The sequence below is a fragment of the Dipteris shenzhenensis genome, chromosome 19, assembly GCF_047967505.1.
Source record: "Dipteris shenzhenensis isolate YYH24624 ecotype China chromosome 19, Dip_SZ_1.0, whole genome shotgun sequence".
Lineage (NCBI taxonomy): Eukaryota > Viridiplantae > Streptophyta > Polypodiopsida > Gleicheniales > Dipteridaceae > Dipteris > Dipteris shenzhenensis.
The window spans coordinates 15,557,031-15,629,119 of NC_141614.1; the positions used below are offsets into that span (position 1 = coordinate 15,557,031).

The window sequence follows — 72,089 nt, forward strand, 5'->3', positions numbered from 1 at the left end:
GAGCAGGGGGTGTTGAATCATGGGAGGCCCAATTTGTAAGTATCCATCTCAAATTATATTGCTTATGTAGTTTATTAGGAGGTTGTTTCTTTGTACTAATCCCTCCGCAAATTGTGTCGTCTTGCAGCTTGAGATCGTGGGCAGATACCCTACTCCTATCGAGATAGCCTACCACCGCCACCATCGCAGAGGAGATACATGGAGGCACTTCTATGATGACGGGTTGATTACTGAGGAGCAGTATATCCGAGCTACTGGAGCGGCCCCCGAGGTATTTGAAAGTAATTAAATAATGTCAATATTATAAGTAAAGATTTGATTTTTCATACATTGATATATGTTGTCCCTTGTTTACAGGCCCATGCACAAGACGACGAGGAAGAAGACGAGGAAGGAGGCACAGAAGGGAGCGCAGAAGGGAGTGCAGAAGGGAGCGTGGAAGGCAGCGAGGATTAGTCATAGAAGTAGTGCTAGCTACTCTTTTTTGTACTTAAAGCCACTGGCTTGGCTTCGTGCCTCTTGTATATACACTCCTCTTATTTTTTGTACTTGAAGCCACATGACGTGGCTTAGCTTCGTGCTATATGTACATACAAGCACTTTTTGAGCTTTCAATTTTATTGCATTTTGGAGTTGTAATGTTTTATTTGGAATTGTAATTAAAATGCGATTAGCTGTAAGAATTGAATTACACAATGTGGAAATGGGATTCTTATAACTATATAGCATATACAACATACACAGCATTCTGTAAATTTTAAAAAAAATATTATAAAGCGCGTCTATCAGTGCGTCTATAAACGCGTCTATATACGTGTCTGTCTGTTCGACAAGCATCTATTTTTGTGTCTATAAACGCATTTATAAGAGCATCTATTTAAGCATCTAAATATGCGTCGATACGTGCGTGTGTCTACTATATAGACGCGCTATTAGATGCGGGTCTCTAGACATGAAAATAGACGTGCAAATAGACACGCCCGTAAGTTTTTTATTTAGTTCAGTAAACGCGTCTGTGTGCACATCTATGGGTGCTTTGTCTTGTTGTGGACTGGAGGTTGGTCCCAAAATAGGCCACCAACCACACGTTAGAACCGTGACACAAAATAGAGCAACTGACCTACGGTTGCCGTTTGACCCAGAGCCATCCGAGATCATCTGAGGCTCTGCAACCCGAGAGTGAACTGCCCCAAAAAATGCTCCATCTACCCTCAGTGTGGTCAGTCATGGGATGCCTTCCCGCACTTGCATGTAGCCTAGTTGGCAGTGTGCCAACTTTATCTGAAGCCGTCCAGCCATCAGGCCACACATGACCCCCATCTGGTGTTCAAACCAGGACCTACCAGATAATCGAGCTACTCAAATGCCTTCTTCTCATATGGGAGGCTTACAAGCACAACAACACAAAGCAACTATAGACGCGCTTGGTAGACGCGCAAAATAGCGGGCGCGTCTATAGGCGTTGCTTTAGTAGAGGAATTACGGGCGCGTCTAAATGCGCATCTAAAAGCTTGTCTATTTGCGCGTAAATTACCGCATCTACGTGCACGTCTAACTTGAGAAAATACGGGCCCGTCTAACATCGTGTTTATTAGCGTGTCTATTTGCGCGTGTATTAGCGCATTTATTTGCGCGTTTACACTAAGAATCAGACGCGCATTTAGACGCGTAGATAGACGCAAACCAGAGAATACAGAAAGTGAGATTTTGGTGTACATCATTGCTTTCCAAACATTGCCCATGATTACCAAAGCACATAATTTTTTGCAAGCCCACATATACAAGAATTAAGTGAGATGAGGAGAATGAGACAATATGTAAAATAGTTTTGCCAATATCAATTATGGGGCTACGGTTCAATCTCATCCTCAATGAGATCAACCCTTGCCAAACTATCTACTTCAAAATCCAAACAAGTGTTTAGATCTACAAATACATTCAACCCACTACTACTTGTGCCACTCATGTGCTCATCGAAATCAGCATCTCGAATGATAGGCTCGTCCTCATGGGTAATGGCCTCAATATCTGTATCTCCTATCTCATGATCATCCTCCTCTCTCGTATCACGGTCATCATCACGTCCATGGCCATGATCATCCTCCATACGCTCCATATTAGTAAATGTACTATACATCACTTTGGAACGTGGCATAATAGGTATGACATGCCACCATCTATTATTATCCACCATTGGTTGATAGAAAACCTAATTCAAACACAAATACAATCATGTTACTTTTCTTGCATCAAATATTTAAAAGCGAGTATTTTTATATGTGTGCACAGTACCTGTTCACATTGTTGCGGTAGTACTAGTGTGTCCTTCCTACTTTGCCAAAACTTTGTGGAGTCAATAGTTACAAAGCCACTTGCATGGGGTTTGATTGTTGCATTAGGGCCTCTTTCCACCACGTCCTTAAACCACTTTACATCCAAAACATACACAAAGAAGCGTCGAAAGTCAAGCATAATAATATCTTGGATTATGCCACAATAATCATCCATGGCTCCATTGGCTCCCTCAAAGCTAGCAATGACGCCGCAATCTTGTGTGTTTCTCTTATCATCAATCCGTTGTGTTCGAAAATGCTTACCCTCACACCATATAGCATTGAACATAGTGCACTACACCAAGAAAAAATCAATTAAATAAGCAATCTAAATTATTGAAAGCTCCTAACTTATGCATAACATTCTATATACCGACCTTGCTCATGCATTCCCTAGCATACTCCCATTCTTCCATTGTGATATGCATCCCCTCGTCTTTCTCTACTTTCTCCATTTCATCAAGTAGCCAATCCACATGAATATCCTTTGGAAGTGCTCTTAGATACTGATGGTATGGCACACGAGATCCGTGGTGTGTACAAAAGAGGGCCCTTTCTTCTTGTCTTCTTGCCTTTGCATCCTCGTATCTTGTCACCCGTCTTTTCATCACATCAGTATTAAGCACGCAAAAGAGGTTGATACTATTATGCAACTCCGTGTCTATTACTTTGTTGCGTCCTTTCCCTTGAGGCACAATAGAGGTCATCCTTAGGTCTTCATCATCTTTCCATAGTCATGGGAGAGAGCTATCCACATCAACAAGAAACTCAGAAATATATACAAGTGACTCTTGTACCAACCAACCCTCGGCCATGCTACCTTCGGGTCTTGCATTTTGTTTCACGAAGCCCTTCAAGGTCTTCATGAAGCGCTCCAGGAAGAACAACCATCTTGCATGTATAGTACCGTATATAGCAATCTCATCCACCAAATGCACTATGAGATGTAGTTGGCTTGTGAGAATAGAACATGGAAATGTCTCCTCCACTAAACAAACCGCCTCCACTGACATAACTCGAGCATTCTCAAGCGTGGTGGGATCTATTTCCTTTGAGCTCACATACCTCACAAGCTCGCCCATCTTGTAAATACAATCTTTCACGTTCTTCGATGCACTACGTGAAATGCTAGTAGGTAGTATGAACTGAACCCGCGAGGAGGTGGTTGATTAGTTGCTTATAGCTATTCACTCACAAATTTGAAAGGAAAAAGATATTATGCACATAAAATACTTACTTGGAGCATCTTGTGCCAATCATGAGATTTCAAGCCATATAATTGCTCTACACCTCTTTTCTTGCTCTTTGTAAAGGCTCCCTTCAAACACCTCATGCATCCAGTGGGAGTACGAATTGTAGTAATAGCGCGCTTCACCGTCGCCATCTCTAGCTTTGATAACATCCATGCTGCACGAGGTAAAAAAACACGCCCATTTGGTCTCTCTTAAGGCCAAGCTTCACGCATCCTCCCTATGGTACGTAGATCCTCCATTATGCCTGCCGAATCTCGTGTCCCATTCAAATGCTCCCAAATGGTAGATGCCACATTCTTGAAGATATGCATGGGATCAAGCAGGTGATTGATCTTGAGGTGGGACCAATATGGTAAACGATAAAAGATGGAGTATCTAAACAAAATAAAGTGTTAGCATGCAATCTTTACTTTCAGCCAATATAGCCAATCTTTACTTCCAGCCAATAGTTACAAACCCTTACCGGCTCATGCCAAGTGGTGGAGGAGTCGTGAAACCGTCCCAAATTCTCATCCAATCTCCTGCGATGAGTGATTGTGGGAGGACTTCATTCCAAGGGGCAACATATCTAGGATGATCAGGTGGGAGAAATCGATGGTGATTCTCATAGATGACCTTATTCAATGCGTCTGCCTGTGAGGCAACTAGCGAAGGACCACAAACAGGACATGCATGGTAACCCGATGTAGTGAGACCTGAACAATAGATGCAATTAAGAGTGGAAGGTGGGTTTAGGGTGCCACATCCTTTGCCTATTCATAATTAAAAATGCAATGCTTACCTGAACACTCACCATAGCGTGGGAAGTCATGCATCGTCCACATCAAGACTGCTTTGCAGTTGAAGTCTCGTGACTAGGGAGGCCTACTCACATCATGCACCTCGATACCTCTCCAAAGTATCTCTAGCTCATCAATCAAAGGCTCCAAATAAACATCAGGGTTTTTGACTTTATGTTTCCCTGGAATTAGAAGGGACAGCATAACATGTCCTTTCTTAATAGCCATAGAGGGTGGAAGATTGTAATTCACCAATACCACTGGACATACACTGTAAGACGTGCTTTTGAGACCAAATGGGTTCACACCGTCCATACCCAATCCAAGTCTCAAGCTCCTAGGTTCTTCCTTGTTTGATTTGATATATGACATGACCCCATTTGGATTTGTAAGTCCAAAGATACGAGGTCCTACTTTTAGGGCCTGAATGTTTGACACGCTGCCTATTTCATGCATTTAGGCCTCAAAAGTAGGACCCCATTGGCAACACAATGGGGTCCTACTTTTGAGGCCTAAATGCATGAAATAGGTAGCGCGTTAACACGTTGCCTATTTCAGGCATTCAGGCCCTAAAAGTAGCACCCCGTATCTTTGGACTTGTATATCCGAATGGGGTCATGTCATATATCAAATCGAATGGCAAGATCCAATTTAGATGGTTTTCATGTCCATTTTCTCCATCAACTAAAACTATATTCATCAAATAATTAACGCGTTGCCTATTTCAGGCATTCAGGCCCTAAAAGTAGCACCCCGTATCTTTGGACTTGCATATCCGAATGGGGTCATGTCATATATCAAATCGAATGGCAAGATTTAATTTAGATGGTTTTCATGTCCATTTTCTCCATCCACTAAAACTATATTCATCAAATAATGTTGTTTATCAATTTTTGGCATATCCCTCCCAAAATCAAGACTCCCATTGCAAAGAAAGGTAAGGAACACAAGTGCTTGTTCTTATGCTCATGAGACAACAAAATGCATGAAATAGGCAACCAATGGGGTCCTAATTTTGCTGTATATATGTAAGTATGTATATATGTATGTATATACATACATATGTATCTATATGTGTATATATGTGTGTGTGTGTGTGTGTGTGTGTGTGTGTGTGTGTACACACACACACACACACATATGTATGTATGTATGTATGTATGTATACATATGTATATATCGATGCATATATTGATGCATACCTTGATGGATATATTCATGCATACAGTTTTGATTGATGGAGAAAATAGGCATGAAAACCATCTAAATTGGCTCTTGCCGTTCGATTTGATATAGGACATGATCCCATTGGGATTTGTAACTCCAAAGATACGGGGTCCTACTTTTAGGGCTTGAATTCTTGAAATAGGTAGCTTGTTAACGTGCTGCCTATTTCATGCATTTAGGCCTCAAAAGTAGGACCTCATTTGGTCCTACATGGGGTCCTACTTTTAAGGCCTAAATGTATGAAATAGGCAGCGCGTCTATTTCAGGCATTCAAGCCCTAAAAGTAAGACCCCATATCTTTGGAATTACAAATCCAAATGGGGTCATGTCATACATCAAATCGAATGGCAAGAGCCAATTTAGATGTTTTCATGCTTATTTTATCTATTTAATAAAACTATATGCATCAAATAATGCAAGACCCCCATTGGAAAGAAAGGTAAGGAACACAAGTGCTTGTTCTTATGTTCATGAGACATTAAAAAAGAGGCCTGGTATCCCAAAAATGGCAGCACGTCAATGCGCTGTCGTTTTTGGGTTGCCAGGTCTCTTTTTTGTTGTCTCACGAGCATACATATGGAGGTTATTATACAATATAACTAAGAAGTAGTATTGAAGTAGTTCTACAATTTGGATGCATTAAGAGCATTCATACAGCAAGGAAGAATATAATAATTGAATACATTTTTTTTTCAATACATATTGCTAGTGAGACTACCAAAAAGAGGCTCTACCCCTCATGATGTCTCTGGATACAGAATATGAGATTGCTTGATGCTTGGATTGTAGCTGGAAACATTGCGTGGGCAAAGCCACTATATGCCTCAAGTGTTGGAAATTGATGTATGGCTCAAGTGCTAGAATGTGCAAATCATGGTCAAAATCAAGACCCCTTAGAGATTCCATGAGGGCTATCCTTTTACTACTACACACGTCACCTTTAGTCGAGGGCCGAACCATTCGTTATCACAGGCAGCAGGTTCATGGGACCCCATCCCATGATCCAAGGCATTATTCAAAGACAATGTATTTCTGACCATTCTCAAATCGAGTTTGCCAATTCCTAATCTGATTGATTTCATTTACTGGACTTGCAATGCTTGCAAAGCCCTTGCTTAAGCTTGAATGAGCCTCTTGATTTTTGGGGTATAATGGTCAAAAATGGCTTAACACGCCCAAAATCAAGAGGCTCGTTCAAGCTTAAGCAAGGGCTTTGCAGGTCTTGTTTTTGGGTGGCAAAAGCATGAAAAATGATAGTGCATTAACGTGCTGCCATTCTTATGCTTCCCCCCTCCAAAAACAAGACCCCCAAGCTATTCATTGGAGACACCAAAATGAGGGAAAGGATGACGTGAGGAGTAGAGGAGCTAGCCAATGAGGGAAGGGACGGCCTTGGAAAATCCAGCAACAAGCATGATGCAAGGAGGTGAGAAGGCAAAGAAGCAAGGAGGTGAGGAGGTGAGGAAGCAAGGAGGCGAGGAGGCAAGAGGCAGTCTTGAAGGGCAACAAGAGGGTGGAGGTGGCCAAAAGAGTAAGCAGGAAAGGGAGGGATGGAGATTGCTTGCAGGAAATGCTTGGATTAATGCTACAAATGCCATTTTTTTGTGTGTGTTTTGCAACATGAAATTTTTATGGCATATTTCTTTTAAAAAATACAACATTGTTGTGATTAATTGTGCTACAAACAACTCAAGCTGTAAAGCACCATGGATTAGTACAACAATATACATCACAAATGGATGCATACACTCATATACATCACCGATGGATGCATACACTTATACTCACATCAATTTCCAATATTGTATTAGATGGACCCTTAGCATACATGTGTGCATAGAAGACCATTTCCTACATTGATCCCTGATTTCATAGTTAAATTATTCCCTTTCTCACATTCTAACATGTGAAGATTTAATGTACATGCATTATGGGCACATTATATTGCAGTTTATGACTAACTTTTTTTATGAATGCATGATACTTGTATATGGTCAAAGAAGGTATATTAACATTTTTGAATGACAACATTACTCTATGCTCCATTTTATCCTATATTAGAAACTATGATCACTAGACATTACATAAATGTATTGCTCCATTATATCCTATACTAAAAACTATTCTGACCCAAATACATGACCCAAATACATAATGCGAATTGAGGTTAGTACTTATGACAAGTGATGAAAACATTCTAATGGTATGAATGAGATCTTGTAAATTTTGGATATATAATATGGGTACTATGTTGATTGAGCTATGATCCTTTTCTAAGGGAATATTTTGAACTTAATTACTAAATACATACTTACAATGGTGACCTTATTCCCATCTATATGTATAATCAAGTTTTACTTTGTGTTAAAAAAAAAGCTTTTGCATAAGGTTAAAATTCGAATAGTATTTATATTTGTTTAAGACTACCCATTGAGCTGGCTCCTATCCTTATATTGAACATGATAATGTTCATAAAGATTTTATGAATACAAATAGATAGCATTGGCTCTCTTTTTAGTAGTTGGGAATGAACCCTAAAAGTACCCTAAAACGACTATGTATTCCCTTATTTGTAGCATGGAAGTGATCATGGTAGAGTGGCATAATCGCTATTTTGCTTTTTGCTCCTCTTATGCTTGAGTTTGTGGTCACGTATTAAGTTTAACATAATAGTCTACAAGATACTGGATGAGCAATCAACATAGTGGTTTAGATGCATTCATTTCTAGTTCCGATAGAACTATCATTCAGACATTGGTCATAATAGAAGTATGGAGGGCTAAAATCCTTTTTTGGCTCCCTAAGTTTTTTAAAGCATGGTATTGTCCAGATTACATAGGTATTTTCACTAAGCAAAATTAATCCTTATGATGAAAATGTGTTTTTTTTCTTTTGACATAGTTGGTTCTGTTTCCATGTTTTTGGATCGAATGTATAGACGATCTTCTGCAAGCATAAAAGACATGATATTTATATGTAGCACATGATCATGTTTACATCTTTTCAATCATATATTCTACCTTGTGATCGATCATTATCTTGCTGTGTGGATGTTCAAATCTGAGTAGTGTTTGCTTTTTTTATCGCAAATTTTATGCATTGTTGTGTCTCTACCTCTCCACAACGACTCAAATGTGATAGTATGGGGATGAAAGAGAAGATAATTGTGAGTTTCAGGCATGCCTTCATTGTTGGAATATGTTTAATTTGCTTATGATCACATCAATTGTTCCAATGATATTGAGAGGAATAAGATGCTGGATGAGGTTCTCACTCGCTTGAAACCTATTTAATCTTGCTCGCTTATTTGGGGCTGCTCGCTTTTCTCCGCTCACTTTTTGGTAATCCTCCCTGTTGCAAGGGGGGGGAGGTATGTTGATATTATCAATGTATGTTGTCATGCGTGGTCAGATATGTCCTCTCTAGACCACTGAGTCTTTGTACATCCATGCATGATGGGCCCCTGAGCCATGCTAGGTGAGCCCCCGAGCCTGTTGTGCCATGCTCTCACTAGCCTCTGAGACTGCGCCAGGACCATGTTTAGTTGAGTCTTTATGGTCTGTATCATTGTGATAGTGACACTTGTTGATTTCTCATATATCCTCCACCCTCACTCCGTAGGGGGGTTTGTTGGGTATTTCCGGAGTCTAGGGTGTGCCACCTAGGTGATGATGTGGCAGTCTAGGTCTAGGCAGTCTAGGGTTTCATACTTATGAGCATTGTACTGTCAGTTTTGTTATTGATGATTATGGATTTGCTCAGCACGTATCTTTGGCTTCCACCTTGATTCTCTATCTCTTACACGGCTGCCCTCTTCTCAGCTTTATCAACAGCAGCAGCATCCTCTTGTGAGGCTCTCAAAGCACCCAGAGTTAAAGTGCACACCTCCACCTCCAAAACCTCATGTTCCTCAGAAGTGGTTGACTCCGTACAAGAGTCATACCCATCATATTTTGTACTTGCAGATTCAGACGAGATTTCCTTCACCGCCTCTTTCTTCGCATTCTTCAAACTGTATATTACTTTCTTATCACCATCATGTAGGATCAGCTCATTTGTTGCCCACTTCTCCTCCGCACCAACTTGACACAGCCAAGGCCTCCCCAAAATGATGGGATAAGCATTCTTATCAGGCTTGGTAGGAAGCACATGAAAGGTACATAAGGCAGAAATATCACACACATCCACCCTCACACCGGTGATAGCCCCTTGGGACTTTGTCCTAGAGTTATCAGCCATCTTTATCCTGTACAAGGACGGGGCATTAATTTTCAGACCAACCTCTTTCATGGTCTGCTCACTTATAACATTGACAGCTGCTCCTCCGTCAACATAAGCATTCTTGATGGGCAGGCCATTGATGGAGGCCGCCACACCTGGCACCTGATCCTTTACATCGAGGCTCACATCCTTAGCATCTACGGTACCCTTCTTCTTCCTCGCCCTTCGTGAGCTGGCTGCCTTCATAAATTGCTGTCTTAGAGCTGGACTGACCAGAATAGTGATGTTTGCCTTCACCCCATGAAGATCAGTGATAAGATCATAGTCTGGCACACCTAGGCCCAATGTGAAATCCATCAGACCAATCTTTCGTTTAGAGGGCTTCCTTTTCTTCCTTCTCTCATATACCTTCCCTCCACGGCCTTCGTCTGCACCACTGCTCATTCCATCCTCATGTCCTCTCTTTCCAGCAAATACCTCCACGTTAAGATCCTTCCCATCTGGCTCCTCCTCTGCATCTAACAATGAGACGGGCTTATCATCTTCTTTCTTCGCGGCCAGGCTTGGGCAATCATATCTCACGTGGCCTTTCTCATGGCATTCAAAACACACAATGTTGCCACGGTCTCTCGGGGCCCTCGGCTCCATCCTTGGCACATTAGCGGGTGGGGCCTGCACCATATGTAGCTTCAGTTCATTGAATTCAGCCATCATCCTCTCCAGGTTCTTTTCCAACTGGCTGCCACTTGTGGAAGGCATGCCATCAGCATTATTTGCAACCGAGGATGTACCTGCTCCTCCTGGAACCAATGGTAATGGCTGAATTGGTTCGGCCTCCAACATCTTCTTCTTTTCCTTGGCCAAAGCTGCCTGCAATGCAGCTGCATAGTTCTGGGGGTCTATCCCTTGCACCTTCCGCCTTAACTGTGGTTCCAAGCCCGCCAAGAACCGGTTTAGCTTCAAGTACTCCAATCCTGCTGTGGGCACCAACACAGGTGGCCTCCCGAGCTCACCTTCGGCCTGTGCATGGCCTCCCCCCGCCTCTGCGACTGTGGCCCTTGCAACAGCTGCCTCGTATTTGCCCCACACTGATTCAAAACGTACCTCGAAACTTTTAACTGATTCTCCCTCCAACTGGCCTAATTGGTCTACTTGAACCAGCAAGGTATGCGGAGATTCTTCCACCCCAAACCGTCTCTTCAAGGCTTCTGTGACAGCCCCCCAGTCATCCTTTACTGCATCCGGCAATGTTCAGTGCCAGGCCAGTGCCATCCCCTCCAAAAAATCAGGAAGGTACTAAGCCCACATCGTATCTGGCCATCCTGACATGCGGCTAGCCCTCACGAAGTTCCTCAAATATGCCTCAACATCTTCCCCATCTCTGCCTAGAAAGATTGGGACCTCCACCATGATGTCACAGTAAGAGGACACTTGCAAGACAACAAAAAAACCAAGGGGAAAGTGCAGTCCCCTACCAACACACGCGGCCCTTTTCACTGAGGCTTCACGAGCACCTGACAGAGGTTTTTAATAAACTCTTCTCCTGAGGCAGTTCCCAGATACTCAGTCAGTAACCTCAAGCTGCAACATGCATCAATAACCCTTCTCAGACTCCTGCAATTCTTGGTCAAACTGATTGTACTAACAGGCTGTACCCTATCAATAGTCAACTGTACTTGCAAACTTAAGACTCCCCATGGCTTGATATATGACAATCAACTGTCAGTAATAATTGTCCAGCATACTGTCAACACCTTCACTTTCTGACCCACAGTAAAAGCTTTCTCTGAGACACTTAATACAAGGGTCAAAATTACTCTTCCTGTGTGCTAAACAAGGTCAAACGGTCAACTGTATGCCCACTTTGACCAACAATTTAGCCTTCAAACATTGCTCTGAACAGTCACAGTTCCAGATCCAGCATGCTCAAACACAATAGCCACAGGGACCTCAAATTCAAACACCTCTGAAGAACTCACAAAGAAAGCTAAATAAGCCGGAAAGAGTGTGGGTGGCAGTGAGTGGTACACGGCGTATGCGTGCCTGGTGGCAAAGAAAAGCTTGTAAACCACTCGAATTGTACCCTTCATCACTTACAGTAGTAGCACCGCATTTTCTTCACACCCTTATGCACTCCTTTACATAAGATACTTCTTCCAAATTACTCAATGCTTCAAGTCAAACATGCACATCCACATGCGTACCAATAGTCAATAGTCCAATTTGTAATGATCTCGTGGTCAACCCTGTTATCACCTTCAACTCTTGACTGGCTGTGTCAACAGTCCACCCCACAGAGCATAAGATTGAGGCTTCACGATGGTCAAAGCTGATAGTCAACCCCCTTAAACTGGCTCCTTAAAAATAATAAACAAACAAGCATCTGACATGGTAGATCTGCCATCTTCCCACTTAATTCCCATAGAACATCCACACAAAAACCCATCCAACTTCCATCAACAATCCACGAGCCTCTCACAGGGCATATCCTTTGATTCATCCACAATTCTCCCAAAAACCATTTCTCCCATGAATCCCCCATCCAACTTTCTTTTCCTCCACAAATCTCCCACCTGACAAGACAAGCATCTGTAACGGGGAGGCTCACGTCGCCATAACCGTTCGATTCCCGTCTCTCCAGCAACAAAATCTTTTCAAAAATTGTAAGCCATGCGAAATACACATGGTCTATTCATTAAACACCGCGGGGGGTTCCGTTTCTGCACAAACCAATCGCAGTTCTGCGCCAAACTCCCAAACGCGCACCATCGTCAACCTGGATAAGGGCGGCAACAGTTGTAAAGGCATGCGACGTTCATCATTGAGCGTAAAGGCACACGTAGAGAATTAGTCATAGAAACCCGCTTCGTGCTCAACAGCGTACAACGATTGGCTCTTGCGCGTAGGAACTGACTTTACCCCAACGACCCCAATCTGCTACCACATCCGACTCCTAGAATCCTCCTCGTCAAAACACCCCCTCCATCTTCATCGCCTCGATCACTGCAACCATAGGTTGCAAACGGGCCCCGTGCGACTCTGTCCGTTCACAAATTTTGTGGCTAGTTCCATAATCGCATCACCACGTGCTAGGGTTCGTTCCTATTAATCATTCCATGAGCCACCCATCACCTCTTCCTCTGTGACCTCAAGCGTACCCGGCGTCTCCACCATGTGAAAGCTGCGAATTCATTTTATGTGCTTTAAGATTGCTGATGCACGGGATCCAGACAAGGGTGAAGGAGGAAAAGGGAATTGACAACGATCTTTTTCACAACATTTCAGCCTGCTTCCTCTTTCCATTCATGCGTATCCCCCCGTACAAGATGCATTTTCTTTCTTTCTATCTCTCAAGCCCCTTCCAGAAATTTCATGGTTGACCTGGTCCAAGGTCCACGTCATACCCCTCACCTTGAAACACGCTTTCTAAAAAAAAACAAGACCATCTCACACACTTGAAAAGAAACGCCATATCTCCCTAAATATAGCTCCGATTCCCATGCTTCTCGAGCCCTCCCGGAGCCTACAGGATTGCCCATCCTCCTCTGGACTCCATAGCGCGGAGGGGTCACATGGCTCAACTAAAACATGGTATTTTGCCCAAAGAAACGTTTGCAAGTATCGGTAGTATGTACATGAGGCTAGTGTACTATGCAAGCGGGGTGAAAGCTACAATGGAGAGGAGCTATGGAGTATGGCAAAGTATTCGGAGAGATGTAGCACATTGGTGCAAGTCTTGCTTATAGTGTCAAAGAATGGGAAGAAGAATACTGAAACCAGAGTTGAGAAATGTGTTTGTCTTTTGATGTCTTTGAACGGTGGGGGATTGATGCTATAGGGCCTTTTTTTTTCAAAGAAGTAGTAATATATTCCATTCAAAACAGGGAGAGTAAGAACTCTCTCCCTAGCCTCAACAATGTGACAGAAAAGCCATGGAGGTGGTCTATAATGCCACGACATGCCCAATGGTGTCAAATGAAAAACAACGAACAATCTCATATCCTCATGAAAAAAAAAAAGATCAATCTCTCACGAGTGGCACTAGAGGACCCGATACAACTCTCCCACCGACTACGAATGAATATATCGGCCTCTGTGTAGGGTCGACCTCCCAAAACATGAGCACATCTGGAGCACCATATCCGCCAAAGAGTGACACCAGAAATGACTTCCCAAGCCAAACCTGCCTGAGAAGTAGGAAGCGAATCCTGAGCTGGGATAGGAATCGATCACAAGTCATGCGGATCCATACTACTATACATCAATTCTCCTATGTGAGCATTCTACAGTCCTGCACATAGTTGGAGAGGGAGACACACACACATTGTAGTGTAGTGTTTGAGAGTGTAGCATTGGTGTTGAGTGTAGTCAACACTCTTTCTATTGTATGAATTGACATATCAAAGCTTATTGAGCTTCTTGGTGTTAGTTTTGGGTTTGGGGATTAGCCCATCATTTGTACGTGGTAGTCATTGCCACTCTTTTCTATTGAATAAAGTATTATTGTTTTCTCCATATTGGCATTGTATTATTGCAAATTGCAACGTGTCTCATTCCTCTCCATCTTCAAATTTTATCAAAGCATACATGACCTGGTCAAGAGAACTCTGCATCAGTCCAGAACAACCAAAACGTTGTGGAGGCCAAAGGATTCTAATAAAAAAGATTTGACATGTGTTCCTTCTATTCCTTGGCAGTTAAGTATGCGGAGAGGATACCATCTCTGCCACCAAAGGACCCTCCAGTGGATGTTCATGATAGGGTGGACATTAATATTTCAATCCCACATTTGTGTTTCAAGATTTGAATTAGATGCACGGAAGATGGGGAGTAACAATGAATTTCTCCCACATGTGCATCAATGAAATTTTTTTGTAATTCTACTGTCCACCACTATCGCCATAGGAGACTACATTTTGATGGGTGAGGACTTTGCACAAGGTAGAAGGAATGAGATGTATGCTAGAGTACATGACTTCTTCTTGCCAGCATGTAACTTTGGCTTGGAATACAAGAAAAAGGGGCAGAAGTTAAGCACAGGACAGAAGTTCGCTACATTGCCTCATTGGAACATTCGTTTTGAGGACCATGTGAAGTATGGTTTGGCCATAGCCACAACCTCCTTGGGAGATAATGGATGGCTTGCCATGATATTCCCCATTTCAACTCTCAATAAATTCCACTTCATTGATGCAATCATGGCATGTCATAAAAATCAAGTCGAACTAGGGTTTTGAACAAATTTCCTCAAAATTTTCGCTCAAACTTTGTCTCGCTCGAATGCAGCCACTCGATGTTTCGACTTACTCACTACAAGGGAGGTGTTCTCCATGGGAGGGACTGCGTCTTTGCCGAGACTGAATGAAAAAAGCGTGATCACCTGCCTCTAACTCATATACAGCAAGCACACTAGACCCTCTATCCCATAAAGCTGCTCCCCAAGTCATCAAGAAGGAGTCAGAAGTAATATAGGAGAAAAGTCTAAAAATCTCGATCCAAACCACCCTCGCTGAGTGACAACTCCAAAAACAGTGCTTGCTGGATTCCTCCGCAAGCTGACATCTCATACATAACGAAGGACCACCCATCCACTGCAACCAGGAACCCACTGGAATACCCTTGTGAACAGCCAGCCATAGAAAGTATGAAAATTTTGTGGCTCTAGTAATCCCCCAGAAGTGGGTCCAATAACTCGCCATGAGCTGCTCTGTGATCCCGTATGAGCGCCAGTGAAGAACAAATGAAGGTGAATGATGGCGGGCTCGCTGCTGGATCTTGTAACCAATCTTCATAGAGTACTGGAAGAATGGCACAGAAGAATCTGAAGTAGGAGCTGGCCAAGACCACTCACCCGGATCCCAATCAAGCTCTGCCAAAGGTCTCCCTTGAAAAATCCACAGTCTCCATCTAGGCTCCTCCAAAACAGTCAATTGAGGAGGATTAAGTGACCAAAGCTTCCCCAAGAAACTCACAACCCTCATCCTCTGCCAGTGAAGGTCAAACAAAGACATCGGCTACGAAGGAATGAGTATATGAGACGCATCCATAGACTAATAGATGAAAGGTGCAGGTCCCAATCTCACTCCAGTACAAGTGCCACTGAAACACCTGGACCAAGTGAAGTAAGGTTGCAAATCTTCATATGGCTCTATAAGCATCTGTCTCCACTGCTGAGGAATGTGCTATAGGGCCTTTGCCTATGACAGGAAGGGGGAAGTGTTATATATTGACAACTGTTGATTATCTTTCAAAATGGACAGAAGCTCATGTAGTGAGGCATGTAAAATGAAAAAGAAGTGGCAAAGTTTGTGTATGAAAAAGTTTGAAGTAAATTTGGTGTTCCTCTAGAGTTGTCGTCTGATAATGGGCCAGGTTTTAGGAGCAAACTCGTTGCTTATTTGTGTGAGAGGTTGGGGATCAAGCATACGATCCGCAGTGTAATGGTATCAATAAACATTTCAATGGTGAGCTTGTTCGCATGATAACCAAGGCTATGTACGGTTATGGCACTACTTGGGACTTATAGTTGCCAGGAGTAGCTGTGAAGACAGGAACCAAGTTCTACCCTTTTCATTTAGTGTTTTGGAAAGAGGCGTAGTTGCCAATAGAAGTGGAGATTCCGGCGGTCAAGATTCTTATGAAGCAGATGGATGAGACTGATGATATGTTGTAGCAGAGGCTTTTGTATTTGCAGAAGACAGGAACCAAGTTCTCCCCTTTTCATTTAGTGTTTGGGAAAGAGGCGTTGTTGCCAATAGAAGTGGAGATTCCGGCAGTCAAGATTCTAATGAAGTAGATGGATGAGACTGATGATATGTTGTAGGAGAGGCTTTTGTATTTGCACAAGCTTCAATTGGACCGTTTGCAGGCACGTTAGCATTATCTTCAAGTGCTGGAGAAACATCAAGCAATTGCTAATGCGAAGGTGAAGGGAAAGAATATCAAAGAAGGGGATTTGGTGCTCCATATGATCATCAGTTGGATAATACTTTTCAGACCAAGTTTCAGACTAAATGGTAGGGTCCTTTTATGGTTGTTCGGAAGTTTGCTAATGGCACATACCGGTTAGCAGACTTGGATGGCAAAGTACACAGATTGAGAGTGAATGGGTTTTGTTTGAAGAAGTATACGGCTCGGCTTATGACTGTGGTACAAGATGTAGTAGAAGACCGAGTGGAGGAAGCATCTATGGAGGTGCATGAAGAAATTTATGAACTTGCAGCATTTTTGTCTTGGGCTGCTGGACATGAATGTCCTAGCAGTTTGGGGGAGGGAAAAATATGATGGGCTCATTATGAAAAGGCCTAAAGTTTTTGTACATGATGTAAATCTTGGATATATTGCATATAGTAGCACTAGTAGGGGGTGGGCAATAGCACAGCTAGGCACCTAGTAGGTAGTGCGGATGGGCTAGGAAATAGTGGCTACATGGTAGCACTCTATGACCATTTGGTTTTTGGCTATATAATCATTTCATGTTTTGATAAGAACCGGTTGCAAGACATGATGAGAGCTAGGTTCTTTGTCGATCAAGGATGCTCAGTGTCCATTTGACCTTGGATGTGGGGTTGGTAGTACAAACATCAATGGATGGTCCAGGTATGAATGCATAACGTCATGGACACTTGCTAAGTGTATGCCATAAAAGAAGTCGCATAAAGAATGAAGGGTAGGAAAGCATGTTTTAAGCTAAGAATGGAGGTGGCATAAAAAGAGAGAGCTAATCAATGGGTAATCAGCCTACATGTAGGTATGGCTTTGCTTTTACGTGAAAAAGCGCTCAGTTTATGGCTGTGATCCACGGCCTATAAGACGTGGGGATTGCAGTGATTATGCATAGGCACATTTGAAGGAAATTTTGTATGTTAGAGCTCTAAAATATACAATAAAAGAAGTATTTCCAATTTAAAATATAGAAATGTGCAAGAAATCTATAAGAATGGTGTGGAGGTAGTGATTACCTACATATAAATCAATTTACAATCAATTTATGATCAAATTTCTAAACTTCTGTACCATCATTTGCATTACTTTAAGATACGATTTCATGTTCAAAATTCTGATAAAAATTAGGGGACGCATACGATGTTGCGGCATTTTTTGGACTCACGTGACAATTTGAATTTGCCATCCATGCAATTCTTCAAGTTACTCAGTACTTTCTTGGAGATTGCAATTGAGAAAGAGATTAGAGGATTGCTCAATTCTTCTATTGCTGTTAATGAGCATGTGAAATTAATTAGTAATCTGGATTTTGATTGATTTGATGGAAGGTGGATCATGATGATATGGACGACTACCACCGGGCTTGCATGCGATTAAGTAGAGTGTAATAAATTGCCAGTCACTGTGGTGGCATGTAGGGACCAATTGGCAGCTCGGATTTTGATTGATCAAAATTGATTACATGATTGTTTCGACATCAGCCATTGAGCTTGCATGATTATCTGAACCACCGGTTTGAATTTGATTAAAAGTTGGATCCCACTACAAAACTTTTATGGGTGCACCCCCATAAAGCCAAAGTCTCCAAGAACCCAAGGCAATGAGAAGGGGGTCATGGTCTAGGTACCACTCTAAATGTAAACCATGCTCAATAAGGCCTACAATCCTGATTGGTTGAAAGGGAACTTCTAAAAGTGCATCTTCTGAAGATTTAAGCAATCTGCCACCAAAATGCACATTAAACACCAAGGAATCCCCGCTTTCCACGGCTCTAGGGGGAATAAGACTGTATGCTCCTGATAAAGAAATCTTTCCATGGCATAAGTCCTCTTATCACGAGCTTATCACCACCTTACATAACAATGTTGTGCACTGCAAATCAGGGTCAATGATATCAGGTCCCCTTCCTGGGTGGGAAGAATCGAAGTATCCCAAGCCACCCAGGCTTTACATCTTCTGTACCATCTAGCCCACTCCATAAGAAATTCATGATTAGCCTTTTGAGCTGAGTGATATAGCCCTTTGAGCAGCACCAGCATGAGCAAGCAAACCAAGCTATGGCCAATAAAACCTGGTTGACAACAACCACTCTAGAAGCAAGGACAAGCTTGGCTTTGCTCGAAAAAATCAACTTTCTTCTGATACTTTCAAGCATAGGTGCAAACTGTTGAGCGGAGGTGATACCCAATCCCACTTGGCAACTCAAATATCTGATAGAAACACCCCTCTAAATCCAAGTGAAACCAATGTTAGTTCCCTAAACTCCCAAGGGGTCCACTATGTGAAAAACTGATATATCACGTGTGTTCAACCAAATGGATTTTAGGTACCCCCTATACCTCTTCTGAATGTGTAATTCCCAAGAAAGGAGTTCCTTCCAAAGGACACAATCACCTCTAATGTTAGGTGCATAAACATTCAGGAATCCAATCTTCTGGCCCCCAACGAGTAACAAAATTCATTGCACTCTAGAGGGAGTAATACTACAATGTCCCATCACAAGGGCAAGAATATCATCTGCCACTGAAATACAAGTACGTCCCCTTGTGCCCAAAGTCGATGACCAAAAAGTGTGACCTGAAAGCAACTTGCCAGACTTTGCACAAACTCTAGCATCCAATTTGTGTTCCTGAAGGAAAAGAATGTCAATGGGCCCTCCAGAAACACCTGCATGAAGCTGCCTATGGCGGCGATGAGGAACACCACCTAGGCCCAGTATGTTCCAACTGGCAACTCTCATAAAATAGGATGAGGAGGCCTGGAACACCTTCCATGAGAGGAAGCACCCTTCTTGCTGTAGAACTGCTTGAGAGAGAAGGATACTCTGGTGATGGAGACCCTACTCTGAGAGGAACAACTAGAAAACGCATACAACCTACCCAATGGAAGAGGAGACAAACTCCTGATCCATATCCTCTAAACCATTCAAGGCTGAAAATGAGTTCTTGACAATAAGCCCAGAAACCGGAGTAGATGGCATGGCTACGATCCCTGCATGCATAGGAGACATCCACTACATTCTTGAGTTCACGTGTGAAGTAGCAGCACTATGTGCAGGAAGCCTGGATGAGTGGAAGATCAATGCCATTTTGATACCTTCATGGGTAGGGGCAATGGTAGTGTGTCCTCCTTGCCTGTCCGGGATGTGTGCTTGCATGGTGCATGCCTTGAAGTTATTTACAAAGTGACAAACCATGGAGAGATCTAGTTTAAAGCGAAACTTCTCGAGCATTTTGTCCAAGCGTGTAGATTTGTCAGCAATTCTGCGCGTAGAATTGTCATTTCTATGCGTAGAATTGGGATTTGGTCAGATATGAAAATTCTAGCGCCTAACTCGACATTTGACTGTATTTTTGGGCTGCTTGACAAGGGGTGGATATCAACTTCGCAAATGTACTTGGACAAGTGACTAGCGGTGAAATGAATTGGCTAACCATATGCACTTGGCTTGGCTTGATAATTGATCTCCTAGGCTAGACTTAGGAACTCATCCCCTTGAAAGTTGGTATGACTACTTACTTAGGGGCTTAGCACATGGGAAGAAATAGGATGGGAATGGGAAAAGGTGGTCCCAAGTGGTCCCATGCACATTTCTATCCTATTCCCATCCCACCATGTGCTAACAAAAAAGGAACTAGGGATGGGTTTAGGAGGAAGAGGACACATGGCATCAGTTCATGTGTTTAGGAGGTGGGGACCACGTGGGGACAAGGATACATGTCATCCTTGCATGTTTTTGAATCCCTAAAAAAGGGGAACCCATTCTGGCTGCCAGGGTCTAGAGGCCATGGTCCACGATGGGAGAAAAAATGGCTACTCCCATTCTAAATCCATCCTAGACCACTTGGTGTAGGATGGGAGTAATGATGACAAAAAGATTCCCATCCTAAACCCATGCTAGCCCCATCCATGTGCTAAGGCCCTTAGTAATGGCGGCATATCGTTTGGCCATTCGGGATGGACATTTCTTCATGGTGCTAGATATCGTGGTAGCTTGCTGAGTCAGCCACTCTTGTATTTCGAGTTGCATCTTTATGGCTAAGGCAACTCCGAACTGCTGCATAGAAGCTTCTTATGGTGCCGTCCAATAATGGATGGGTTCTTGTGGATCTTCGAGCAGTAGTTGGGTGACTTGAGCCTCTGGACTTGGTGGCATTAGAGTGAATGAAAGAGTGTCTTCTTCTCCTACTAGGTCAATATACATAACTGGTTCTTGTGGTCCTTGGCACAAGAAGGTTCTTGTGGGGCTTATCTTGGCATTGGGCATATGTACCTCATGACTTGTTGCTGGGATGGTGTTGTCTTTTCGTTCAAGGGAGTAGGTTCTTGTGGTGCTATTCCTTGAGCGTCTTTGTTGTTTTGATGGCCGATGTGATCTTTTCATCCAAACAGGTGCTACTCTTTAAATCTCTTCATGGTGGACGACTGTTGTGGCATGGATGATCACCAGGGCTATCTTAGGAGTATCCTTTTTGGAACTACGCCTCCACTCCATAACCAAGTTGTGCTATTTTTTTGTTGCTGTGGAAGCTCTTCCCGCCATAGCCAGACCAGCTTTTCGCCATAGCCATATCTTCTTCCCTCCCTTGTACCCTTTCCCGTCCCTCTCACCCTTCCCTCTTCCTCTTTCTCGTTCTCAAATTACACAACTCTCCAATTTGCTCACAGAAATCGGATGCTTAAGCAGTTCGTCCCCGCCCTCTCCTTCGCATTCATTCCGGGCTTTGTTGCAAACACAAGCAGCACTCTTTCCTAATTGGCACAATAGAAGTTGGCGATTCCACTAGTGACAATTTGTATTAGGACTTAGATAGCTCTTATACTACGGGTGACTTCTCTCCCTTATTGCCGAGAACTGGGTGATTTTAGTGATTCTCTCTTCACCAACCTGTTCATGCATGATTCCTAAGTAGAGGGTTTACCTGTAACTACAATTGCGATGGTTGGACTGGTTCTTCCTCCTATTTTGGTCGTCTTCTTTGGATGAATCACCTCCTTCCCTTTGGTTGGCTCTTCACATAGCCTCATAGTAGCTTTGCCCTAGGGTAGACACATGGTAGCAGTTCGATTATGCCAGTTGATTTGGCAATCTATTGTCATGGTCCAATGTCATTCCAGGATCACCTATTTTGGTATTTTTCCTACAAGGGCCACAAAGTACTTGCAAGATAGTAGGTTATTATGAACAAAAGTTTGAATTTGAATTGAACCTACCACATTAGTGACGTGACCGCTAACTGCAACCATTTCGGAGGATTGCAATTTGGTGGAAATGCTCGCAAAAGGTCTTAAGCAAGACCAAGTTTTGGCTTGCTCCAGTGCCAATGAGAGCTTTGGCTTGCGCTTCTAGACCTTATGTATATAAACACATTGGAATTCTAGCCGGAAACCAATTGTATCTTCCTCCTCGATGTTTACTAGTGTGGCCATGTTTATCGTGATGTTGGCTTGTCTCTCCTTGGTTTTGGCTGCATGGTCCTTCGCATTATGAATGGCATGTTGCTTCATGAGCCGGAGTTATCACTCTTGGTCTTCCTTCAGTGCACAACCTTAAGGATTTCTTCTATTAGAGGTCCGTAGTTCCTTTTGAGCTTACTTCCATTTATATATCCTGCTATCTTGACACCATGAAGTGTCTCCATGCGGACTGTACCTTGTGGTGTGATTTCAGTAACTCAATAGGGTCCTAACCCATGGAATTTGAGCTTGCATTTGGTGTTTTTGACATTGAATAGGAAACATAGGTCTCCCTCGTTGAGGTCCTTGGTCTTGTGCCATAGCTTTTTAACCATCATTCCATGTATTGACCTCAAGCGGGCTTCATCTAGCTTTCTGTGGGCAATCAGGTGTTCTGAAAGAGCATCTCCTAGTAATCTTTCCTAAACAGTAATGCGTAGGCTTGGAACTAGGAATTTCATGGTCATTACTACCTCTAGGTTGTATTTCAGACTGAAGGAGGTACCATTGGTTGCAATCTTGTAAGTGGTTTGATATGCCCAAAGTTTTGCGGTGAGCTTATGCTCCCAATGGTTTCATGTACCTTCAACAGTTTGTGTCATTACTTGAATCAGGATCTTATTAGTGCTCTCAGCCTGTCCATTGGCTCGTGGGTAGTATGGTGTGGACTTATGGGGTATGATAAGCTAGAATCCTGCCAGCAATATGGTCATCACTTCATTGATGAAGTGCGAGCCACATTCGCTAATGATTTCTAAAGGACACCCAAATCTGGATATAACCTACTCGTATAAGAATTTAGTGGTGGAACGACCAACTGATCTACACATGGCTATGGACTCAGCCTACTTAGTGCAATAGTCTGTGGCTATGATAATGTATCTAGCTTGCATGTTCTTGTGAGTGGGACTGATGGGTCTGATTAAATCAATGTCCCACTTCTCGAAGGGTTGATTGGCTACAATGCCTATAAGCAGCATGTGATTGTGTTTCTTGGGAACTAAAGTCCTTCGACACTCATCACATACTTTGGCAAATTTGACGACATCCATAAAAAGGGTTGGCCACCATAATCCTCCTTGAAGCACCTTGCGGTGGTTTCTATTGGGAATTGGCCTCCTGCTATTCCTAAATGAGCTTGTTCAAGCACATCCACGAACTCGTTTTCTCTGACACACCTACACAAAATATCATATTTTCCTATCTTGTACAATTGGCCTGCTATAAGCTGATAGGGAGCTGCATCCTTTAGAAGTTTGCAGGCTCGCGATCTTTGCTCGTCTTATCTTGTGTAAATCCACTAGCCAAGAAATGGCTAGGTCTAGTTGGAATAAAGGGGCGTCTAGAAGAATCCCGTGGGTGGCTCACCATTAGGTACTTAAGATAAATGGTTGACTAGCACATGTTTGGAACCCTTGCATACGATGACTATGAAGTCAAACTCTAGAAGCAATAGCATCCACTCGGTAATGCAACATGTTATGCAAGGTTTCTTTACAAAGTAGAGAAGGGCCTGATGATCGACAATAAAGACAAAATGATTTGCCAAAAGGTAATGGCGAAATTTCCATGCAACATAGAGCACTCCTTATCCTTCTCTTTCCATGATCGTGTAATTGACCCCCGAGGTGGTCTACTAAAGTATATGTAAGATAGCATGGGTTCTTCAGTAGATGTAGTGGCTATGTCGGTCATCTCCTCAGTGTTGAGGTTGGGCTCAATGGGGTCTTAAAAAGTGAGGATTGGGATCTCCTCAACCCGCATTTCATCTTTTATGTCAAAGTGGATTGGAGATGCCATGATGGTGGTCTTTCCTGCAGGTTTGTTAGTACAAAAAGAGTGCTTTTTGAGGGTGATTTGAGTGATGTTTTTATGTTTTTAAGTTCGTTTTTAGCTTGATTTTGGTCCAAATTTTGGCAGGGGTTTGACAGGAGGTGAAGGAGAAAAAAAAAGAAAATGACTCCTAGAGCTCCTTTTACAGACTTGTCCACAATTCTACGCGTAGAATTGTGGGACTCAATTTTAAGTGTCGAATTGTTGCAATTCTACGTGTAGAATTGTGACATTTCTATGCGTACAATTGTAACTTCATGGAAAATAGAAAGTTTGGTGGCAGGTTGGAAGTTGACTGTCTAGTCTTAAATTTTGACACTTGGCTGATTGGAAAAGGTATGGTCATGTGCCTGGTTTGATTGGATGATTAATAGTACTTGGCTGGGACCTGAGATTTGTTTGTTGGGGCACTAATGTGATGAGATTTTTTAGGTCGAATGGGGCCCTGGAGCTTGGAATTGGAGGTGTCTTGAAGGACAAGGAATCTTCTTGAAGACATCAATTCTATGCATAGAATTAATGCTTCTTCATGCTAATTCTACGCATAAATTTGTTACAATTCTACGCGTAAAAAATGGGATTTTTGTAGCTAACTAAAATTTGACTATGTTTCTCGAGGGGTCACTCATCATATGTAACCCTATCACATGAGTTCAACATAAGGATATTTTTAATTTTAAAATTAAAAAAAAATTAATTTACATAAGGGAGTATTTAAGGGTTATCTGATCTTGTGCCCCGAACTATTTTTTGAGGGCTAAGGCCACTACCAATTGCTACATTGAAGGTTCTGGTGGCCCCGTCCAAGTGTGGGGGGGTTCTTGTGGATCTTCGAGTAAGATTCGTGTGACTTAGGCTTTTGGACCAGGGGGTAAAAGAGTGACGGCACCTATCCTCCCTATCATGGCACCTTGTTGGTTCTTGTGGTTCTACCCTTGATGGGCTAGGTTCTTGTGGTTCAGTAGGTGATGGTGGGTTGGTTCTTTCCGAGCCTTCAGTAGGGGAATAATTAATGGGAGGAGGGCCCAAGTTGTCGAAGAGGCTGTCAAGTGAGGATGTCGAGTCGTAGGAATAAAGTTGGTACCCTTGGTGCCAACAAGAGGGTTCTTGTGGTTCTAACCTTGATGGGCTAGGTTCTTGTGTTTCCACTTACTGCATTGGTTTAAGGGTCCTCATAGTCTTTTTGTTCAAGGGGATGGGTTCTTGTGTGGCCATCCCTTGAACCTCTTCATTGTTGATGATCATTATAGCCTCTTCATCCTAGGGGGTAGGTTCTTGTGGTATGTAACCCCTAGGAAACTTTTAGGATTTGTTTTGGTGAAAATAACATGAATCTAACCTACAAAATAGAAATGAAAAGTGAGATTCCTTTCACTCCCTCTCTCCATTTTGACCTACCTCAGCAATTAGCAACCCAAGGTTACTCACAGGCCAGATCTAGCCTTTCCTTTCCAATGATCCTATCATCTTTTCCTTTCTCTACGACTCCAAAACAAGCTCCTTTCAAAGCTTGGCAATGGGTAATAATGGGGGCAAGAAAAAGACAAGAGAAACGTGCAAACTCTTCCTGGCAATGGCGCAAAATGTACCTCTCTAACATGGGGTGGGGATGGTGTGAGATGCCAATGAGGTAGCTCAACCTCTCCTCTTGCACCATAGGTTGATGCAAGCCCATGTCAATAGCTCTTCTTTGGATGTCACTCCTCCAAAGACTCCGGATCCTCTCTTATGTTGCTCCAAAACAAAGGCAGAGAAGGGAGTATGAGAATGTAAGAAGCGTGAGTGTGTTGAAGGGATGAATCGTAACATGGCAACAACAAAATACAAGTAAAGCAAGAAAAACTCATCAACACAAGTGTGGAGACAAAAGTGGAGAGAAAGCATGAGCTGGTATTCCTTGCAATACAGAAGAAAGACCAAAGGTCAAAAGACATGGCTTTTATACATGACCTTTTAGGGTTTAGGCCAAACCCTACTTCCACTACTAGACCTAATTTATCCAAAATGGTTCCAAAATGGATTCTGAGGCCTCCTGCCTTTTCCTAGTAGCATCATCAAGAACAATATACATTTGGCTTCATACTAACTCTCTCATTTCAATTAAATGGATTCTGATTTTTACAAAAGAATAGTGCCGCTCCGCATATGTAGATGGAGTGGTGCAAAAGGTGGTTGGATCTGTTGTCTGTTAGCTGTGATGACATAGGGGTTAACATGAAAGTAGAGGTTGAGCTACCTTGTTGGCATAGCATACCGTCCCCATGACACATTGAGAGAGAGGTAGGTAGCACTTTTCTTAACATCTTTGGCAATGTTGCCGCAGATTTCATATGCATGTTTCCATCATTGTGTTCTCTCCTGTGTTATTACCCATAGCCTAGCTTTGAAAGGAGCTAGTTGTGGAGCTGTAAAGAGAGAAAAAATGATAGAAAATGAGAAAAAGAAATGATAGACCGGCCTTGAATGGAGGTCGGATTTGTAAAGGAGAGAGGAAGTGCGGGAGCTTGAGATTTCCATTCAGTTTTCTAGTTAGGACCTTGCCTTTTCCAAAAACCATATAAAACTTATAAATCTTCATTTTTTTCTTGCATTTCTTTTCGTAGATAGGTAGATTAGCTCACCCCCTATCCCCCTACCACATCATAGTCAGATTTGGAGTCCAAAATGCCAATGAAAACTTTAAAAATTTAGTCGGCGACAATACAGTACAAAAACAATCACTCCCAAGAAGATGACTATTCTACAAGTAGAATTGTCCACACGCAGAATTGTGGGGTTGGTCAAAATCAGTTAGGACAGTTACATTCTTTTGAAATACAATTTGTTTTTTTGTAAGTGTGCAACCACTTGTCATTACAAATCTACATGGAGAATTTCCTAATTCTAGATGTGTAGAATTGTCTATTTCTACGTGGAGAATCGCCACATGTCCTAGTCAATTCCAGATCACTACCAGTCCATTGGCAGTCAATTTTATGCGACAACTCCAATCAATGCTAATTCTATGCATAGAATTGTATTAAGTCAGAGCTAATCTAGTTCCATTCACGAAAAACTCCAATTCACTCTTTTTCACCCTAGGATCCACCACCAGTCAAACCTAATTCTACATGTGGAATTGTTAATTCTACATGCAGAATTGAGGTAGGAAAAAAACAATTTGGCAGGACCTAATTCTGACATTTGTCTGCCTCCTGCCTATCCAACCAAAACCCGTGACAACAATCACATAATATGCACTTGAGGTCCGAATGAATCCTAGACACAAGTAACCCTCCAAACGAGTGCGCATTCGATATGGTGGCTTTCGATCATACCCCTAGTTTCATCTAAGATTCGGAAGCCCTCATGCCGGTACCCACACAAGATTTGGTTCCACCCCACGGCATTGGCCTACCTCTAGCAAGAGCTCACACATCGAAGATACTACGAGTAATGCTAATTTGGAGATGGAGCCCTCGGGGGATTGAACGAGCACCTAGAGTGCCTCCCTCACCTACCACATCCACTAGCGGCCTTCTTGGCCATATGTCCAACTTGTTTGGAATGAGTGCAAGGTGACCTAGTCTTGTGGCCACGGCCACACCTCCAATCCCAAAGAACTATCCTGTCGAGACCTAATTGACATATCCCAACCTCCCGACCACTGAAATGAGCTGCTCCACCTCAGCCCAGGTTTCCCGTTAGACCCCCACTAAGCATTGTCCCTGAGAGGAGTACATTGACATAATCACTCGGGGGGGGGAGGTCGCGGGTCACTCCTTCATAAATGTGCTTATCTCGTGAGTTCAACATAAGGATATATTTAATTTCGGTTTTTCTCACATTTCCACTTACAGAAGGGTGCCATAAAAGGATTTTGGAAAAAAAATTACATATTGGAAAGGAAAAGGGCACATTTTCTTAATGAAAAAGTCATAGATAAGGGGTTTTATAAATAGTCCTTGAACGCACGTGATACATAGAGTTTATACATAGTGAACCCCTTGAGCATAATCATGCTTCACTTAGAGGCAAGACCTAGGTGAAAATGAGAGGGTCATGACACTGCCACCCCCTTCACCCCATTCGGCCATAGGTGCACAAGACCCCTTATGCCCACCACCTATTTTCACTCAATTCTAGCAGGCCCCGGTGTCGCCTGTAATGCGTGTGCCTGCTCGGGGCTCTTACACCATGGATGGGTCAGTAGCTCCATTATACCCCCCAGAGGCACCTAGACCACCATTACGACCACAACCTGCCTACAACCCACCTGGTTTTTGAGAGGAGTCGATTTGCATCATCATTTGGAGCCACTTACTCGACTGCTTTCACTCCATTACATCCTCCACCTCAAGGTCTTGTAGAGGAAACTGGACTTCCTATGCAATCGATACCACTAGGTTCTCCAAACCCTACGAACCAACCAGACTTACATCCGCGACCACCCGTGCAGACACCACCGCACTATCCCAATGCAGGGGCACCAACCCCCCCAATCCACCCACCAATATTCCGACCATGAGGCCCAGGTACAACAGTAGCCCTCGATCTATTTACTGGCTATGGTATTGTGCCAACCTATAGAGGGTCCCAGTGGATACATGGCAACTCCACCGAACTATTAATAACCCACCACCACTAAACACTACCACACCATGGCTCTTTTTTTACCTTTACACATGCTGACATTTTGCGTGCATGGGCACGCTTGCAAGTGTCGGTACTGGTTGTGGCACTTCAAAAAGTCAGTATATACCGACTCTAATAAATGGTTGGTATACACTGACTACTTACCAAAGTTGGTATATACCAACTCTGTGAAAGTTTCATATACTGACCTTTAACAGAGAGTGTTTTGCAATGACACAAATTTTTTTTTGCCATTGAATGATTGATCATTTAAAAGCTATATAAAAAAAGAGTGTCTAGATCAAAGATCAAAATGCTCATATACTCATGTCAAACTTAATGTACAAATGTTCATTGAGCCATTTAAAAAGTGAAAGGGACAAGAATAAGAAACCTTGTCAATGGAAAAGAAATCAATCAAGTGCATTTACATCAACGGCTCCATCTTGAGCCAAGTCTTGCGGACCAAACAAATCTATCTCCAGTTCTATAGTCAATTGATCATCTATATCATCATCGTACTCTTCCATCATACGTTCACCCAATACTTGATCTTGTAATTCCCCTTCTTCAACAAAGTCGGGTGATACTTGATCGTCATCTTCTTCCTCAATATCATGGTCGGGTGATACTTGATCATCATCTTCTTCCTCAATATCATGATCTTCATCTTCTTCGCTAGATCCTTCCGGATCAATTGGATCTGGCATTGTTATTGGCATCTCCATATCCACTTCTCTATCTTTGAAAATTTGTTTACTTCATGGCACAACTTGAATCACATACCACCATCTTGGATCAAAATGATCCGGATGAAAGACCACCTATATTGTCGATGCATATCAAATGGCATCAATTATAAGAATTTATGCTTGCATAGATATGAACATGTATCATTTGATCTAAAAAATGAAAGCATTAGATTAATTAATTCATTAGTACATACCTGCTCACAATGCTTGGGAAAGATCCCATGGATATGGTTGTGATCGCTTATCCATGACTCTAAATCTCATCCTTGCATTTATTCTTTCTGCTTTGGCCTCTTCATATCTCTCAATCCACTTTTGCATCTCCTTGCTATTGAGGATACAAAACTTGTTGAATTTCTCCATTAGCTCTTCGCTCATCTTTCTTTCAATCCCTTTTTCTTGGGGAACCTCGCCAACGATGCGATCATCAACCTTGTTTTGCCAAGCCTGCGGCATATGGGGATCCATATATGCAAGAAACTCTGTGATATATACTAATGACTCGAGAATGACTCTTGCACAAGCCATCCCTCTGCCATGCTTGCTTCGGGTGCTTGCTTCGGGTCTGCTCTCTGCCTTACAAAATGCATAATGCATTATTCATTGCATATAGCTTCTCCCCATCCCTATCGCTATCCTCTTACCTCTTCCATATCCTTATGTTAGGATAGAGGGTAGAGGGATAGAGCGGATAAGCATATCCTATCCCTATCCTCTTCCCTCTTCCATATCCTCTTTCCTCTTGCTACCCTTTATGCGTATGCATTCCCATATGCATTATGCATTATGCATATGCATTAGCCTCTATCCCTATCCTCTTCCCTCTTCCCTATATCCTAAACCCTACCTCTCCCTATCCCTTTCCCTCTTCCCTCTTTGCATATGCTTCCCTATCCCTCTCCTCTTCCCTATCCCTATCCCTATCCATTTCCCTCTTCCTTCTTCCCTATCCTGTTTCCTCTTCTTACCCTTTATGCATATGCATTCCCATATGCATTACGCATTATGCATATGCATATGCATTAACCATTATGCATATCCATTAGCCTCTTCCCTATCCCTATCCCTATCCCTATCCCTATCCTCTTCCCTTTCCTCTTTCCCTATCATATCCCTTTCCCTATCCTATCCTCTTTCCCTATCCTCTTCCCTTTCCTCTTTCCCTATCCTATCCCTTTCCCTATCCTATCTTCTTCCCTTTCCTCTTTCCCTATCCTATCCTCTTCCCTCTTCCCTATCCCCTTCCCTATCCCATCCTCTTTCCTCTTCGTACCCTTTATGCATATGCATTCCCATATGCATTACGCATTATGCATATGCATATGCATTAACCATTATGCATATGAATATGCATATGCCTCTTCCCTCTTCCCTCTTCCCTCTCCCTATCCCTATCCTCTTCCCTTCCCTTCCCTATCCTTCCCTTTCCTCTTTCCTTCCCTTCCATATCCTTCCCTTTCGTCTTTCCTTCCCTTCCCTATCCCTATCCTCTTCCCTCTTCCCTCTTCCCTCTCCCTCTCCCTATCCTCTTCCCTTTCCTCTTTTCTTCCCTTTCCCTATCCTAACCTCTCCCTATCCCTATCCCTATCCCTATCCTCTTCCCTTCCCTATCCCCTTCCCTATCCCATCGTCTTTCCTCTTCCTACCCTTTATGCATATGCATTCCCATATGCATTACGCATTATGCATATGCATATGCCTCTTCCCTCTTCCCTCTTCCCTCTCCCTATCCCTATCCTCTTCCCTTTCCTCTTTCCCTATCCTATCCCTTTCCCTATCCTATCCTCTTTCCCTATCCTCTTTCCCTTTCCTCTTTCCCTATCCTCTTCCCTTTCCTCTTTCCCTATCCTATCCCTTTCCCTATCCTATCCTCTTTCCCTATCCTCTTCCCTTTCCTCTTTCCCTATCCCCTTCCCTATCTCTGCCTATCTTTCCCTTTCCCTTCCCTATCCTCTTCCCTTTCCTCTTTCCCTATCCTATCCTCCTTCGCTATCCTCTTCCCTATCCCCTTCCCCCATTCCCATATGCATTAACCCCCATCCCCTTCCCTATCCTCTTTCCTCTTTCCCTATCCCTATCCTATCCTCTTTCCCTATCCTATCCCTTTCCCTATGCTATCCCTATCCCTATCCCTATCCTCTTTCCTCTTCCATACCCTATCCCTTTCCCTATCCCTATCCTCTTTCCCTATCCTATAGCTTCTCCCCATCCCTTTACCTTTCCCTTTTCCTATCCCTATCCCCTACCCTATAGCTTCTCCCCATCCCAATCCTCTCAATATGCATACTAGTTTAGTGCATATGCAATCTCACACTCTTTTTGGTTAGCAAGGTGATCCATAAGGTGCATATGCATATTAGTTTAACCATTATGCATTGGCAAAAACCCATAATTCCTTCCCATATGCATTCCCCTACCCTCTTTCCCTTACCCTAAACCCATATGCATTCCATATGCATATGCATTTCCCATATCCATTCCCATTTGCATTCCCCTACTGTCAATATGGCCCTTGCCCCTAAAGGGGACCCCTCAAGGGCCATATTGACAAGTGTGTTGCCCTTGAGGGGCCCCCTTTAGGGGCAAGGGCAACACACTTGTCAATATGGCTTTCTAAGGGATCCATAACCATATGCATTCCCTTGCACACCAGAGCCTGAGGCCGGCCTACCCTTTGCTACCCTCCCTATCCCTATCCCTATCCTCTTCCCTTTTCCTAATCCAAATATATGAGCACATATCTGATCACAAGATGTCATACATGAGGGGAGTGGAGAGAAAATGCCATATATGACCACATATCTAATCGCAAGAAGCCATACATATACCGAGTGGAGAGAAAATGCCACATATGAGTGGAAAATGGTGAGAGCATGAATCTGGAGTGTGGGGATCCAAGAATAAGGATAAAGGGAATGTATTATGCAACCCTGATAGGATAGATGACATGCAGTGTATCATTATAAATGACATCCAAGAATAAGGTTAAAGGTAATGTAATATGCAACCCTGGCAGGCTACATGACAGGTTATGACATCCAAGAATAAGGTTAAAGGTAATGTAATATGCAACCCTGGCAAGCTACATGACAGAATATAATGCATAATGATATACTGCATGTCATGTATCCTATCAGGGTTGCATAATACATTCCCTTTAACCTTATTCTTGGATCCCCACACTCTAGATTCATGCTCTCACCTTTTTCAGCGTGCCCAAAATTCATCCAATGTCGAACATCGAATGGTATTATTTTCGAAACATCTTGTGATCATTTATGTGCTCATATATGGCATCTTCTCTCCACTCTCTCTATCCTATTGCCTTCTCACATGCCTTACATGCCGGCCATATGCTTATTATCCTATTGTTTGACTTGTTGTCTAACCATAATCTTGTTGTGCAGGCGATATGGAGGGGCACATGTCCTTATATGTGGTCATTGGGGCACTACTGCTTGTAGCAGTACTTTCATGTGCCATGGGCAAGCTTATTCATCTTGCCGTCCACCATATGTGCCCCACCTCAGACACAGAGCTCGATGGTATTTGTATCACACCACACACTACTCGTGCGTCATCACACGGGGATCCCACTACCTTTTTGAGTGAGCGTGCTCCACGTGCGGCTCCGAGACAACATCATTGATGAGCCACTACCTTGTTATGCTTTGTACAATATATCACTTCGCATATGCCCTAAACCCCCATAGCATTGTATCCCCTCATGCTATCCTTTTTTAGCATTGTATCCCTACTGGCACCCTTTTTTGGCATTATATCCCCCATGCCACTATCTCTCTACAGGCACCCTTTTTTGGCATTGTATCCCCCATGCCACTATCTCCCCTTCTACCACCCTTTTTTGGCAATGTATCCCCCATGCCATTGTGTCCCCTCCTGCCTCCCTTTTTTGACAATGTATATTATGGACAATGTATATTGCTTAAGTGAATATGTATTGTCTTCTTGTTCGATGAATGTCATTGCTTGGTGGATGCATATTTTGGTATTAACTTGCTACATGTAATTGGTATTAACTTGTGTTTTACCCATCAGGACCGTAGACCATGTCTACTCCGCCTTCAGAGAGGTCCTCCCATTGGAGGGCATCGCATGAGACTGAGCCACTTATGGCCAGGATGAGAGCCCAGAGGACATAGAGACTTATCGCGCTCTCATCGAGTCTCGAGCATCATCCTATCGCCCCTTTCCTCTAGGAGGGGCATCAGCTCTCCCCTCTAGAGGGGCATCTGGGTTCACCACTATGCAGGCATCGCCTACTTACTCTTTGCCGAGGGATCGACACAGACATATCTAGAAGGGTGGGAAGGGATCTTGTTGTGGTTTGGGTGCAATAATAGATGTGGATGAGTCCACCCAAGTTTCCCCTTACCCTTCACCTAGGGAACGACAATGCCCTTCTAAGAAGAGTGGGAAGGGCTCTAGATCCTGCTGTGGTGGTGGAGATGTAGATGAGTCTACACATGTTTGGATCCCTTCTAGGAAGAGTGGGAAGGTCTCTCGATCCTACTATGGTGGTGGAGATGTAGATGAGTCCCTTCCCACCTATAATGAGACACAACTCAGCACGTATCCCTTAGCATTGCCTATCACTCCGGCACACACCATCACCGTTGCTTCCACCCCTCACTCCACCCCTCGCTCCATGGACCCCATCAACTACTCCCACCACTAGTCTTATGGAGGGAGACCTTCCCCAGCCCAAGGACCTTTACTATGAGGTCCCTGTGGGTCGAGAGATTATCGAAAATAAGAAGGGGATGAAATTTATTACCGCCATGAGGCGGTTGATGAGTCACCATTTCAAAAAGGGCATACTCCTTGATTGGCAGCATGAGGATAATAAAAAGAAAGAAGAAGTCTTGCAGGAGTTAAAAAGAAAATTCTCTAACCCCCTTGTGATGACCACTACATGCTCAAGCGTATGGGTGATCTAATGAAGCATCGCAGGTCCGAGATGCAAGACATGTTCAAGGCGAATAAGAGCAAGCCCAGTTGGGTGGATGTCAGTGACTGGAAGACTGCAAAGAGGGAGTTGAGGCACATGCCCGACAAGTTTAATGCTTAGAGGAGAGCTGTGAGGAGACGACTGGACATCGTGGGCACTTCGCACCTCGACAGCGATGAATGATCCGAGCACGAGGCATGGGTGGTAAGTTTCTTTCTCATTTAATTTATTGTTTTGATGTATAATTACCTATTGTAGTCACTTCATCTAATTCTCATATTTTGGGTTTGCAGGCATCTGTGATTGGTCGACCTCCCATGAATGCAGAGTACCAATGCTCATTCAGGATAGGAGCGAAGGCATGGTTCAAGGAGATGGAGGGGCAGGGAGTGACAGTCGATTGAGCTGCGGTGGCTGAATGTGGGGTAAGTCTACTCCGATTTGTAATATCACTTTTTAGATTCTTTTCACCTTTAAGTTGTAATCTTTATTCAATTTGAAATCATTTCACTCTTAGGGTGCAATACCAAACGTCCCAGCAGTAGAGGCGAGCGATGACAAGGAGGAAGATCGTGAGGAAGAGGAATCAGGCGGAGGTCCCGAGGGCCAAGGATTAGGCACATGTGGAGAGGGCGAGGGCGAGGATGAAGGATCAGGCACACATAGAGAGGGTGAGGACGAGGATGACGAGGACACTGAGGACAAAGAGGACGAAGAAGAGTAGTAGTAGATAGCATATGATTTTGTCTAGCAGCTCGTATGAGCATTTTTGTATGAATATGACCCTTTTCCAAAGGGCAATTTTGTAATGAATATAGTTTCAGGCTTTTATCTCCAAGTTTGGTTGTAAACAATGCTCTATATTAATTTAAAAAATAGTAGTGGGGCAAAATGGGGCCATAAAAAGCCCTATTCTGCCCCACTACAATTTCTTTTTTGTATCCTATTAAAGGTCGGTATATATTGACATTTTATTTAATACATAGTCAGTATATACCGATTTTTCTATAGTCGGTATATACCGACACTCTTTTTTTGACACTTTTTTCGACTAATTACCGACTTTTAACCCTTTTTAATAAAAACTTTTTAATGTATTTTATGTTGGCATTTGTGTTGAAAATCGGCTGATACCTTGTAGTGAAACCCTCCAGCTCCTGTATCCACCCATCACCCCACAGAAGCTCTCACATGAGCCTTAGAAGCTTTAGGAAGAGGTGCAAAAGCTTTAGGAAGGGGAGCGGGGTAGCTGCTCCTCCCGTGAGGAGAGAGGCCTCCACATATAAGATCCAGTCACACACCATTTCGAAGATAGTGCCCAAGTTCTTTGGCAAGACAGACCCAATCCACCAATACAAGGAACAATTTGAGCAAGTTTGCAATACTTTCAGAGAGGTTGATGACCTCATCAAGGTTAGTGCATTTGGACTCATGATGGAATCCAAGGCAAGTCGGTGGTACTACCTATAGAGATGGTCACCTTCACCAGTTCTGCAAAAGGCATTCATCTTAGGCTTCGCACCCAGTGGCCACAAGTGGAACCCAATCACCTAGATCTGTAACATCGATCAGAAGCTAGATGAAAGCATGCAGGAATTTATTGCCAAACTCCAACACTTGAACTCCCACTGCAAAAAGCATGAAAGATTGAGCACCACTTAGTTGTTGCTCAGGTTCCTCCTTGGCATCAGGAGTGCAAAGCTGCATGAAAGGAGGAATGTGAGCGTAGCACCCCCTTCAGAACCCACCATGCCAACAACTAGCCCCATAACTACAAGGACTGTCTGAACAGACCACAGCCCCAGCTCCCCCAGCGGTTATGAGCCTCAACACTAGGTGGCCTTTGAACTTGGAAAGGGCCCTATAAGAAATAGATTAACAAACTCGATTAAGGACTAATAAGGGGTCTGACATGGTATTGTAGGCCTCTTACATGGTTTTGCAAGCATTGAAGGTGGGAGGAGACAGGGGATTTCCAAGAATATTCCAATATGTATAAATTGACTTGATATAGTGACATGAATGGTAAGGATGGTGTGGTGGTTAAGGAATATGCTTGTAGATGTAAAGGTTCACGGTTCAATTCTTGATAGGTGATGTTCTTTTTGGAAGAAGACATTGACTTGGAGCCCTCCAAAACATGTGTTCGACTATGTGGCTCTGTCCGCAGATCTAGGTGGCTACTTTGGGTTTTCTTTTTGTCTTTCGGTTGTCTTTTTGTCCTCCTCGTAAAAAATGCATGGCTGCTCCTTCTTGTGCACAAATTTTTGGGTGATCTTTTGTCCTCCTCTTCATAAATGCATGCTTCTCCTCATAAAGGATTCCCTTTACACTTGGCAAGCATAGAGAGGTTCTTCTTGATTTTTCATTTCAAATAAACACAATCTCACGTTTTCTTCAATTCAAAGCCACTCAATCCCTCTCTAAACTAGGGATTTAGAATCTAGCTACCTAGGCTATGATACCAATTGTTGGAAATTGATGAGGCATGGTGGAAGCAAGGAAGCAATATCACGTGATGGAGACAATGACACAACCAAATCAATCTTATTCATGAGAGTGATGTCCATTATATAGTTACTTGATACATCCACTGATGACATCATATGTGAGCTCACCGATAGAAAGCCAAGCTTTCAGATTCTCTCAATTACACACACCAACAAGATCCTAGAATAACTCAATTTGTTTGTCACTAACCTCCAACTTATCACACCTAACTTGATCACACCTACCACCTGCACACCTGGTGGTCGCGTACATGCACCCATAGGCACACACACAAGCACACACTTAGGCACACTCTTCATATGACCCTTGGCATCACCCCATTACATCAATTTGTCCCAACAGTGAGGGTCTTCTAGGAGAGTTTTTTGGTCTACGTAAATGCAAATCATCATCCCCCATACCGCTTCATATGATTTGACTCCACATCTTTGTGCATATTTATATATGAACTAGTTGATGGTCTCTCATTCATGTGTAAACTATAGATGTTAGAGCTTACTATTGTAGTGCAATTCGGAGTTGATCATGAATCATTATGCAACATTATGCAAATGTCCTTATGTCGATGACTCGACATGCGGATCAGTGCTACTTAGCCTTGCACAGGTAGTTGTTGCATCGATCCTCTTACTCATGGGATGCTTTTTCCCATCTCCACTAGGAAACATGGAAACCGTATGACCGTTGTGTGCATCTTCTACACTGTGTTTCAAATTGCATGCATAACGGAGCATTGTTATGATCTCCGACAAAGGTTTCTCATCAAAACCAAATAACTTAAAGTGGTATCTTTCTGAACACTTGGTGATCAAGCTCCCAATTCTTTGGCAATTGAACTTCCTTCTATCAATTATATTCTACCATAAACGTGGTAATAGATAGAACTGATAACTATATTCTATCAATTATAATAGATAGAATAGTTTGGAATTGAGTTCCTACCGAGGTTCCTACAACCAATGATATCCATCGACCACGTGGTGGGCACTTTTGAAGCTTCCCACAAAATTCCAATGGGCACTCTCTCTCCCTACTCCACATGGCAACCACCCCATCTCTCCATAATAGATAGAATAGATGTATGACCTTAGGCATGTAGTTTTACATCATGTTACTACCATAAAATTAATCTTGACTTGCTCAACCTAAGTGAAGAGATGGTGTGACCTTGCATACTTAAAAGTTGTAGCAGTAATGCAAGCCCCACCTCCGGGCATGTATGCAGTTCCATGGACAAATACATTGGCATTGAAAGCATTTGCAGTTCTTGGCTCATATGGATATACCACTTAATGAAGTGGCACATGTGGATGCTAAATCATTTAAATGGAGCACATAGTATGACCAGGCATACCGCCGGTTGAAGCTACATTTGTCCAAAGCACCGCTGTTGTTACCCCTTGACTGGCAGAAGGTGTTCCATGTGTTTGTGGGTGCTAATTCTGCTAAAAAGATTTATTCAGTGATTGAGAGAGAATGTATGGGTATGATATATTCAGTGAAACAATTTCAACATTAAATTGTATAGGACACCCGTTTATATTTCATGTGGAGTAATGCTGCATATAGCAATCTCATCACCAAATGCACTATGAGATGTAGTTGGCTTGTGATAATAGAAAGTGGAAAGGTCTCCTCCACCAAACAAACCACCTCCACTGACAGAATGCAAGTATCCTCAAGTGTGGTGGGATCTATTTCCTTTCTCACATACCTAGAAAGAAAAAAGTGCACCATATTAGCAATATGAATACCTTGCAGACCATGGATATGCTTTACATGTATAGTGGCAAGCTCACAAGCTCGCCGAGTTTGTAAATACAATCCTTCATGCCCTTCCTTACACAATGAGAAATGCTAGTAGGAAATATGAATTGAGCACACAAGAGTTTGTTGATTAGTTGCTTCTAGAATATAAATTTGGAAGGAAAAAGAGATAATGCCAGGTCATACTTACTTGGAGCATCTTGTGCCAATCATGAGATCTCAAGCCGTATAATTGCTCTACACCTCTTTTCTTGCTCTTTGTGAAGCCCCCCCTTCAAACACCTCATGCATCTAGTGGGAGTATGAAATGTAGTGATAGCCCGCTTCACTTCCTCCATTTCTTTGTTTATTAACATCCATGGTGCATAGGGTAAAATGATATGTCCATTTGGTCTCTTTTTTGACCAAGCTTTAGGCATCCTTCCATTATGTCGCAGATCCTTCTTTATGCCCATGGATTCTCGTGTCCCAATCATGTGATCCCAAATGCTAGATGCCATATTCTTAAAATTATGCATTGGATCAAGCAAGTGATTGATCTTGAGGTGGGGCCAATATGGTAGTCGATAGATTATGTAGTATCTAAACAAAATATGATATTAGCATGTAATCTTTATTGCCACACAACACATCACACAATGGTTGTGAACTCTTATTGGCTCATGCCATGTGGGGGCAGTTCTTTGCAACTTTCCCAAATTTGCTTCCAATCTCCATTATTGAGTGACTGTGGAGGTTCTTCATTCTAAGGGGGGACATAGCTAGGATGATCAACTTGAAGAAATCAATGTTGATTCTCATGAATGCACTTTTTCAAGAGATCTGGCCATGAAGCAACAAGCGAAGGACAACAAACATGACATGCATCATAACCTAATGTAGAAAGACCTACACAAGCATGTTGCATGCGTAACGAAGCTAGGTCCCTAATGCCATGTCAATTGCATACTCATAATCAATTCTCCCATGCTTACTTGAACACTCGCCCTAGCCTGGAAAGTCATACATCATCCACATCAACACTGCCCTCAAGAGAAAGTCTCTTGACGAGGGAGGCCTACACAAATCATGCACCTCGATACCTCTCCAAAGTTCCTCCAGCTCTTCAATCAAAGGCTCGAGATAAACATCAATGTTTTTCACTTTATGTCTCCCTAGAATTAGAAGGGATAACATCATATGTCCCTTTCTAATCGCCATAGATGGTGGGAGACTATAATTCATCAATAGCACTGGCCATACATTGTAGAAGGTGATCCTGAGACCAAATGGGTTGACACCATCCATACCCAATCCAAGTCTCAAGTTCCTGGGTTCTTCCTTGAAGCTTGGCCATGTGTCATCAATATGCCTCCAGGATGGAGTGTCCACGGCTATTCTCCACTTCGATGGGAGGCCAGAATGCCATGACATGAGCTCGGAAATGGATTTGCACTTGAACATATTTTGGATGCGAGGGGAAATGCCTTGGAACCTTATGAGGCACATCCAAAGTTTTGAGATCCGTTCTATATCTTTCTTTGCCACAAACATGACACTCACGAGCCTCCTTATGTGCTTCACGAAACAACATGCAATCATTGATGCATGCATGTATCCATTTGTAATCCAACCCTCCAAGAGATGTCACATACTGCCTCGCCATACCTCTCGAGGTCAGTAATCTGTTCTCTTTTGGAAGCATGTTACACAACAGCCTGCACATAAAGATGATAACTGAGAAAAAGTATTCATGCTCATCCATATGAGCATAATTCGACATGTTTGAGAGCAATAAAGCTTACTTAAGTGATGCACTCAAACTTGCATTGCTCCATTTATAAATTGTTTTCAAGTTTAGTAACTCAAGGGAGGCATGGAGAACTGAGAAAGTGCACCCCTCAAATACTAGTGTCGATGTTGCATTGAAAAGGTGGTCCTTCTCCAAACTATCATCATTCCCTTTGGGATCATGGGGAAATATATCACGAACCATATCATCAAATACCTCCTCCTCCATGGCCTCATGAGGTAATGGTGGAGGACTACTATCACCATCACAAAAGCATCCATCACCATCCCCCTTGAAGATCCAACCGGATTCTACCCCATCGCTTTGCTTTCGCATGATAAGCATAGAGCAACATCTGCACGTGTGGCGTTTGATCCTGTGTGAAAAAAAAGGAGCATCAAGGACTTGAACATAACGTATGCAACATTGAAAACGACGGACAACTTCCTTCAAGACTTATCAGGTTTACGGCCCGATCCCATTTTCCATATTTTTGATATGATTGATTATCATTCTACGTGAACAAAACATGCACTTTTGGCATCGATCACTGTCTCATTTTTTATTACAACCATGGTTGTAAATTATGGATACGAAGGGATTCATCATCACTGGATGAATCCTCACTTGTGTTCCTTGTTGAGGATGAAGATATTCTGCAAACATTTTCAAATCACAAACCTATGAGGCACAAACAAATGAACCCAACATGTTTGCTTTTTTCTTTGTGTTTGTGTTTATAAGCACAGCTATATGACAGTAATAGCGCAACTAAAGGTGCGGCTATATTACAGTCTGACATGCATATAGCCGCACTTTTAGATGCGGAAACTATTAAAAAGGCCTGAAGAAACCTGTCTTTTCTCATTACATGCTTATGCAATGTCCTTGCATTGTCCATGCAATGGATCACGAAATACGTGTATTTGCAGTGGTGGTGGGAGGATTTCTTGCATTGGTGGTCCTCTCTTGCTTGGGCATGAGGCTTGTCTAGGCTTTCTTAGGGGAGCCCAACTCTCCCGTGCATGAAAAACACCATGGCATGCATGGGGAGCGTGCTCTGAGAGCAGGACCATGACCTTGTGATTGAGATGTTAGTCTTGTAATATGTGTATAGTGGGACCTCGAGCATGAGATGTTGGTCTTGTAATATGTGTACAATGGTCTTTCCCCATCCCTCTATTTCCCTCTTTCCCTCTCTCTTTTTCCCTCTTTCCCTCTTTCCCTATTCCTCTCTTTCTCTATCTCTATCTCTTTCCCTCTTTTCCTATCCCTCTATTTCCCTCCTACCCTATCTCTCTATCACCCTCTTTCCCTATCCCTTTATTTACCTCTTTCCCTCTTTCACTATCCCTCTATCTCCCTCTTGAATTGCATCCCTCTATCTCCCTCTATTTCCCTCTTTCCCTATCCCTCTATCACCCTATTTCCCTGCCCCTCTATTTCTCTCTTTCCCTCTTTCACTATCCCTCTATCTCCCTCTTGCATTGCATCCCTCTATCTCCCTCTTTCCCTCTCTCTCTCTTTTGCTCTATTTCTCTATCTCTTTCCCTCTTTCCCTCTCTCTCTTTCCCTCTTTCACTATCCCTCTATCTCCCTCTTGCATTGCATCCCTCTATCTCTTTCCCTCTTTCCCTCTCTCTCTCTTTCGCTCTATTTCTCTATCTCTTTCCCTCTTTCCCTGTCTCTCTTTCCCTCTTTCCCTCTTTCACTATCCCTCTATCTCCCACTATCAAGAAAAAACGATTTGCAAGATGAAACATAAGCAATTGATGTTCTTTTTCCCCTATCGTTTCAGGTTCTATACATCCTTCCATATTCTAGGTCCTCTATTCCAAGTAAGTTCACATCACTTTTCTTTCCCCCTCCCTTGCAGTGACTTTCTTATATATATGTGACTTTCAATTTAAAATGTAAATGTAGATTTCTTTTTATTGTTGTAGTTCATCATGCAGTGGGGAGGCCGTTCTTCGTGTAATTCTAATCCTCAAGACTCTAGTCATCGAGGCATAGTCATGCAGCAGTTGATTGAGCCTTCTCCTTCCATCCAACTCCCTCACAAACCCATCGTAGTCATCATGAGAACAGTGCCCGTTGTAGTGGTACATCTGTTCATATTGACAATGCCACTCGTAGCATATCACGGCGTAGTAGCGGTGGTAGTACACACTATAGTAGGGAGAGTGGGGGAGGCAGGGGCTGTTCGCACAATGCTTTGGTCGAGGGGATGGTGGATCTGATGAGGATGATCCTACACAAGGGGATGAGGATGAGGGAGCACATGGGGATGAGGATCAGACCTATGACATCATTGATACGGGGGGCATCTTGGAGAATAACCAGGGGAAAGAGCTTATGTCTTACTTCCGCTTTGTAGTTCAGTTGAACTACAGAGATTACTTTAAGAAATTCAAAGATCAGAGACCTTCCCTAGCTGATGAAACCATTAGGCAGTTGCGTGATAGGTATCCCAATCCTCCAGACATTCATTTCACTAACAAATGGGCAATGGGAAGGATCGTAGGCCTCCTCTCTAATAAAAGGTCCTTGCTAAGGAGACATGCAAGGGAGGATCTCAGGGGGGGGTCACTTTGTATAAACCCTCTATATCACGTGCGTTCAAGGCCTATTTGTAAATTCCCTTATCTATAAAATTTTATCAAAATTATTTTAAATGCTCCCTAATGTAAATTAGTTTTTGTAAAATTTAAAATTTAAAAATATCATTTTTTTGAACTCACGTGATAGGGTTACATATGATGAGTGACCCTCCCGAGGGGAGGAGCTGGCACGGAAAGAGCGAGGAGATCAGGAAAAGGGCATGCCATGCTTTGCTCATAAAAAAGAGTGGTCGAAAGCATTGAGGTATGCAAAATAAGACAAAAGCAAGCAGCACACTGAGGCATGGAGGATCTAGATGGAGCAGTATGGATCCTCACATTTTGAATCAGGAGGCATGTACACAAGGGACACCATGCATCAATATATGTGGAATGAATGCAAATATAAAACATTGTGTTTTCTCAAGTGCTTTCACATACCTACTCCATGGGAGCTCTCATAGCCCGATTATACTGGTCCTTTGTAATCATTTGCTCATCATAGAAGTGCTTCCAAGTATCTCGCCGATTATGTTGATGATGATATTGAGTCTTAGCAAGAGTAGGGTACCTATGCATGATCTCATACTGCAAGATAACACAATTTGCATAGGGATTAGAACAAAAGAACAACTTCCTATTAAAACACATAAACACTTCATACGTTCAAATCGATACTTACAAAATCGGCTTGCCATGATGCTGCACAAGGTGACAAGGAGCAAGAAGAAGGCACCAGGAGTGGCTCCGATGAGTAGGATGAAAACTAGTGCTAGTTACCAGCCACATCCATGATATGGATGTGGCACCTTTTTGTACTTTGAAGCCACATCTGGCTACACGATATATGTATATGCATAACTTCTTTGGATGGCAATTATAATATACACTTATCTTTCTCCTTTTGGCATTTAACTTCTCGTCCAATGTTTTATCCATGATAGCTTTGAGATGTATAATGTTCTGAACTTGAAATGTTTTATTTGGAGTTCTAATCATTGACTTGCAATATATATATATACATACTACATCAAATTTTTCTAGATCCCTTTATTCAATCAGGGGAAAAAAACAAGCACAGCATGATGTGTGGTTGCAGAGGTCCATTTCATATTGCAGAAATGGACTGCTGCAACCATATAGTATGTTGTGCTTTTTTTTTTTGTAGCTTTCAAAACACGTTTATAAGTGTGTGTATTGGTCTGGCTATATGCGTGTCCGTTTGAAATATGAATGCGAGTATAGTCGCACGTCTCTTGACATGCATTTAAATGCAAATATACACACACGTCACTTTTAAACACAAATCGAAAAATGTGCCTATGTGCATGCCTAAGGGCCCTTTCCCTTGTGGAATAGTATTTTTAATAATTTCAAAGACAATATATGGGACATAAAATAGGGTTCAAGTCAAGTATATTTTGGAAAAATGTCTTACCACCAGTTGTGCCCATGTTGATCGATGTCATATTAGGGTGGTATGTTGACCAATTAGTAAGTAATTAAAGTAAAATATTATGCATGTGGTAATTAAGGAAGTGTTGATCCCGAGGGCGTAATGGATAGATTAAAGTTGTGGTTGCTATCTTACTAACTGGTATGTTTGTCATCAAGGACACTTGCATGTTGTTCTCCTCTGTTACTGTCTCGGGGGGGTCACTATGTATAAACCCTCTATATCACGTGCGTTCAAGGCCTATATTTAAAGTCCCTTATCTGTAAAAAATTTCATTAATAAAATGTACCCCTTTTCTATACAAATCTGTAAATTTTTTCCAAAACTGTTTTAAATAGTCCCTTATGTATATTTATTTCTGTAAATTTTAGAAATAAAAAAAATCCTTCTGTTGAACTCACGTGATAGGGTTACATATGATGAGTGACCCCCCCGAGGTTACTGTCTAAATAATAAGCAACAATTTTGCAATTATTATGTGATCATCTTCTATATAATTTATTGCATGTGGTGAATCTATTGCTTGATACATGGAGATGACTATGACAAAGTTATTCCAATTTCTAACTAGTCAAATCTATTCATATGTTGATTACAGGTAATGTGAAGTTCAGTTCCAGGGATAATCCATGATCTGTATTTTCTACCGCTAACAATATACCATTTACCTTTTTAGATTTCCTATCTCACCGCCTCTTTCTACTTCTCTTGCAAGGCATGATGAGCTATAAGCAACATAGCGATGATCAGTGAACCACCTTGTGCAATGTCATCCTTTTTTCTCGCAAGAAGCACGTATTCTCATGCTTTTGTAATCTTTTAGCCTCATTATAATGGGCTATATTAATAACATTCTAAACCTTCAGAGACAAAATACATCATATAGTCCTTAAATAAGGTCAAGTTAAGTCAATAATTTTCTAAAATAAAAATCTTATAATTTAAAGAGAGGTGATAAATCTTGCAAGCTTATTTGAACTTAATTGACAATCAATGTTTGTAATATAGTTGTTGAACCTATCAAACCTTTTACACATTCTCTAATCGTTTAATTTGTAGACAAAATATTAAAAGATGTCATCTCTCATGGAAAAAATATGGTCTTGTGCATATCATACACTCCATGTAGAGTTGACAATAGTTTTATGGAAATGTTGACCCTCCAAGTGAAAGACAACATTAGTATCGGTGTTATAACCCTTAGAATTTAATGGCAACCAATGACTAGGCATCCTTCTTCACCTTCTAGATTGGAAGGCCATCTAAATTTATTTTCATATATTTCAAAAACACATTGTGTTGAAAGCAATGATATGAAGTAGGTATGGATGCTTTAAACCCAAGGTGCATATGGTTTAAATTTGTTATTCTTGATCGATAATGGAGATACCATTCAACTCTATGGTGACTTGTAAGTGTGTTACTTGATAGATTCGCATCTTATTGCATTATTTTAATTCTTAAACCTAATGTTCATGGTATGTATTTGTTGTGGAGCACATAATGATTGCCTCACTAATTGCAATACTCAATACACTTGCATCTTGTTAAATTTAGCACATAGCACATTACATTCAACACATAGCATCTCACATTTGACACATAACACTTTGCACCTATCACACAACCACACATTTGGTGGGGTAAGATTTGGCATGATTTATCAACAAAATTATAAGACAAAGGAATGTGTCCTTTGTTGGGCATATAGTGCACAGCACATAATTTGTGAAAGTGAGCTTGAGATTAACTAATAAAAATAAGTGTCAAATATTTCTTATGTCAAAGAATTGGAAATCATTTTTCACTATGCATATTACACTTTGAAAATAGCACATTAGCACGGGAGAGAGTTGGCACTCTTTTTCTCAAAAATTAAAAGACCAAGGAACATGCCCATCTTTGGGCACCCACATAGCGATATACATATAGCACATGGGCGCACTTTATGAAAGTGAGATTGAAATTGAGTATTGGAGCGGTTATTGTTGTGTTAGATGATAAGAAATCATTCAGTATTCAACACATAGAATTTTGCATTTAGCACATAACTGCATGTTTGTGGGTGGTAGCAAGCTAAGGGTGTCCACCTTTTGTGCACTCCCCCAACCTTGGGGGGTGGTAAAACATGCTTTTTTGCACACAAAAATGAAAATCTGACCTACTTCCCTATGGATCTAGTCTTTGGACTCTTCAAACACAACATCATACATGCTATTGTGCACACAATGGTATGGTCCAATTGAAAATTCGATGCATGTATAAAAAGTTCCTTTGTGTCACACGTCATGGTCACAAGGCGGTCACACCTTTTCCACAAACAGACAATATCATATTAAATGCACAATTTCTCACTCATTTTAAAGCAAATAATATTGAAACTTTGTAGGAGGTATCCTTACATTATGTTGGAACTTAACTTGATTTATTGGTAATTATTTGAACGTTTTATGTAATTAAAATTAATTATTTTCGATAAATAAAGTCCTAAAAGATGCACATTTTAGTAGCACACCACATTTTTTTTGTATTTGGAAACATTAATCAAATCCAAATTGGTGGAAGGCTAGTAGACACATAGGGGTGTGTGGTTCAATCATCAAATCCCAAATCCAATGGTTAGATTTAGAGAAATTGAAGATTAAATTTTACTTTTACTTGTTAGAGGAGTACCAAAGAATATAAGAAATAAATGTATTAATTTGTGCACATGACCAAACATGCCCAAAATCACATTAGTCTTAGTCCTCCACGTGATTATAAATTGAATAGGAAAAGGTGCATTTTATTGATGAAAAATTCACAGATAAAGGGTTTTACAAATAGGCCTTGAACACGTGATACATAGTTTTTATACACAGTGAACCCCCCGAGATTGGTTTTGAACTGCACCTATAAATGCTCCCATACACGAGGAGCAGAGTCCAATTTCCAAACTTGAAACATGTAGGCTTGGCAAACAATGGCCTAAATATCAATGCTGTATATGATTTTGCCTACTGCTCATATACACAAATTAATCAAGTTTATGAAAATGAGAACATATAAAATAACGTTTTGAGTTGAGGAGAATGAGATAATACATAAAATAGTTTTGGAAATACAAAAGAATTTAGAATGATACACTAAGGGCCTAGGGTTCACAATCTCATCCTCAGTGAGATCTACCCTTGCCAAACAATCTACTTCAATATCCCCATTTGGAATGTCTAGATCTACAAATAGATTCATCCCACTTAAAGCGTTGCTCTAGTCATGAAAATTAGCATCCCCAATGCCAAGATCATCCTCATGGGTAGTGACACAATCATTTGTATCTCTTGCCGCATCATCAACCTCTTCACTCGTATCAGCATCATCCTTACCTCCATTGCCATGATCATCCTCCACATGCTCCATATTAGTAAATGTACTATACATTACTTTGGAACGTGGCATAATAGGGATGACGTACCACCATCTACTATTGTCCGCCATTTGTTGAAAGACAACCTATTCAATTAAAATTACAAAGATTTCAATTTCCTTGCTTTGAAAGTATCATAGATAAGTCAACATTTTTATATATGTGAAGAGTACCTGTTCACATTGCTGCGGTAGAACTAGAGTGTCCTTCTTACTCTGCCAAAACTTTGTGGAGTCAATAATTACAAAGCCACTTACATGGCATTTGATAGTTTCCACCATGTCCTTAAACCACCTGACATCAAAAACATATACAAAGAAGCTCTAAAAGTCAAGCTTGATAATATCTTGGATTATGCCACAATAATCATCCATGGCTCCATTGACTCCCTCAAAGCTAGCAATGACATCGCAATCTTGCGTGTTTCTCTTATCATCAATCCGTTGGGTCTGAAAGTGCTTGCCCTCACACTATATAGCATTGAACATAGTACACTACACGAAGACAAAAGCAATTGAATAAGCAATCTAAATCATTCAATGCCTTTATTAGCTTATGCAAAATATTAAACATACCAACCTTTGACAAGCATCCTCGAGCATACTCCCATTCGATATTTTCAATACGCATGCCCTTGTCTCTCTCTGCTCTCTCCATTTATTCATGTAGCTAATCGACATCCATATCCTTTGCAAGTGCTCTTAGATGCCGAGGGAATGACACACGAGGTCCACATTGTTTATGAAAGAGCGCCCTTTCTCTTTTTCTGCTTGCCTTTTCATCCTCATATCTTGCCACCCATCTTTTCATCACATCACTATTGAGCCAACAATAGTGGTTAAGGTTATTATGCATCTCACTATCCATCACTTTGCTCTGCCCTTTCCCTTGAGGCACAGTAGAGGTCATCCTTACATCTTCTTTATTTTTCCATAGTCGAGGGAGAGAGCTATCCACTTGGACAAGAAATTTAGAAATATGTACAAGTGACTCCTGTATCAACCAACCCTCAGCCATGCTAGCTACCTTTGGGCCTTGCATTTTGCCTCACAAATCCCTTCAAGGTCTTCATGAAGCACTCAAGGAAGAACATCCATGGTGCATGTATAGTGCCAGATATAGCAGTCTCATCCACCAAATGCACTATCAAATGTAGTTGGCTTGTCAGAATAGAATGTGGGAAGGTCTCCTCTACCAAACAAACCTCGGGGGGGTCACTATGTATAAACCCTCTATATCACGTGCGTTCAAGGCCTATATTTAAAGTCCCTTATTTGTAAAAAATTTCATTAATAAAATGTACCCCTTTTCTATACAAATCTGTAAATTTTTTCCAAAACTATTTTAAATAGTCCCTTATGTATATTTATTTCTGTAAATTTTAGAAATAAAAAAAATCCTTCTGTTGAACTCACGTGATAGGGTTACATATGATGAGTGACCCCCCCGAGAAACAAACCACCTCCACTGACATAATGCAAGCATCCTCAAGCATGGCAGGTTCTATTTCCTTTGAACTCACATACCTAGAAAGAAAAAAGTGCACCATATTAGCAATATGAATACCTTGCAAACCATGGATATGCCATACATAGAGTATATATGCGTGAAATACCTCACAAGCTCGCCCAATTTGTAAATACAATCCTTCACGCCCTTTGATGCACAATGAGAAACGCTAGTAGGTAGTATGAACTGAACACATGAGAGATTGTTTATTAGTTGCTTCTAGAATACAAATTTGGAAGGCAAAAGAGATTATGCCAACTCATACTTACTTGGATCATCTTGTGCCAATCATGAGATTTCAAGCCGTATAATTGCTCTACACGTTTTTTCTTGTTCTTTGTGAAGGAACCCTTCAAACACCTCAGGCATCCAATGGCAATACGAAATGTAGTGATCACCCAATTGAAACAAGAGTTGGGCGGTGCTTATAATATTTTGCGATGATGTCATCGAAAAAGATTTCAGTACTGTTAGGATGCATCTTTTCCAATTGTGTTCTTCTTTTTAGTAGAAGTGTTCTATTCTCTACAATGTTTGTGTTGATGTATTAAAATTGTCTGGTAGCGCTAGTTAGCGACAAAGTATGCCACTTGTTGTGAGCTTATGTGTTGTGTATTGAGAATAGCATTGCCAACTTTTCTGATACGTTCATTTGGGGGGATTTTGAGGCAATGCTTTCATTGTACGATGCCTTGACTACATCCAACGTTTCCTTGTCTATTTTTGTGATGTATGATGTGCAATAGGATGCTCTCCATGTGGCTTTAGGATAAATTGTGCACACCATAGCCTTGAAATTGTAGGGTTGAAGTTGTTAGTGAAAATGTTCTTAGGACTTCTTCTAAGAAACAAGGTAGGTTGAGAGATGGTCGACCACAATCTTTTGATGTATTCGTTTTCTGTTAGACAAATTGCTTGAAGAAAATTTTCGTGAATAGCTTTGTTTTCATATCTCAATCTTTATTGGTACATTTTCAACCATGTAATTTTGACAACATTAAAAAAGCTAAGAGTACTTTGTTAGTGAACTCTATTATTTCATATGTGATCTATTGTAATTTTCTATCAAGGAACCCAATTAATGTTCCCTTACTCTTAGAACAATCGTAGTTGAGTAGCAACTTTATCTAAGGTGTCCATTCTTTACTCACTAATGGTCTATAATATAGTAATTTGACACTTTTGTTTCTTCATGGCATTGATGAATTACCCCTTTTAATTACACTCAATGATCTATCTCTATCCTTCCATCGAGGATTATGATAAATAATGACATATCAATCAGCCTATAATGTTATCATATTGACCTTGAAAATGCCAATGGGGAAACTCCATGTTTTAGGTTTAAATGCATGAAAATACAATCTAATGTCTCTCCAAATACATCTCGTAGGAATAACTATTTTCACCTACAACATTTTTGTTTGTATGAAAAAATCCTATAATTTGGACTTTTTTAATGGTTGGGATAGTAGTTAAGATAGCCTATAGTTAATTGGTCTTAAGAGATGCTACCATACGTGCTTCGCCCTTCCTTTAAAAAAATGGTACCATACATGTTTTGACCTTCCTTTTAAAATCTTTGATGAGGTTTCTAGGTATAAGTACTCACAAAAATTTATCAAAAAATGTAAGCATTACAAATAATACGAGTGACTTTATAATATGGCTGAAATTTAATTTTCACAAATAATGACATGCCTTCTCTTTGCAATTATTGGAGGTATTTATGCAAAGAGTCAAAAAAGCATGTATTAATCAAAATGGATATCATTCACAAAATTCTTCACGAGTGAAGTTCCTTATTGAAAATATGATTTTCTAAGATTTCAGGAATAAAAAAGTTTTCAACAACTTGATGGAAGGAATTTAATTCTCATGAAGGTCTCCCCCATCTCTGGTCTTTAGATGTCCTAAACCAACTGATTAATTATGAGAGTCCTACCATCTACCATTAATTTTATGTTAAGGTTTCAATCATGGCATATCCCATAGTCAAATATTTAGCAATCATGGGTTGGTTTACAGTATGTAGAAAGTACATGGTGATTTTGAACCGTAGATTTGTGATTGTTGAAAGTACAGATATGACATGTTTAGTCATTTTGGGCATTACAAAAATTTTGGACTCAAAAAGGGGCCCTTTGGAGAATTACTAAAATATTAGAGGCTTGGATAAGGAAATATGGTATCCATGAAGGAGATTATGCCATGTGGACTTCTCTGTAATTAACATCCATTGGTGCATGGGGTGAAACGATACGTCCATTTGGTCTCTCTTGTGGCCAACCTTCAGGCATCCTCCCATTATGCCGTAGATTCTCGCTTATGCCCATGGAATCTCGTGTTCCAAATTATGTGATCCCAAGTGCTATACGCCACATTCTTAAAGATATGCATTGCATCAAGCAAGTGATTGATCTTGAGGTGGGGCCAATATGGTAGCCGATATAAGATGGAGTATCTAAACAAAAGATGATGTTAACATGTAATCTTTATTGCCACACAATACAACATACTACAGTTGCGAACTCTTACCGGCTCATGCCACGTAGAGGCAAATCCTTGCAACTTTCACAAATTTGCTTCCAATCTCCTACATTCAATGACTATGGAGATTTTTCATTCCAAGGGGAGACATAGCTAGGATGATCAACTAGGAGAAATCGATGGTGATTCTCGTAGATGCACTTCTTCAAGAGATCCGCCCGTGAAGCAAGTAGCGAAGGACCACAAACAAGACATGCACCGTAACCCGATGTAGAAAGACCTACACAAGCATGTTGCATGTGTAAGGAAGCTGGATTGCCAATTGTCATGTGAATTCATAATGAAAGGATACATTCTTACATGAGCACTCGCCATAGCTTGGGAAGTCATGCATCATCCACATCAACATTCCCTCAAGAAAAAGTCTCTTGACGATGGAGGCCTAGTCACGTCATGCACCTTGATACCTCTCTAATGTTCTTCCAGCTCTTCAATCAAAGGCTCCAAATAAACATCAATATTTTTCACTTTATGTCTCCCTAGAATTAGAAGGGATAACATCATATGTCCCTTCTTAATCACCATAGATGTTGGGAGATTATAATTCATGAATACCACTGGCCATACACTATAGGAGGTGCTCTTGAGACCAAATGGGTTCACACCATCCGTACCCAATCCAAGTCTCAAGTTCCTAGGTTCTTCCTTGAAGCTTGGCCATGTGTCATCAATATGCCTCTAGGCTGGAGTGTCCATGGCTATGATCCACTTACAATTTGTTGATTGATGGGAGGAATGCCATGACATGATCTCGACAATGGATTTGCACTTGAACATATGTTGGATGCGAGGGACTATGGGAAAATGTCGCAGAACCTTACGAGGTACATCCAAAGATTTGAGATCCGCTATATACCTTAGCCTGCCACAAATAGGACACTCACGAGCCTCCTTATGTGCTTCACAAAACAACATGCAATCATTGACACATGCATGTATGCGTTTGTAATCCAACTCTCCAAGAGATGTCACATACTGCCTCGCCAGATCTCTCATGGTAGGTATCTGTTCTCTTTTGGAAGCATGTTACACTATAGCCAGCAAGTAAAGACCATAACTAAGAAAAAGTACTCACCTTGATCATATCCATATGTTTAGCATAACTCAACATGTTTGAGAGAAAGAAAGCTTACTTGAGTAATGCATTCAAACTTGCATTGCTCCATCCATAAATTGTTTGCAAGTTTAGTAACTCAAGGGAGGCACGGGGCATAGAGAAAGTGCACCCCTCAAATACTGATGTCGATGCTGCATTGAAAAGATGCTCCTTTTCCAAACTATCATCACTCCCTTTGGGATCCTGGGAAAGAGATCACGAACCATATCATCAAATACCTCCTCCATATCATGAGGTAACGGTTGAGGGCTACTATCACCATCACAAAACTCATCCATAACTGTCTCCCTTGAAGATCCAACCTGATTCTACTACCGCTTTGCCTCCGCATGACAAGCATAGGGCAACATCTGCACGTGCGGCATTTGATCCTGTGTGAAAAAAAAAGGATCATTTAGAACTTGAACATGCCACATCCAACATCAAAAATGGTTCCCAACTTTTACCAATACCACTTATGGGGTTAACGGCTTGATCCATTTTTCGTATTTCTCGACGTGATTGATTGTAATTCTATGCAAACGCCACATGCACTTTCGGCATCGATCATAGGGACATCTTTTTTTGTGATCCAACCATGCTTGTAGTTTATGGATACAAAGGGATTCGTCATTACTAGATGACTCCTCACTTGTGTTCCTTGTTGAGGATGAAGACATCCTGAAAACATTTGCAAACCACAGATACATGAGGGCCACAAACCAAAACTAGTGTTTTATCCTCTGTTCACGTGGCTATACGGGTGGTTTTTATACAGTCCAGATGCGGCTATATGTTTGGCAAATAACCAATCAGCCGCTCCTATAATTGCACTTTTACACGCGGAAACTTTTTTAAAACCCTCTTGAAACCTGCGTTTTCCCACTTGCTCTTTTGCTTTTTCACTCCCCCGCCTCTTGTTTCCAAGCCTTTTGCCCACAACGAACATGTCAGGAGGAGGACGACCTTGCAAGCACCCACATCAAGCACCCAACAAAGGGCTCCCACCCCCCAGATTTCCATACCTTTATCTCTCTAGGTGAGTACAATATGGTTGTCCTCTTGCTTTGTCCTCTTCCTTTGTCTTCTTGTGGTGTGGTCCTTGCTCCTTGCCTTCAAGTCTTGTCCTTTTGTAAGAACAAAAATGAACAAGAATGTAGGAAAAGATGGAGATGATGTGCCTTTTACAGTTGGAATGTCAGCGTCTGACCCTTTTGGTTGAGCGCGTGTTCGTGAAAACGCGGTTATGGGCCCCCGACTATGCACCGGGAAAACAAACAGGGTTGTTGGGGATATTGTCATGTGCATACATGCTGATCTACGTCTTCAACTGTTTTACTTGATTTTATTTACATGATTGTTTGAGTGGGTGTATGGGTGAGTGTGAAAGTATGTGTGGGTGCTTGTGTAAGTGTGCAACATTGTAGTAAGAGATATTGTTGTGTGCGTGTGTGTGTGTGTGTGAACAAGTGAGAGAGAGAGAGAGAAAGAAAGAAAGAAATCAAGTTTATTAAAGTCTTCAGGTGCTTGTTGATGGTTCCAAGGAGCCAATGCATATGCTTATGGCATGTCCTTGCATTGTCTAGGCAATGGATCGCAATTTGGTTCTCTTTGCAGTGGTAGTGGGAGCCTTGCTTTCCCTCGTAGTCCTCTCATGCTTGGGGTTGAGGCTTTTGTGTGCCTTTACCATTGATGAGCCCCTCTCCCCCATGTACCCTAAACACTATGCCATGCACGGGGAGGGTGCTCCGACAGCTGGACCGCGACCTCATGTATAAAATGTAGATCTTGTAATATGTGTATAGTGGGGCCTAAAATCTACATGAGGTACCTTATTTTGTATTAATATTTATTGGCTTCAGATCCCCTAAATACCGGCTTGTAATCATCCTTTTCCCTCATGCAATTTTGAGGCGAATATGTATTCACGTATGGTTGGAACATGCTACCATTACCTTGTAAATGGAAAAGAAGTCTTTTTGAAATAATATATACAAATGATGTCTATCTATCTCTTTTGGATCATGGCTTTGGGATCTCTTTTGTTTATATAATGGTGCATGGCTCTTGGATATGTGGATTATAATGTACCTTTTTCTAACCCTAAAGTGGGTTGCTGTTTTTCATGTTGTGTGTTTTGTAGGCTCTACCCACCCCTACTTTTAATCCAAGTAAGCCATACCCTCTCCCCCTTAATTCCTATTGTCTTTTTCATTTCATTCCATCTCGTCATGTCTTGAGCATGGCAGGTGATGTGTGTAGGAGTAGGTTAATTTAGATTTCCTTCTTCCTCTGTTTACCCTATTTCCCTCTACATGTGGGTAAGAGAGTAATAGAGGGAGAGAGGAATAGAGGAAGGAAAAGAGGGAGAGAGGGGAAGAGATGGTAAGATATGGAACAAGGGGAGGGAGATGAGGGAATATGGCCTCATCTTCCTCCGCTTCTTCCATCTCTTACCCTCTCTTCTCCTCTTTGCCTAATCTCCTTTCTCTATTCCTCTCTATCCCTCTTTCTCTCTTCCTCTATTATTTCTTTCCTCTCCTTCCCTCTTTCCCTATTCTCTTCCTCTATTCTTTCTTTCCCTCATTCGCTCTTTCCCTATTCTCTTTCTCTATTCCCTTTCCTCTTTCCTCTCTACTCTTTCTCTATATCCCCTCATCCCTTCTTTCCCTCTTTCCTCTCTACTCTCTTCTCTTTTCCACCTCCTCTCTTCCTCTATTCCTCTCTATCCCTCTTTCTCTCTTCCTCTATTATTTCTTTCCTCTCTTTCCCTCTTCCCCTATTCTCGTCCTCTATTCTCTCTTTCCCTCTTTCCCTTATTCGCTCTTTCCCTATTCTCTTTCTCTATTCCCTTTCCTCTTTCCTCTCTTCTCTTTCTATATATCCCCTTATCCCCTCTTTCCCTCTTTCCCTCTTTCCTCTCTACTCTCTTCTATTTTCCACCTCCTCTCTTCCTCTATATCCCCTCCTCCTCCATATACATATGCATATGGCATTGTGCATATGCATATGCATATGCCATATTCGTCTCCCTCATTCCCTCTTCTCCTCTTTCCCTTATCCCCTCTTTCCCTATTTCCCTCTCTACTCTCTTCTCTTTTCCACCTCCTCTCTTCCTCTATATCCCCTCCTCCTCCATATACATATGCATATGGCATTGTGCATATGCATATGCCATATGCCATATTCGTGTCCCTCATTCCCTCTTCCCCTCTTTCCCTCATTTCCCTCTTTCCCTCTCTACTCTCTTCTCTTTTCCACCTCCTCTATTCCTCTCTATCCCCTCCTTCTCTTTCCCTCATGTCCTCTTTCCCTCTTTCCCTCTATTCCTTTCTACTCTATTCTCTTTTCCACATCCGCTCTTTCCTTTGTTGTTGCCCTTTCTTTTTTGCTTCTCAATATGGCCCTTGCCCCTAACGAGGACCCCTCAAGGGCCATATTGACAAAGCATGTTGCCTTTGAGGGGTCCCCTTTAGGGGGGGGATCCTCATTTCACGAGCAACCGAGAACAAGCCAAAGTCTAGACTGAGCAGCTGGGAAACAAAATATGTCTCTTTCATTTGTTTCATGATTACCAATAAAAGATAGAAAATAGACCCATACATTGTTGTGGAAGTTGGGCAACAAAAGATGTCTCCTTCAATTTGATTCACGATTACCAATAAAACACAAAAAATAGTCCCATGCATTGATGTGGCGCACTTGCAATGAAACTAAATGACTGAAAATTCATAGTTTAAAAACTACAACTCCAAGTTCATAGTGTAGCATAGGCAAAGAATCATGGCAACTACTAGCAAAAACTATTCCACCCAAAAAAACATCTTACTACATATAATGTTTATAAAATAAACATAGTAGCCATGTTGATAGTCAAGTTATCCAAACATGACTCCAAAAAGCTTCATTACCCAAAAACTCACCACCTCTTCCAATGAAAGGTTTGTTCCTTTTGCAATAGGCCACAAATCTAGAACTGGCCCAAGAGGTGAAATCACCACTTGGTGCCCACATTCCTACAATGTGTGTTGTCAGATGCATAAAACCATATATAACCCTCATGCACGCCACTTGTTGCAGGTGCATATCCATGGTAGGAGTGACGTCCCCAAAATCAAGGTGGTGTATTTTTAAGACAAGCAACTGTTGGAATAATGAGTGCACCACATTGTTACTTTGTTTCTACCAACAAACCAAAACATGTCACTTTTAATTTGGGCTTTGTCCTTTGAATGGCCCATAATGTTATTGTTTTGTGTTCTTTCCTTTAATGTTTCCTAGATGTAAATATGAAGGGAATGTTTTTCCTAGATTTGAATCAAAATAGACCTCTTGCATCACTACTGTCAATCAATGCCTAGCTAGGTTTAAGCTGTAAATGAGAAGAAAAAATTTGCTTAGATTTGAATCAAAATAGACCTCTTGAATCATCATGGTGAAATCATGGTCAATCCATGCCTAGTTAGGCCTTTATAATGATGAGTTAATTTGTGGGGAAAGTAAGCCTCAAACAAGAAATATTGAGTTTATACTCCACAAGACAAATGAAAGAGGGCTAGAATACTAAGAGGTGTCATATTTATCCACCCTACAAATAAAATAATATTGCATCTAAGATTTTTCCTATATTACCACTAATGCATGTGCTCATTTTCTAAGAGTTCAATTATATGTCTAGTATTTGCACACTTAAGTGGATTTGATGGGATAATAGATGTCATTAAAGTAAGTCATGACCTATTCTTGAAAAGTTTCATAAAAGCGCATGTAAGAGTTCTTGTGAACTTGCTCTTTAGTACCACAGTTTGAACTCAAAAGCCACTCTACAATCATGATGGACATGGTGGTTCCCATATTCATAACTTTGTCAATGCGGTAGCTAAGAACAAATTATCATTAGAAGCACCTACACTAGCCCCCCTCCTCCTCCTCCTTGTGAGTAGCAAGAACTGCTTGCTCTCAATATTAATACTTTTAGCTCACATCTCCTAGCATAGAACATGGATGAATTGCATGCCATAATGTGGAGAATGAGAAAGGAGTTAAAAGCATGAGGGGGGGATGTGGGTCCTAGATATTAAGGCAGATATAAATAACACAAGGGGCATGAACCGACGAAGCCAAGCTTGAAAAAACCTTCAAAGGTTTCATGCTATGGCATTTGTGTGCAACTAAGAGCTGAAACAGGGAAAGAGAGTGAGAATTTGGTAAGAAAAATCAACAAAGGTGCGGTTGGAAATAGGTGATTATGGACAACAATACCTCATATACTGACATTAGCCACTATCCTTGCTTTCTGGGTTTTTATTCCCGACATACTTGTCACACAGGCGAGTGGTTTTCGGAATTCACAACACCACCAATGGACAATACCTTCCAAAGATCATGAGTCAGACAACAAAGATGTTAAACAATGTCCTCTTTCAAGATTCGTGCTTCATATGAATGAAAGACTTTTTTTTCTTGCAAAATTTTTTGCCATTCATAAGCTGCGCCCAGATCTCACCAACAAACTGGCTTGAAAGCTTTTTTCTACGCTGAGAATGGTTTTTGGAGAGAGATGGTTCCTTGAATAGGATAGCTTGCTTAATTCAAAGAACAACAAAAAAATTTGCCTAGAATTAGGCCGCACCGGTGCAGCCTGTTCTGGGCAAACTTTTTGGCCATTTTTTGAAATCCTTAGTTGCCAAATTTTTGGCTGTTCTTACAAGTGATGAGGGCTTTGTGGTTCCATGCAAGAAAAAATAACATGTGAGATCTGTTGAGCATGAGGGTGGGTGGATATTAATGGTGCCAACGTCCACATGAAGAGTTTCGAAAAGAGTTTGATCTTGTAGAAATCATATTAGCCCATGATGATGTGTTGGAGACATCTTGTTTTGGCCTAAGTTGCCTAGAATAGTATTCTAAGCAACTTTCCTCAACTGAGGTTTTCCGTTTTGTTGAGAAGATCCATACACGATGCTTGCATGTTGCTTACTCTGTTCATCAAATTTTTTCTAGAGAATTAATTCTTGACCATGGATGCCTGCTCTTCGCTCATCACATATGATTTTCCGAGTTAACGAGATGACAGATTGGATGGCTTGTTATTGAGACATTGACACTCCCACTCACGAGCTCTATGACTTGCTTTTAGCTATGACTTGTACTTAATCTTAATGGAAAATGAGAAATGCATCTTTAGAGTTTTGATATTTTTGTTGTTGCAAGCGATAGGAAGAACTCTAAATAACATATGTGTGCACATGCATACCCACTATGTGCTTTCTCCCTCTGTTTGGTCAGTGGACATCAATAGGCAATGCCCTAGTTTCCCTAGTGCCCCTTGTTCGTATTGATCTCATGATCATTGACTATGATTCTATATCATGTTTCCAATTCTGAGGCATAAGGTGCACGTATTGATCATTGGCAAATATATATTTGTTATTGACATATTTGCTCTTGTTTTGTTTCGTGCTCCAACAATCTATCGCATGTCATTCTTGACCAGTACATAAATATTTATTTTGTCCTTGTTATATCCATACAACCCATATTGACCAATACACAAATGGTTTCGAGAGAAAATTGTGTATCATGTTCGAGATGAGCTCAATATCCAAGCATCAAAATTTCAAAAGCATGGGGAATGTTTGCTTCACCTCATCCCTATTTGATTGAATTTTGTGGCAAGGTGGCACCTCAACAACAACAACATTATGGCTATGATTTAACTGATGATTCTTTTGATCTTTGTAGTTGGTTGCAAAGAGAGTGTCTGCTTGAAAGGATACTCGTAAAAGCAGAGGGTGCTCAAATAATTTGATGGATAACATGGTGGTCTTGGTTTGCATGAGGGGGCTTCTCTCTGCTTGTACTATGAAGAGATCCGAATGGAGAAGAGGAAATCTATTTTTCCAACCATTGTGCGACTAGAGACAAGGGAGAAAAATGTGGTGCTTAGTAACTTGAGAAGGTTTTGTCGAATAGATCCGTGTAATCGAGATAGGATTTTAGATCTGGATCTTTGTGGTAAGTTTTGCCATTCTCTGAGGATTTTCCTATTATGGTGATGACTATTTATTGTTGTGTGACTTGGTTGAAGTTTAAACGAAGTGTGCCAATCAAAGCTCAAACGTGTCTCCTCCGAATGTTGCTATTCTAGACTATAAACTCTATTTTCTATGCATGCATTTTATGTCCATTGCAATGCATACATGCTAAGGTTAGAATGCATGATATGTTGGTCTTATTCTCCATTTGAGGTTAGAACGTGTGACGAAAATTCTTTTCCCACTTGCTCATTCTTGTGTGGCTCGTTCCCCCTTGCTCAGTGTCTGGGATACCTCCCTTTAGGGGCAAGGGCAACATGCTTCCCTCTTTCCCCTCTTTCCCTTTTTCGATGGACTCTCTATTTCTCTCTTTCTCTCATTCCCTCTATCCCTCTATCTCCATTTCTCTTTCTCTCTTTCCCTTTATCTCTATTTCCTCTTTCCCTCTATCTCTATTCCTCTCTTTCCCTCTATCTCTATTTCCTATTTCATTTCCCCCCCTCCCATTGCAATTTAAATTAATGTAGATGTATATTTCTTTTTATTGTTGCTTTCAGTTTAAAATGTAAATGTAGATTTCTTTTTATTGTTGCTGTTCATCATGCTTGGGGCAGGCAATCCCTCGCCTAACCCTGATCCTCAAGACTCTAGTGCTATCTGCACTGTCTTGCATCATTTGAGAGAGCTTTTAGGGCACGATCCCACTCCTGATGAGTTGGAGTTGTATAATTTTTACCATGATGTCGATCCCACTACCGCCGGACGACCCACCCCACTAGAGTTGAGAGTACAGACTGGTACCTTTCCCACCCCTAAGATCACAGCCCTCTCCCTGCTCCCCCTGCCAGGGATAGTGACTGTCATGAGGACAATCGACATAGTGGTACTCCCGGTCATACTATGAGTGCCACTCGTAGCATATCCAGGCGTAGTAGTAGGGGTAGTACACATCATAGTAGGGAGAGTGGGAGAGGTAAGGATTGTGTCTCATAGTGCTTTGGTTGGGGGGGGGTGCACGTGGTGGATTTGATGAGGATGAGGCTGAGGCTGCACCACTAGGGAGTGGGGCTGAGGGAGGAGGTGGGGATGGGAGTATAATGTACTCTATCACTGAGGAGGGGGCCGTCTTGGAGGATGCTCAAGGGAGAGAGTTTGTAGCTTACTTTTGCTGTATAGTTGCAACAAACTATAGAGATTTATTTTTAAAATGGAAAGATCAAAGACCTACCCTAGTTGAGCAAACCATTAGTCAGTTGCATGAGAGGTATCCCAATCCTCCACACATCTAATTCACTGACAAATGGGCTAAGGAAAAGATCGTAAACATCCTCTCTAACAAGAGGTCCTCACTAAGGAGACACGCAAGGGATGCGCTGGCATGGAAAGAGCGAGGAGAAAGTGAGAAGGTCTCGCCACGTCCCGCTCATAAAAGGAAGGCTATGAAGGATGCAAAAGAAGAGAAAAGCAAGCAGCACATAGAGGCACAGCGGATCCAGATGTAGCAAGATGGATCCTTGCATTTCGGATCAAGAGTTCTTGCATCATGGAAGGCCGATTTTGTAAGTATCGATCTCAAAGTATGAAGTGTTCATGTGTTTTAATAGGAAGTTGTTCTTTTGTTGTAACCCTATGCAAATTGTGTTGTCTTGTAGCATGAGATGATGAACAGGTACCCTAGCCGAGACTTAGTATCATCGTCTCCATAATCGACGAGATACTTGGCAGCACTTATATGATACCGGGAAAATTATTGATGAGTAGTATAATCGGGCTACTAGGGCTCCCATGGAGTAGCTATGTGAGAACTTCAGAAAACTCAATATTGTATATTTGCATTCATTCTAGAACATACATTGATGAAGCATGGTGTCCACTGTGTACAGGCACAAGGTGGCAGCACGGACAAGGTGATGAGGAGGAGGAAGAAGAATCAGAATTAGAATCCGATGAGTAGGATGCTAGGAGCCACATCCATCATATGGATGTGGCCCACTTTTTTGTACTTTAAAGCCACATCAGGCTACATGATAGATGTATTTTTTTGGCACTTTTATGTACTCTGAAGCCACATCTGGTACACATGAATATTTGTCTATGCATAGCCTTTTGGACCATATTACATGTAATATACACTTCTCTTTTTCCTTTTGGCAATCAACTTCTCGTCCAATGTTTTATCCAAGATAGCTTTGACATGTATATAATGTTTCAAACTTGTAGTGTTTTATAATTTGGATCAAATTGCAATGTTTCAATTCAGGAAACAAAAAAGCACAGCATGCTATGTGGTTGCAGAGGTCCATCTCATACTCCAGAAATGGAATGATGTCACCAAATAGTGTGCTGTGCTTTTTTTTAAACTTTTTGTCAAAACACGTTTATAGGTGCATTTTTAGGCCCGACTATAAGCAGAGCTTTCTACAGGTTTGTCAGGGTTTTTGACGCTAGTCCCATTTCTTATATATGAAATGGCAACAACTTCTCAAATTGCCATATTTTTTGCAAAAATGACAGTTAGAAAGGGCAGCTAGTTCTTGAATTGCCATTTCTTTGGAAGAAATGGCAATGAAAAATGGCAACCTTTTATTGTCTGCCATTTCTTAGCAATAATTGGCAGCACCAAATGGCAACCAATTCTGACAAAATATGAAGAGGGGAGAGGAGAAGACTGGAGATGAGGAGAGAGGGCACAGCTAGAGAGCACACCACAAATGACTAACTGTACACTAGAATTAGTTGAAAAAATAGAATATATACAAACCCTTTTAGGGTTAGGGTCAGGGGATCTAACCCTTTCCTTTATAGCACTCTATAAGGTTAGTGCTATGCACATATGATCACGTGATGGTGCTATGCACACATGATCACATGATGTTGAGCGTGAACTCTCAACACCTTCCCTCAAGATCAACATCATGAAGTAGGCCTTCCCTCAAGATGATGATTCTGGGGAATCGAAGAAGGACTAAGCATTACATTCCATCACACCCCTTTAATGGGAATGTCCTTCCTCTGCATCAAACCAAGAGCTAGTCGGTGTTTCTCGAATAGCTCTTTACCGAGTGGTTTGGTAAAGATGTCTGCAACATTCTCTTTGCTATCACAATGCTGCAGTGTGATGTCACCAAAGTAACACTCTTTCTCTGATGAAGTGCTCTCTGACATCAATGTGCTTTGTCCTGGAGTGATATACTGGATTTTTGGCCAATGCTTGAGCTGATTGATTATCACAGTATATTGTTGTTGGCTTTGACTCATCAAAGTAATCTGTTTCTGACAATAGTCTTCTGAGCCATATAGCCTCACATGCACCTGTAGTGAGTGCTCTATATTCTTCTTCAGTCGAAGACAAAGAAACAGTTGGCTGTTTGTTTGACAACCATGATATAGCACCTTGACCAAGGAAAAATGCATATCCCTGTGTCGATCTCCTGGTCTCATGATCTCCAGCATAGTCACTGTCACAGTATCCATGCAACCATGGATGACTTCCTCTGTATTCTATCCCAAATTGTCTTGTACCTCTGATGTATCTCAAGACTCTTTTGGCTGCATTCCAGTGAGACTGTTTTGGATTTGCCATAAAGTATGCTAGTGAGTTTACTGCATAACAAATATCTGGCCGTGTGATTGTCAGATATATAAGAGATCCAATGAGTTGCCTGTAGTATCTGTCATTGACTGTAGGCTTTTCTGAATCTTTAGTAAGTTTCAAACTCTGTTCCATGGGAGTACAATCTTGCAATCTGCCATATGAAACTTCTTCAGGAGACTGTCAACATACTTGAGCTGACTCATGAATGTGCTATCTAAATCTCTCCAGAACTCAATTCCAAGACAATAGTGCATAAGTCCAAGATCTTTCATGTCGAACTCTGCAGATAAGTCTTGTTTTAGTTTTCTGATGAAGCTATCCTTGCTTCCTGTCACAATCAGATCATCTACGTACAAAAGTGCAATAGTAATGTCGTCCCCTTGAACTTTGTAGTAGAGAGTATGATCTGCATTGGACTTCATGTATCCCAGATCAGCAAAATACTTGTCAATTCTGCTGTACCAACTTCTGGGTGCTTGCTTTAAGCGATAGAGACTTTTCTTGAGATGGCAAACCTTGTTCTTTTTTCCTGGTTCAACATAACCGGCTGGTTGTTGCATGTAGACTTCCTCGTCTAGATAACCATTGAGAAATGCATTCTTGACATCGAGCTGATACACATTCCATTGACTGAGTGTCGCTAGTGATATCAAGAACTGTATGGAATCCATCTTTGCTACTGGAGCATAAGTCTCATCATAATCTTGACCATATTGTTGTGCAAATCCTTTTGCAACTAATCTGGCTTTGTATCTCTGAATACTGCCATCTGGATTGTACTTCACTTTGTATACCCATTTGTTGGCTATGGCCTTTTTTCCTGGTGGAAGGTCGCATAATTCCCAAGTGTTATTTTTATACAAAGCATCCATTTCTTCATTCATAGCAGTTTGCCATTCTGGCTTGTCTACTGCGTCTTCGAAGTACACTGGCTCTTCTGTAGCCATGATGGTAGTCATAAGAGCATAATTGGTGGTTTCCACCTAAATTGCTTTGCCTTTCTGAGCATATGTCAATCTGGCTGGTAGTCTGCTTTCCCTAGTAGACCGTCTGAGCTGCTGTGGCGCTGCTTGGGGTGTTGCTGGCAATTCTTGCTCTTCTTCATCAACCTGTTCTATAGATGACTGTGAAGTCGATGCTTCTATCTCCTGTGTAGGTGAGGTTTTCCATTCTGATTCCTCATCAAAGATTACATCTCTAGAGATAATGACTTTGCGGTTGATGGGATCATACAATTTGTATGCTTTGCTTTCTTCACTGTAGCCAACCATGATGCATTTGCTTGACTTCGCATCTAATTTCCTGCGATGATCATCATGTATGTGGGCATATGCTATGCAACCAAATATGTAGAGATGCCCAATGCGTGGCTTGTGTCCAGTGAATGCTTCATAAGGAGTCATACCTTGTATCACTTCGGTAGGAAGCCGATTAAGCAAGTAGTTAGCTGTAGCTATTGCTTCTGCCCAATATTGATTCGGAAGGTGCTTTTCACTAAGCATTGGCACTGTCTGCTAAAGTCCCATTCTTCCTTTCAGCTCTTGCATTTTGCTGAGGAGTATCTGCACATGTGAATTGTCTTCGAATGCCATGATTTTTGCAAAAGTTCATGAATGCTGAAGACATGTATTCACCTCCTCTGTCTGATCTCATGACCTTGATCTTTCTGCCTGTTTGGTTTTCTACCATGGCATTGAATTCTTGAAATCTGGCAAACACTTCAGATTTCTCTTTCAGAAAGTAGACCCAACAATATCTGCTATAGTCATCGATGAAGGTCAAGTAATAAAGTGAACCATTGATGCTGCGGGTCTGGGCATAACCCCATACATCTGTATGAATCAAATCAAGAATACCTCGTGCACGAGAGGTACTTCTGACAAAGTTGATTCGCTTTTGTTTGTCGAAGCAGCATGCTTCACAAACTTTTCCAAGAAACTGTAGCTTCGGAATCCCAATTGCCATATTTTGATTCCTTAGATCTAACAAGTACTTGAAGTTGACATGACCATATCTCTTGTGCCATTTTGCAGATAGTGGCATCTATTGCATTTGAGCTGACATGGCATGCTTATCTGGTACTGTAGCTAGCATCCTGTATAAGCATCCTTCCTTGACACCTTTTGCTACTAGCTGACCTCTTTTGGATTTGTCTCTGATAGTGCATTCATCACCGTCGAAGATGACTTTGTAGTTGTGTTCCGTCATTTGACCTACTGACAAAAGGTTCTTGCTGAGCTTTGGAACATAGAGCACATCTTTGACTAATCCTTTTGTACCAGTGAAATTGTTCATAGGGATAACACCTGTCCCTTGAACCGGATTCGGTGTATTGTCTGCTGTGTAGATGACATTCTTTTGACCTTCTAATGGCTTCATTTCTGTGAACCATTCCTGATGATTTGTCATATGAGATGATGCACCGCTGTCGATGTACCAAGGATCTTGTTCCACTTGGTCGACTTGATAGCTGAAATCCTCTTTGGGATTGAAATCAGTGTGTCTAGGTGCATTGTATCAGTCTGATGCAATTCCTCACTTGCAAGAAACATATTGCCATGTTCATTTGCAAAATGACTGTGACTAGAATGTCCACCACGATGATTTCCTCTTCCTCGGGAATTCCCTCGCTGGATTGACCGCTTGGTCGTACTGCTTCTTGCAGCAATCTCTTTCATAGTGTCCAAACTTGTGACAATAGTTGCACTGGATGTTTGACACATTGGTGGATGCATTCCCTCGTCCTTGGAATCTTCCTCGGTTGGAATGATTTCCTCTTTGCTGATTTTGATGTTGCTGAGGATGATGCTGATGCTGATACTGATTCTGACTTTGATTTTGTTGATGATGACCACTTTTCTGATATGATCTACCTCTGTTTCTGCCTTTGCCTCTGCTTCTGTCTGAAGCTGTGAATGCCTGATCATTAGAATGACCTTTACGTGCTTGAATGGCCTGAGTCCTGAGTTCTTCACTAAGTAGAACTGACTGAAGTTCTTCCAGTGTTGGAATTTGCCGTTGGATGGCAATACTCTGGACTAGATTCTCATATCCTTCTCCTAGTCCATTCAGGATTACTTAAACCATTTCTGCGGGATTCATAGTCTCTCCTGCTGCTGCAAGTTGATTTTTGTAGTCTTTGATGCGGAGTACATAAGCATGACCGGTTTCACTGCTGTTGCGGAAACTCTGGTTGATCTGGTTTCTCAAGGTGAGAATCCTGGATGTGTTCTTGGACTCGTAGAGAGCTGCGAACATATCCCATGCTTCTTTCGATGTCTTGACTGTGTTGAGTTGTCCTAGCATGACATCTTGCACATTCTACTTGATCAGGTGATAGGCATACTTGTCTTTCTTATCCCATTCTGCTTGAGCTCGGGCAATGGCAGGATCTGCTAATGGTGCGGAAACTGTTTGTGTAGATGTAGATCCCGATGTAGATCCCGTTGCTAGTGCTGTGACAACAGATGGAGTAGAGCTACTGGTGGCTGGATCGGCCAATGGTCTAGGTATAGATCCATCGACATACTCCCATTTGTCCTGAAGCACAAGAATGGTCTCCATTCGGTATTTCCATGTACCGTAATTGGAGTTGTCTAACTTAGCAGATGCCTCCAGATTGAGGTTGCTAGTCGACATGGTGCAAACAATGTACTTAAAAAGTGTCCTGGAAAACTCTGTATGAATCAACTGCAAATACACTGAAGATGACAAGTGAAATCTCTGTACCGTCGGTGAAGATAGAACTGCAGTATATAAGATCTGATCCGTGTTACAAGGCTTGTGGCAATGATGCCGGGAATAGCCAAGAGGCTTTACAAGGCTAAAAATGATGTGCACGATGCCGTGAGATAGCCAAATAGGCTTTACAATGGTGGCATGTGTGTGTGAAATCAAATGATATCTGCCCACTGAATCAATCTGCAATGCCTCTGAACTCTGAAGTCTGCTCACTGAACTGATGAACGTAAGGTTTCAGGTAATGTAATGATGTGAAATCGGATGTGAGCGTATGGACTGCGAGTAGGTACTAGTCGGGAATTTCGGGCATGGCTTAGATTAGCAACTTGGGGAATTCAAAGCGTCCCCTCTATGGCGATCTAGTCTACTCTGATCTAGATCTAAACCAACCGTCGATCGATTAAAGAGCAGCAAATAATTCCTTTTCTTTTGTTCTTTTTAAGTGCTGGGTCAGATGCGTAGATGTAGAGGCAAATGTGCGTGAAGGAAGTGGTTTTGTCGGCGAGGCACAAATGTGAGTGTAACTTGCACCAAAATGTGTGCGTGATGTAACGAGCTCGTAGAGCACGAAAAAATGAGCGACTTTCCTTTTTGGAGCACCCTCAAATTCTTCCTGGATCAAGAGATATGACTTGATCTAGGTGGAGGGGCAAAAGGAGTGCAAATGGTGCTCAATGATGATGTGTCACTGTGAGTCACATGCAGTGATGATGTGGCACTATGCTTAACAAGAGGTGTGCCAGTGAAGCTCTGTGCTGAGGTGGCAGGAGTGTGCACATGCAGTGTGTGCACAGTGTGCCTGGCAAGGGACTGTGCCTGCAGGGGTCAGTGCTGATTGGACTGCTGAGGTGGTAGTGCTGAGTTGGCACAGATGATGTCAGCAGGGTGATGTGGCACTGATGACATGTCCCTGATGATGTGGCACAAGTGACGTGGTTGATGATGTGTCACTGACGACATGGCAGGTGATGTGGCTGATGACATGTCACTGATGACATGGCAGGTGACATGGCTAATGACGTGTCATTGATGACATGGCAAGTGACATGGCAGTCGGTGATGATGTGGCAGTGCTGACGTGGATTGCTGATGTGGCAGTGTGGATAGGCTGATGATGTGGCAGATAGGATTGACACGTGGCAGATAAGATTGACACGTGGCAGATTAGATGACGTGGTGCACGGGCCACGTGACACTGTGGGAAGCCGGAATCTATCAAGATTTGGACGGAATCTTCTGGATTCCGTCGTCTTCTCCGTCGATGGAGGCGGCCATTGGAGGGCGTTGGAGCCTGAGTTGCTCGATGTGCGCCTGCTTGGAGCTTTGTGGCCTGTGGAGCAACACTACCAAGTTGATGGAGCGTCACCTTTGGAGGCTATGGCTATGAGCTTGGAGTCGGGGTCGCTCTTGGAGTTTCGATCATTTGGAGTAGTTGCAAGCTTTGGAGTACCGTGCTGTCAACGATGGACAGAGCTGTTGTATTGCTTTTGCTCGAGAGAGGTGGTAGTCACTTCAATCCATTCCCTCCATCAAAGCTCTCGTGAATCATCGACAGTCGTCACTAACCATCGTACCCTCAACTGCCAGAGCTCTGTTGAATCGTTTCCACCGATCAAAATTCCACAGCGCACGATTAACTTGGACTTTGGAACTTGGAAGCTCGCTTTCTTGAGCGGTGGATGTCGATCGAGCGTGAGTGGGCACTTTTTCTTGGCTGAAATGTCGATGACACAACTCTTTAGAAGATTGTGAAACTGCTTGCAACTTGCAAGTGTAGAAAAATTCTTCTGCCAGTTCGCTCTCCAGGCGAAGAATTTGAAAAAAAAAGAGCCAATGTGTATTACAACTCGAACGGACGTATAAACAAGGCCAGTGTTGAAGCGTAGCTTTCTTGGCGACGACAAATCAAATCGAAACAGGGAGGTCGACGGACGGGCTGGTAGATCTTTCGAAGCGTTGCATCAACTTCACTTATGCAGGCGATTGCAGTGGCGCTCGTTGAAGGCTTTTGGAGCGTGGCTTATCGCCCGTGATCGTTGCTGCATTGAAGGAGCTGCGTTGAAGGAGCTCCTTTCGGATGGAGGCATCATTGCCAAGACTAGCGCAGCTCGTGGGTGTTCGGTTGTAGAGCATTGAGATCAAGGAGGTCCAGTCGTGGAGTCGTGGTTGCTATTTGGCTTTGCATGCAGGGCGTTGAGCAAGGAGAGCCGCTGCTGCTTGCGTAGGTTAATGATCTACAGAAGACAAGGGTGTAGATAGCCGTCAAGTTCAAGGAGGCTGAGAAGACCATCGAGCCTAAAGCTGTGCCAAGCCCAAAGCTGAGAAGAAGCTTAAAGAAAACTCTCTCATAGTCTCTCTCTCTCACTCTTTCTTTCTCACAAGAAGAACTCCAATGGACGGAATTGTCCTAGAATGAGCAAAGGAGATTAACGGAAATCTCTCAATCTCTCATGGACGGAATTCTCACATGAACAGAAATTTCTCTCAAAGAAAACAGAAGTTCTCTCAGCGGAAGAGAACACTCAAGAACACTCAATCACTCTCTCACACTCTCAAGAATCTCAATGTCTCAGCGGAAGACAAGGAAGCTCTGATACCATGACAAAATATGAAGAGGGGAGAGGAGAAGAGTGGAGATGAGGAGAGAGAGCACAGCTAGAGAGCACACCACAAATCACTAACTGTACACTAGAATTAGTTGAAAAAATAGAATATATACAAACCCTTTTAGGGTTAGGGTTAGGGGATCTAACCCTTTCCTTTATAGCACTCTATAAGGTTAGTGCTATGCACATATGATCACGTGATGGTGCTATGCACACATGATCACATGATGTTGAGCATGAACTCTCAACAAATTCTTGACTGCCCTTTCTTACGAAGAAATGGCAGCCAATTCTTGATTGCTATTTCTTATAAGGAAATGGCAACAAATTCTTTATTGTCATTTCTTATGAAGAAATGGCAGCAAATTCTTGATAGCCATTTCTTGGTAAGAAATGGCAGTCATTTCTTGACTGCCACTTTGTTCAAAGAAATGGAAAGAACTTCTTGACTGCCATTTTCTAAGAAGAAATGGCAGCACAAAATGGCAACTATCTCTTGACTGCCATTTCTTACGAAGAAATGGCAACCATTTTTTAACTGCCATTTTTACCAAGAAATGGCAGCACAAAATGCATATGTGGAGTAAAATTACACAATGGTTGACCATTCAGTTGCTGCAAAGTATCTTATTGTTGCCAAAGATTCAGTACAACCATTCACAACATTGATATTACTGTCACTATATCTGTATTGTCTAAGTGTGAATCAGTACTCATAAGTGCATCAGTACTCATAACTAGTACACAATGTGAAGAAGTCTTAAGTGCATCAGTACTCATAGTACACAATGTGAAGAAGTCATCTAAAATTCTAAGGAATAACTTTTACCTTTCATAACACACGCATTTTACTTGATAACAAATATTATTCAATAGTTGGTTGAGAAATAAATAATACAATTTTTACATAGCAAAATAAAATATAAAATTATAAAGACATTACATGAAGAGTTTTCCAAGAAACATTCAAGCCTATGGTTTGACCCAATGTCTGAATCTCATAATTTTCTTTAAATATACAAGCATCCTTAATGATTGCATCATCAACACTCCCGATGGGTATGATACTTTGTATAGGCCTTAATGAAAGTAATAGAATTGTTCTTGCAAAAGTTTTATGTGGATCAAGTATCTCTTTCATGGCTGGGAATGTGTATTTCCACAACTCTTACCATGCAACGTGGATGAGAGTTAAAAATATGCATTGGTGTGCTTCTAGCATAGCTGTGTGGGTTTGATGGATATGATACTTTATACAAGTCTTAATACCAATAATACCCTTATCCTTGCAAATTTTTTAGTTGATAGGATATCATTTGCATGGTTGGGCAAGCGTATTTTCACAATTCTTAAAGAAAAAAATGAGATTTTTCAATGGCCCAAGAGAGATGCTGCAAAAATTTTCCAATTACTTGCTTGCTTGATATGATGGCATCTTGTTGCTTGCTTGATTGCTTGAGTTCGTTGCTTTCTTGGTATCTTGCTGTCTTTTTGTGTTCTTTCATTTCTCTTGTTTGTTTTGGTTACTTTGTTGCTTGACATTGTTTCTTTTTACTCATTTCTTGATTTGTAGCATAATTTTTAGCACTCATGCACAATGCATGGTAAGAAATTTGAAAATACACATGCCCAACCATGAAATTGATGCCTAATCCCCATCAAACTCTGAAAACACAAGGTTTTTTATCTCATTGAAGCTATGTAAAGTATCATTCCTATCAGACACACATAGATATGCTAGAAGCACTCATGCATGATGCATCTTTTGTGCAACCACAAAGACATAAGAAACATGTAAACACACAATGCAGATTCCAAAGATTATTCTAATGCAGATGAAAGGGTTTGGGAAGCTTACCTAGAAGAAGTTTGAAGACAAACCACTCAAAATATCATCCACTTCTTTAGTTCCCAAAATAGAAATCTTCTTCTTCAAGCTTGGAGTGGAGGGGAGTGGGCCAACAGTGGTGTGGGGATGGCAGGGGAGGGTATGGTGGAAAGGTCATGAGGAAGAGGCAAAAAGTTGGCAAGATCTCAAACAAGAGAGGCGTGGCAAAA

General features: G+C 41.7%; 1 pseudogene; it reads right to left on the bottom strand.

The window, feature by feature from the left end:
• Positions 1-46,794: 46,794 nt before the first annotated feature.
• Positions 46,795-49,446, bottom strand: LOC147890144 (uncharacterized; annotated as a pseudogene).
• Between the last annotated feature and the right edge of the window lie 22,643 nt (positions 49,447-72,089).